The sequence below is a fragment of the Terrapene carolina genome, unplaced genomic scaffold, assembly GCF_002925995.2.
Source record: "Terrapene carolina triunguis isolate 2854851 unplaced genomic scaffold, T_m_triunguis-2.0 Scaffold85, whole genome shotgun sequence".
Classification (NCBI taxonomy): domain Eukaryota; kingdom Metazoa; phylum Chordata; order Testudines; family Emydidae; genus Terrapene; species Terrapene triunguis.
In genome coordinates, this window is record NW_020664436.1 from 7,754,358 (window position 1) to 7,825,734 (window position 71,377).

General features: G+C 49.9%; 1 protein-coding gene across 4 annotated transcripts; it reads right to left on the minus strand.

Annotated features, from left to right (window-relative positions):
* Positions 1-6,468: 6,468 nt before the first annotated feature.
* Positions 6,469-57,178, minus strand: TJAP1 (tight junction associated protein 1). Of its 4 annotated transcripts, none has more exons than XM_024193738.3 (12): positions 56,995-57,178; positions 55,718-55,800; positions 26,550-26,628; positions 24,566-24,618; positions 21,456-21,614; positions 17,633-17,661; positions 15,729-15,890; positions 14,988-15,054; positions 14,519-14,548; positions 13,072-13,179; positions 11,764-11,847; positions 6,469-9,731 (listed from the first exon to the last, which is right to left on the minus strand). In XM_024193738.3, the coding sequence occupies exons 5-12, from the start codon at positions 21,579-21,581 to the stop codon at positions 8,415-8,417; spliced, it is 1,923 nt and encodes a 640-aa protein (XP_024049506.1). In that variant the 5' UTR covers positions 21,582-21,614; positions 24,566-24,618; positions 26,550-26,628; positions 55,718-55,800; positions 56,995-57,178; the 3' UTR covers positions 6,469-8,414. The 4 variants fall into 4 exon arrangements, with proteins under 4 accessions (XP_024049506.1, XP_024049504.1, XP_029766917.1 ...); XM_024193736.3 differs by having other exon boundaries at positions 56,071-57,178; XM_029911057.1 differs by having other exon boundaries at positions 55,718-57,178.
* Between the last annotated feature and the right edge of the window lie 14,199 nt (positions 57,179-71,377).

The following is a 71,377-nucleotide window of genomic DNA, read 5'->3' on the forward strand; positions in this document are numbered from 1 at the left end:
GCTTTTGTGGGTGAATACCCACTTCGTCGGATGCACCGGACTCTTTGCTGCTGTTACAGATCCAGACTAACACGGCTACCCCTCTGATACTTGAGTTTGTAAAGTGCTTTGGGATGGCTGGGGCACGGGAGCAGTTTAAGAGGTTTTATTCCATAATAATAAAACCCAGCAGGGCAGAGCCCCATCGCATCTGAGCTCAACCTAGCACCTCCCGCACGGCCACTAGAGAACCAGGCAGAGTGGTTAGCTGGAAAGGCTCAGATTGGAGCTGGCTTCAAACCCTGGTAGAACAATGAACCTGCAACTGGCTGTGGCATGGAGAGCTCACCCTTTCCCCGCTCCAGCCCTCAGCGCACGGGAGTGAGCACACCACAAAAGCTAGGAGAGCCACGAGGAGGCAGCAGTGTTCTAAAGTGCCTGACTGGCTTGGCTGGGTGCCAGCTCAGCTCCCAGCCTGCTGGGCCTGTGGTGGTGATGTCTACCTGCTGGAGGGCACTCAGCTCTGGCCCTGCAGCACTGGAGGAAGGCTTTGGGGGAGGGATGGGGAGGAGGGCCAAGCAGCTCGGTGAGTTGTGGGACATAGGGACCCATTCCTATGTGGCGGGATCCTGTCAGAGGCCCAGACTGGGCAAGCTGGTGCTGGGAAGAGCCCCACTGCGCATGTGGTAGGAAAGGCCGCACTATGGCAGCATCAGCTCATTAGCGTTCTCCCAGCTCTGCTCTCTTTTCACTGCCATGCGGCTGCGTTTTTATACACACCCAGACTGATCCAGGCCCTGGGTCAGAGCCACCTTCCTAGGCTCCCACAGCACGCTAGCAGCACCACAGCAGTCTGGGTCTTCTACATGGCCACACATTTACCACTTGTCACACCCCAGCCTCTTCACTGCACTGGACAGTGATGCTCTCGCCCTTCCTTAGAGGTTGAGGTTCTCCTGTATGCAGCACAGCGAAGCAACTGGGGCCCACCATTCTGCAACCCCCTCCCCATCTCTCCCCCCCCTACTCCTGAGATCTACCATTCAGCTGGAGATAAGGAAGAGGTCACCCCAGTGAATTGTCCAGACTGGGCCAGTGGGTTGGGTGTTGAAGGAACCCAAGCACCTTGTAAAGGTATTCGGGGTCCTAAAGCTGCAGAGCAGTGCCTAGTTGGAGTCAGTGGGAGTTAGCTGCTTTGGAAAATGCCACTCACAACATCTTTAGCACCTTTGAACCTTAGCCTTCCTGTGCCTCAGTTCCCCATGTGTGGCACGGGGCTACGATCAGTGCCCTACCTCACAGCGGTGTGGGAGGATCAATACAGCAAGGACTCTGAGGTGCTCAGAATACTATGGTAATGGGAGGGGGGCATCGAAATACCTCAGATAAATAGAATAATGGGGCCCCAGCAAAAACCCACACACAGCTGACAAAGGGAGGCTCAGGGCAGCCCTGGAGAAGCGGGAAGGGTGTGAGCATCAGCAACTATCTTTCTCAGGAGGAAGTCGGGGGAAAACAGGGCTTTCTACAAGGAGGGGATAGGGATTATAACCAGAGGCAGGCTCCATGAAGGAGCCAGTGGGGCCAGGGAAGCAGAGAGCTGGCAGTGCCTCACAGTAGCTGACTGTGCTTGGCTCCTCACTACTGAAGCTTGGGCTGTGATGTGCCCATTTCCCATCTAGAGCCCCCCGCTGCTGCTATGTGATGAGGATGCGCCTATTGATTGCAGATCAGCGTACACTCCTCCCCACTCACTGGGGGAGAGGGAGGGAAGCTGCTGAGCGCCTAGGCAGCAGCTTAGAATATTTCCCTCACTGCCCAGGCAAAGAGCATTGCATGAAGTGGCAAGCAGCATCACTGCAGAGGGGGCAGGTTTCTGAGAGGGAGGATGGCTAGGAGAGGCAGGATTTGCACAGTAGCGAATGCAATGTGCACCTAGTCCCCACTTCAGCCAAACAAGCTGAACTAGCCAGTGGCAGAGCAGCAGCAGGAGCACAGATGCCTAGGTTCTATCCACACTAGGAGAAAGGATGGGATTATTGTATGATTTGTGTTCTCCTCCCTGGGGGAAGGCTGCCACAGCTCCTCCAGGAACTAACAGAAGTTGGTGGGGATTCAGGCAAATCAGGCAGGTTGTAACCCCCCCCCCCCCCCCCCCCCAGAGAGGTATCACCTGCTGCAGAGGCTCGCAAATACTAGTTAAAACTGGAGTCTCCACATACCCGACAAAGAAGGACTTTTGGATAAATACCTTGAATTTACACTGACTCAGGATCTTCTTCCTGATCCAGCCAAGGGACAGGCCCTTTGGTCCAAGAGGGGCCCCCAACCTTTGTGGAAGGGTTGGAAGGCCTGACACCGATCAGAGTGTCAGGGTGAGTGCTCATACGCTTTTTAGCATGTGTGTAGGTTTTTATTTTTTTAATGTTTTCTCTGTAATGCTTTCACCTTAAGAACGTGCTTTCTTACCAAGAGCTGTTTGTTAAAGCACAACTGCTGGCTAGTACACTGTTCATAGCCTTTGGAGAGACAGCAAACTGCAGACACTGGCCTTCGAGGCAGCCTGGCTTGCTGGGGATATCACAGTGCAGGCAGGGAACTGCACAGCCTGGGACAAACCCCAGTCAGGAAGGCAAGAAACACTGCTCTCCACCTGAGAGAGGTGATGGCTGAGAAGCCGGGAGCCTAGAGGGGGGGTCCCTTAGATGACCACAGACTTAAATTCCATAATATCTGCAAAGCTCCTCCTGTGGAAGGTGCAAGAGATGGGCTTCACTCCCTCTCACGTTAGACAGGGCCCACATGCTTCTGTTCCTCTTCCTCCCTCAGTACTAAACCCACAGTAAGAGTCTCCCCCAATTTCCCCCACAGGGGCAGGACTGGCAGTCGTAAGTCATCCACCTCCAGGCTTGGCCCAGGGGCAGTGCCTTGACAAGGCAGCTCCATTGCCCAAAGATTAAACCCCAGCTCTGCATCTCACATCTTCCAGGCTGTGAGGGAGGGGACTGGGTCCCTTGTTAGAACCCTGCTGAGGAGGCAGGGCTGTGGGGGACTTGGCACGGAGCATGCACCCTGTGGAGAAGGCTCCAGCCAGTGCCTGCCCAGCAGGAAACACACAGTGGGCCAAGTGCCCCTTGCACCTTGTTGGAGCCAGGCAGGGGGGAGATTGTGTTTCAGGGCTAGAATTAGGCTGGAGGATTAAAGGGCAGCAGGAGCAGCTGCTCCCAGGAGCACACAATAAACTAAATAATTATAGGGACAAAGGGAGCAGGAACCACAACTAAAAAGGGGGGAAAGGAGGAGAACCCATCAGGGAGGCAGCACTGGATCAGCTCAAGCTACCACATGGAGAGGAAGGCAAACACAAGTCTTCCTCTGCTTGGCCATCAGGTCTTGGCCAGGGAGCTCCTAAGGTACTCTAGAGTGAACCTCACTGTGAGAGCTCAGCGGCCCCTTTATCCCTCAGACTTGAACAGCCTTTTCCTGTGGGGTTCACAGCATCACCAGCACCAAATATTCAAAAATCACAAATCAGCCCCCCCCCCTCCAAAGTTATGGGACTGGCATAAAAATCAATAATAAAATTTAAACAGTGGGTTCTTTCTCTTTGCCGTTTGCTTTCTGAGCCTTTAGGTGCCCGTGGGTCATATTTGCCAGATTTTCTCCACAACCACAGTGTTAGAAAGACACCTCTTAAATGAAAGCTGCCAGTCTCACCTAATCACATGGCTCCAGGAGCTGGGGCTTTAAGAAAAATGACCAAGCAGCACAGAGTTGGCATCAGAGTTTGGCACATGTGGGATAGTTAGAAAAGGTGCCAGACTGAGCCCTGGAATTACAGCACAGGTACAACCAGCCCCAACAAGGTCCAGAGGTGTTCAGTCCCGCTTTCTCCCATGAGCCCTACGCCTCTCTCCTGAGTCTCGGGGACTCAGTGCAAGGAAGGTTTTGGTTGAATGATGCTGGCCTTTGAGGCAAGAGCATCTACATTTTCAAAATATGAAACCACAACACTTTAAGCAGCTAGTTTAGGTTCACAAAATAGTCATGCAAAAGGCAAAAGTACCCTTTAAAAAAAGTGTGCTCCTGTTGATACTGCCAGCTTCTAAGTCAATGACACGCAAACATTGCTGGGAGTGAGAATTCTTCCAGAAACTTAATGAGCCGAATGAGCCTGAACACCTGGCGACATTCACTATGAGTAATGGAGCAGCTCCCATGGCATCTGTGCTCATCTGACTTCTCTTCAGTCCAACACTGTTCACCACTCTAAACTCTCCTGCCCCGTCCCTGTTGAGCACCGAGTAGATGCTCTGTGCAATGAGACATCTTGAACAAACATTGTGTAGTTAAAGCGCAGACATGTACTGAATGGTGAAAGGAAGAACCGCGACATCATCTGAAAAGACAGGCCATATGCTCAATTTATCCCTTACGAGCCAGCAGGTGGCACACAGGACCCTGCACACCTCTGGGACAGCAGCTTGCCATACGGGGGCCCCCGGCCACCAGGATTTACCTGCTCTTGGCTCCCACCCAGCACCCCACAGCCACAGCTTATTTTTAAAATAGTTTATTTCTGGTTTTAAAATATACATCAGTTTGAAAATCTCAGAAAAAACATGTTAGTTGCAGATGAACAGGCTGGAGTTGGGACACTGAAAAGTGGGGGCCCCCATGAGCCAGTATTGCCAGACACAAGAAGGAGGGCAAAGGCCTGATGCCCCATGGATGCAGCCTCAGAGCAGGTTGCTCCTTCTCTCCTGGCTGCCCAACATTCCCCTCACCATTTCTCTTGTGGGCTCTGCTGCTGCCTGGTCACACTCCAAAGGAAATGGCTCCTCAGGGCCTGGACGGGGCCTATGGGCATTCCCTTGCCCTTGCTTCTAGCCTGATGTGATGAAAGGCAAAAGGGAGATTAGCTTTTGCCTTACAGGGACCAGCACACCAACTGCTTCTACAATCAGGTGGTTTTCATTTTGGTCTGAACTGCTCAGGACAGCCAATTGCAGGGCAACCAGGGACCTTTGGGTTGAGCCAGGAGGGGAAGCACCTCTCACGGAGAGATGGAGGTGATCAGACCCACTTATACTAACCAGCTCAAGGACCAGACACACCCCAGGCCAGCCTCAGCCAGCCGCATGCTCCCAGCAGCTTGCAGCTCAAGACACACAAGTGAGGCCACCACGCAGCCCAGGAGGCTTGGAGTCAAGCTGTGCTGACAAGGTATAGGAGCCCAATCAACAGGAGAGGCCCTGTGGCTGGGGCATGAAGATGGGGTGGGAGGAAGCAGCAGCTTGGACCTCAGCACTGCAACGAGGCTACAGGAGAGAGAGGAGCTGGGCTGGGCTGGGCAGAGCTCCCCCCGGCCCCCGCGCGCACACACACACAGAGGATTAGTACCTTGCAGGTTGAGGAGAGGCTCCCACCATTAGCACCAATTTGTTAGGGCAGCTGTGCTGAAATACTGAGTCCCGCCTCAGCTCCAAGCTGAGCTGAGTGGCCAGGAACAAGGCAAGTGCACAGGCAGCTGCTGTGACCAGATTGCCCAAACCTATCCACACAGGAAGCAGCCACGGGCTGGGCCAAGACACAAGGAGAGGGAACAGCTCCTTTCACACAGGGCCATCCCTAGCCATTTGGGTGCCCTACGCAGCCTCCCCGCCCCCGCAGGGGGGCTGTGTGGGGCCCCAGGACTCCCCCCCCCCAGGGTTTGGGAGGCAGGAGCTGAGGGGGGGCACTTTTAGGGGCCCCACAAGCCCAGAGTGGCCCGGGGGATTAGCGGGGGGCTGGGAGCAGCCCGCTCCGCTTCCCCTGCCCCGGCCCTGTCGCTTGGGGGAAGGGATCCCCCACTCACCAGCAGCAGCGGGAAGCAGAGCAGCCCAGCCCCAGCCTGCTCTACTCTGCCAGCTCCCAGTTTCCCCCCCCCGGACTCACCGGTGGTGAAGGGAAGAGAACCTTTCCCTAACTCCCCACACACACACACCCCAGCAACACGGCTGGGGCCGGGGCAAGGGAAGCGGAGCGGGCTGGGGCCGCATCACTCCGCTTCCCGCCACCGGTGAGTGTGGGGGGCGATCCTTTCCCCAACCTCCCCGCACTCACTGGCGGCAGGAAGCGGAGCAATGCAGCTGGGAGCTGACGGAGTAGAGCGGGCTGGGGCCGGGGCCGGGTTGCTCCACTTCCCGCGGTGAGTGCAGGGTCGCTGGGGGAAGAGGTGGAATGGGGCTGGGCCAGGGGCGGAGCGGGGGGGGAGGGTGAGGGTAAGAGGTGGGGCGGAAGGAGTTGTCCAGGGCCATACCCCCCTAGGGACGGCCCTGCCCCTTGCAGTGGGCGCAGCCCGGGGGGGGGGGCGGCTGGGGGTAGGGCTGGTCGCCAGGGCTGGTGCTGCCGCGCGTATGCAGCACACAGCTGCCTAGGGCACCATGAAATTTGAGGCAATTTGGTGCCCCAAATTTCACGGTGCCCTACGCAGCTGCATATGCTGCATATGCCTAAGGACAGCCCTGCTTTCACATGCCCTGCAGCCTCCAGGCTGGAGCTGAGAGCAAAGCTTTGGCCCTGGCTGCCACCAGCCACAAATGGAGGGGCTTAGGGAGGGACACTGCCCCAGGGCAGCATCTCTTGCTGGGAGTTTGAATGGGAGCTTCCTTCCTGCAGAGAGAGGCTGCACCCTCCATACATAGCGAAGCACAGAGCAGCAGCTCGCTCTCACTGAAGGAGGACACCACAGCTCCAGCTTCAAACCCACCACAGCCAAGGGAAGGGGGTCCCCCGGCCCAAGAGAGCAGCATAGGGACCATGCCAGTGTGCTGGGTTACACTTTCGGGGTGGAGAGGTAAAAATCTAGATAGGCAAGGGCAGGTTAGGAAACTCATAACTAGACACTGGGGCTCTATCCCCCAAATAAAATATCTACACTCCCGACTTCTCCCCTTCCCCGCCCCAGGGACACTGAGCACATAAACACTGAAAAGGAAGATCGTACCAACACTGAACACAAGGAAAATCAAACACACAACTCCAGCCCCACCAGTGGAGAGGCCTTGGAAGGGCACCAGAACCAGCCTGGGACCCAGCCAGAGGAAGGGGTGCACATGCACAGGGGCCTCCTCAAAGGGCCACTGCTGAGCCATGAGGTACCATGTCTGCACACAGCAGCGATAAGCCCTGCTCCTCAGGAGGTCTCCCTCTCTCCCCAGAGCCCTTGCTGGGGCCCTGCCCAGAGGCAGCTTGCTATGGTTTTTCATGTATTGCTCTCCTGGGGTAAAATCCTGCCGTGGAGTCCATATAGCTCTGCTGGAGTAGAAAGGCCAGGATGGGAAGGGGGAGCCGGTGGCTCCTAGGGCAGGACCTCACCCCAGACCTCTGGGCAGACAATGGATTGGCTGTCAGCTGCTTTGTTCATTTATGCAGGAAGAGAAAAACAAAACATTTTAAAAGCAAAGGCCTGGAAAGAAGAAAAATGAGAGGAAGACCCAGGAGCAGAGAATCTGCACCAGTCAAACACGAGCCAGGCCAGTGCAACAGCACCCAGAGATGGGGAGAGACAAACACAATCCAACCCCCAGCACAGAAACCACTGCCATGGGAACTCTGCAGGCCAGCCTCGCTGAGCAACTGCTGGGGGCAGCTCTGGCCCAGTCCCACGGCAGAGGGAACTGGGGCTCTCCCAGGGCATTGCCTCTGCATGAGCCACGTGTTGGGCCAGGCCCATGAGCTAAGCAGCAGGGATCTGCAGAGGAAGCTTTAAGGGAGAGCCAGCCACGACTGCCAGCTGGTTTCCACAGAGATCAACATGGCAGCAGGGGGGAACAAAAAATAGCAAAACAACCGTCCCCAACTCAATGCTCCTGACCCACAGCAGGGGGCCAGGCGGCAAGGAGCACCCACCCCCCAGGTCAGCCCTCATGTCCCACTCAGCCTGCAGGAGTTCATGGGGGTCAGACAAGACCAGGGCAAAGAGTTTCTACTTGTTGGCACAAGTTGAAAGATAGGAACAGAGCAGCCATGGGCACCAGCACAAGTGCGCCCAGGGCCATGGGCAACAGCCTGAAAATGAGAGCATGGGCATGGGCACCAGGGCAAGGTTGTGAGCATGAGAGTGTGAGGGCAGGCCCAGGCCCGAGGGTGAGTAAGGGCCTGGGCCCCAGGGTGGGGCTGTAAGATTGAGTGTGAGGGCAGGCACCAGACGAGTGGTGAGCACAGGCATGGGCATGCATGCCAGGCCGAGCGAGGCCTCAAGTGTGTGTTCTGGTGTGGTGGTTGCGGAACGCCGGCAAGATCCTGGCGCCTCAGGGTATCAAAACCAGAATAAATATAAGGTGGGAGCAGAGCCTGCAGCCCCCTGGGGCATGCGTGGTGCCGGGGACACCAACCCTGTGAGTGGTGAGGCAGCTACAGCACTGCCCTGGGGTGCTGCTCCCTGCCGAGCCTCAGTTGAGCAGGTTGCCTTGCTCCTGGGCCTGTGTCAGGCTGTCCTTGCGATGGAGATGGTGGACACCCATCCTCTTGGGGCTGCGGTGTGGCCGCCCTGAGGGAGGCTTGCTCCTGCATTCCCCGCTCTCCTCCAGGGCTCCCCCTGGGCTGCTCTCCTTGCTTGCTTGCAGCAGCATTTCCCTTTCCTCAGCCGGGCTCCCAGGTGAGCCCAGGTCCACATAGTCCTTGTGCTTCTCTGGCGGGGGACTGCTGGGCTCAGCGGTGCCCCCGCCACTGCCCTGGAGCAGCTTCCGGGCTTCATCCTGGGAGAAGTCCATGCCGTAGTCGGAGGAGAAATGGCTCCTGCGGGCTCGGGACTCAGTGCTGTCTGTGTCCACACTCGAGTCCCGGCTCACGGTCCAGCTGCAGCTCTGCGCAGACTCCTCGCCGTCCGAGTAGGCCGAGGCCGCCCTGCCCAGCTCCTGCATGGAGCGGCTGAATCGCTTCTGGAGCTCCGGGGCCATGTCACGGCTGAAGGAGGTGCGGCTCACCAGCACCTGCTCTGAAGTGGGGGGCGCCTTGTCCACAAACATCCGCTGCCAGTTGGCCAGGAGGTCCTCCTCCGAGCTGGCCGAGCTGGCGAAGGCGCTGGGGATCTGGGGTGGGCTGCTGAAAGGGCTGCTCTGCGAGGAGCCGTGTGCCCGAGCCGCCTTGGGAGATGGCTGGTAGGAGCAGCTGGAGGCTGAGTGGCGGCCCTCTGAGACAGGGCTGTTAGGGAGCGTCCGGTGCCGGTCACTGCTCTCGTCCTCGCCCTGCACCAGGCTCAGGGAGATGGCCTGCCGCGTGGCATAGGTGCAGTTGGGCAGTGGGCTGTTCTTTGGGATCCTCACCTTGTCCTCAGAGAACTCAATCACCTTACGCCCTGGGTACATGGGGTGGGGAGGGGAGGGCGTGGGGTAAGGGCTCAGCTTCTCGAAGGCAGGCACCTCTTCTGACAGGCTCTCCACACTGCTCTGTGGCTTGCAGCCCCCGTTCTGCTGCTTCCCCACTTCCCCTCTCTCCTTCCCAGGCAGCCCCGGGCTGGGGCAGGCGTCCAGCAGAGCTCCACTCATGTCCACGTGCACAAAGACATCCTCAGCCATGGGACAGCTGCCGCTGCTGGACTTGGCAGAGTTCAGGACCAGTGACTCTGGCTTCTCCAGGACTCTGGCAATAACTGAGGTGGGCACAACGTCAGATGGGGCCAGGGTATGTGCAGCCTCCTGCCCAGGGCCTGGGGACTCTTGGGTGCTGTGTAGGTGCTTATTGACCATGTCCTGCAGCTCGTAGGGAAGCTAGGGAGAAAGCGAGAGGGCATTAAGCAGGGGCTGAAACAGCCCCTCAGGGCCTCAGCAGAGCCCGGAGAGGCTGGGACAGAGCCACAAGCAGCACTTGGGAGACTGCAATACGCTGCCTGCTCCACCCAGCCCTAGCAAACACTCCACACTTGCCTACCCCCTAACATACTCATCTGCTCCCCACCACCTGGGCATGGCCCAGCCAATGACATACATGCTGCCCTCCCCACCCTCAAAACAGGCCTGCCCCACAGGAGTTAGCAGAGCTTTCCCAGCTCTAACTTCTGGCTGCAGGATGCTGCTGCTCTCAGAGCACATGGGAGCCTGCCCCAAGCCTGACCAATGGGCCCCATTCGGGAGAGGGAGCAAGGGAAGACTGCTCACGGGCCTCAGGCCTATAGCTTAGAGAGTGGAGATGAGGCCTAGCTGGTGTGTGCTAAGCAAAGGGGCTATTGATCAGTGGAAAATCAGCTGGTGGTTGCGTAGAAGTGACTGAACAGCCCCCACTGGCAGAATCTGCAGCTCCCAGGGAGTGCACAGTAATTACAGCCCCACTGCCTTGGCAGCCAGCCCTGGGATCAGTATCGATGACTGTCCTAGCACTTGCCGACTCCCCCGCCCGGTCCAGCTGCCTCACTGAGGCATCAGCAGCTGGGACAGAGCCTTGGTGACCCCCACCCCTCACTGAGGGTTTAGCTGCTGGTTCAGAGCTCTCAACACCAGAATAGTAACACTCAGGGCATGCCAAACATTTCACTGCACCCTGGGGGCAGCCCCCTTGAGTCCAGGGTAAACTGGCTGCAGGACTGGGGTGAGCACGGACCTGCCACTGCCAGCGAGGCAAGCAGGTCGATTCCACCCTGCCTGTTAAATACCATGCTGCCCTTTGACTGGCCACACAAGCACCACAGTGGAAGATTAGGGTTGGGCTTTGTGGACCCCCTCTTGAAACTCCCAGGGCCCCGAGCCATGGCACAGGCTGCTGCAAGAGGGATCCTGTGGTCAGACAGGTGGGGCCAGGGCACACAGAGTGGGAACAGTGGGTGCGAGGCAGAAGGTCCCTGCACAGCTGCATTTTGCGTCCAGTGGCATCCGAGTGTGGCCGAGCCCTCTGGGGGCAGAATTCAAAGCTCCTGTGAGGGGAGACAGCTGGGAGAGGTGACGGTTACCCCAGCAGTAACTGATACGGTGATCTCAGGAGCGCTAAGTTGAGACATGCTTGGGGGACGACGACGACACACCAGTCACGTGCTCACTCACAAAAGACAAGCACCAGGGTTGGATGTGCAGGGCGCTGAGAGGGCTCTCTAAGAGGCTGGGGTGCAAGGAGCCCACGTGATGAGGCTTTATGGAGAGGTGGTGAGAATCCTGGGGCTAGATCCCGTTCCAGGGGAACAAGAAATGCCAATACAAACATGGGCTCCTCCCTCACCCACAGGGACAGGACATTCCCAGCCTAGTGCTGCACCCAAAGCCTTGCCCTCCCTCATGCCCTGCCTGCTGACAGATCTGTGAGCCCCCAGGGGTGGTGAGCATACCCAAACCTGGCATGGGTAGCCGCGTCAGTGAGCCAGACCAGCTGCATCCTGGTTCATCTGGCCCCTCAGTAGGCAGGACGGGCCTCGCACATGGCCAAGTGCGAAGGGGGAGAAGACAAAAGGGTCAGCGAGAGGCCTGCTCCTCTGCCAGCTGCCTTCAGGCACCCGACAGGCTATCGGATTCAAGGCTATTGTGCTGTAGACAACACTCCCTCCCTTGGAAAGGCAGCTCAAGGCTCTTTTTATAACAGTCCCCAACTGAGACGTGAAATGGAGCCAGCCTGAAAGAGGAGCCAGCAGAGGCCTTCCACAGAGGGCCGGGAGCTCCTTACACCTTTGCCTGATGCTCAGGGGACGGAGGGGTCACTGGGACACAAGGCAGCTCCCCCTCCCCCACCTGCAGAGGAGAGTGACCAGATATGGAGTAAGGGCTGGGCACAGAGCAGCTGTGAGCCCCTCCACCACCCTGCAGCAGAGCTGCTACTACTCACATCAGCAAACTTGTGGTTCCTGAAGTGGGACTTGTTGCACTTGAGCAGCTGCACTGCGAGGTTACAGTCCTGCCGATAGCGCTCCTGCCAAGAGAACGCACGGGGATGGAGGTCACACTGGCCTCACCTCATTCACACACACACACACACACACACACACACACACGCCCCAGCTCCAGCCTGAGCAGACGCCTCACTCACATGGAGAAGGGGAGGTCAGCCATCCCACACCATGGGGCTCCCACCACTCCCCTGGGGAGGCTCCTTTGCAGGCCAGTACCTCTCTTGGCCACTCGGCTGACATGCTCCTCTCCATTTCAGCCCCTCAACTAGCTTCTCCCCTTCGTTGGGCCCGACACCCTTCAAATATCTGAGGGTCTGTACCCCTCCCCCACCACCTGGTGCTGTCAGCCAAACTGGAGAGTTCAGTGCCTAAACAGGCCCTCACAGCCCTTCTCTGAACTCCTGACAGCATTAACAAGGTGCCCAGAATCAAGTGCAAGATCCCAGGCGCTGTGGTAACCAAAGCTGCATGGAGGGACCATCCCTCTCCCGGCTCTGGGCTGCTCAGCCTTTAGTTTTGCAGCCCAAACTCAGGTGGGCCTTTTTTGCTGCTACTTCACACGGCAAGCCCAGATTGCATTTGCTCTCCGCTCAGCTTCTAGGACGCAAGTCAAAGGTCATGCTGCTATTTCCTGCTTCCCCTCTCTATTATCTGTTCTCACTGGCGCCCTCGGCTCCCCACAATTTCAGCCATGATTAAGACTACAGTTATGTCACAGAGGTCACGGAATCCGTGACTGCCATTGACCTCCGTGACATTTTCTGCCCTGGGGTTGGAGCTCCCAGCCCTGGTGGGTGGGCGGCGGTACCCCGCACAGCTGCCCAGCCGCGGCAGGCAGCGGGGACTCCCCACAGCTGAGGCCAGTGGCTGGGGGACCCTGCAGCTACCAGCCCCAGGAGCAGGGGGACCTTGCACTGCAGCAGTGGGGGACCCGGGAGCCCCAGCAACAGTGGGTACTGAACCCACCCACCTACCCCTTGTGTCAGGGATATTTTTAGTGAAAGTCAGGACAGGCCACAGGCTGCCGTGAATTTTTATTTCCCATGACCTGTCCATGACTTTTACTAAAAATATCTGTGAGGAAAAACCTTAGCCTTGGCCATGATGAATGTCAGCCATGTGCTGCTTGCCCCTCCCCATTCATTAGTAAGGAAGTTATAGACCAGACCTTACATGATCAGCCATGAAAATTCTACCACCCATTTCCCCACGTTGAGCAGACAGGCTGTGGACTGGACACTTACATTGAGCTCCTCAAGTTTATTGATGGTAGTTTTGGCATCTAGCAGCTTGTTAGTGAGCTCCACAATCTCCCAGTCCAGGGTCTTCCGGTCCATCTCAGCCTTTTTTATCTGGGGCACAGGAACACAAGGCGTAAATCCCACCAGAACAGGCTGGCCTGGCCTCTCGCCCCACCTAGCCCCCTGCATAGCACACAAACGCGTTCAGCTTGGAAATAAAACCTTCCAGACAGACAGGTAACAGCCCCAGCTCTTCACAGAGGGAGGGTCTCTGACAGCACATGAAGCCAGCCACCCTATGCTGGCTGCTCAGAATTCTTGCCATGTTTGTTAGTTACTGAAGTGAGGTGAGTTTGATCCTTCGCAGCCCAGCTGCTCTTCCTACCCTTCCTGCAGCGGTAGCATGCAGAGACTGAACTCCCTCTCAGCTTTAGAGTCACAAGTGGACCACACTGGCACCGGGGAAGAAGCTTGCACTGGTGCTTCTCTGGAGATACACAAAGGATTCAGTCCCTCTCAATCCAACACCTTTCACCAGCAGCATAGATCACTGGGTTTGTGACAGCCAATCCTCTCCACCATGGCAACAGGAAGCTGTTGCTCAGAGAGGCATGGGAGTCAAGGATAGATGCAGCAGAAGTTGACTCAGCATCAAGAAGACTCTGGGGCTTGCCCTGGTGAGAAAGGACCTGTCTGTGCAGTTTCATCTTGGTTAATTCTGTTCCCAAAGGGGAACATTTCCTCACTGGACTTCCAATGGGTTCCTGCTCAGGGGAAATAGACATGAAGGCTAATAGCAGTGAGGGGGCAACAGCTCAGAGCTTCCGATCCAGCTCCTCTACCTGTCCCAAGTCCTCAGGGCCACAGAAGCCCCAGAATCTGCTCTCAGCCTGTGACTAACAGGGCCCATTTGTGGACCAGTGGTGGTAGCAGGGCCCAGTGCGACAGGCGGTGACACATGCAGGAACAGGGCATTTCCGAAACATGGATTGACTTTTTGGCAATTGCATAAATAATATTAACCCGAAAGCTCCTAGTGCCAAGGGCGAGAACCAACCCTGCATTCTCTATTATGGGCAGGTGAATGATGATGACTAGAACAAGCGTCTGTTTACTTACAGTACGGGTAGGCCAAATGGGTTCACAACCGCCCACACCCATAACACAAGTGTTGGAGCCTGTGGGCACTATGCTTCCTAGCAGGCAATGCTCCATTTGGATCAGAAGCAAATGCTCACATTTGGCTGGAGCACTGCGTGCTAGGACCAATCGTCTCTGCGGACAGCTGTTTTGTTCAGTAGAGGTGGAGCCCTTGGCTGGACGAGGTTTGGGGCCCCTCAGTCGAGGATGGTGCAAGTGGGCCAAGTAATGTGTGACTGACAATGAAAATGACAGGCTGAGACATGTGAAGAGGAGAAAGAAAAAAACCACACAAACGAAAAGACGCAACTGCAAAAATCCAGCTTTGGCTGAGAGAGGCCTGAGAGGTGAGTGCGCCCAGAGTGTGCCAGCGGCAGCATGGGGAGGAGAGAGAGAGAGAGAGGGAGAGAAAAGAAACAGCCATGAGTGTTATGAATGCACACAATACACACACATGCTGGCTCCGCTCCAACAGCCCCAGTCCCCCGGGAGCGATCCCCTGGAGTCTCCAGGGAGCAACACATCCCTGGCACCTTTCAAAGAGGTTGATGCAACATGACAATTACATTGTGGGGAAACCAAGCTCCAGTGCATGATAAAGTGGGGACTCAGCAAAGTACCCAGTTCAGGACAACAGGCTAGGCCTGGGGAGGATCATGGCCAGAACCTCCCCCATGAGCTGCTGCAATGCCTGCCCTGTAAGCCAGGGTCCCTTCCCTCTGTCCCAACACACAGGATTCCCCCACTTCCTCTCCCCAGAGGCTCAGCAGGTCAGTTACCAGGGTATGCAGCTTCTCCTCTAGGTCCTGATTGGTTCTCTGTGAAGCAGTGTAGCTGTTCTGTAACCTAAACAGAGGCACGAATGTCCAAGTGAAAACGAATCCAGGCCATCAACTCAAGTCCTCTTGATAGCCTGGAAGGCGAGAGCTGCCTCACACATACCAGGAAAGACTGCTTGCTACAGAGCATACCAACATGTTAACTCTTTGCCCCGATTCTCTCTCTCTCTCTCTGTCTCGGAGGCTGTGATCCCTTCAGCTCTCAAGCTAGACCAGGTCAGTATTTGGATGGGACCCCCCAAAGAAAAAACAGGCTGTTGCAGGAAGTGGTGTGGGCACTCTATAGCACTGGGCTCAAATGTGGTGGTAGGGAGTGCTGTTCTAACTAAGGTGCTGCCTTTCAGGTGAGACATAAAACAGAGAACCCAGCCAACTACAGCCACTGATTGCCCTTTGCATTTGTCAGGGTATTAACCCCGGCTAAATTCCAGCTCAGACAATTTCATTCTGCCTCTGTACGATTCAAACAGATAAAGAATTCTCCATTTCCTGCCTTAAACTGCTGGGTAGCATTGCTGTGCTCCTCCCCAGAGGTGGTTACAATGGGTGCTGAGCTTTAGCTGTAACTCTCCTAATCTCCCCATACCGCATGCCTCAGGTTAACACAACACAGGCTCAGCCTTCACCAGCCAGCCAAGTGAGTCCCCGCAGCAACATCCTCCCCTCTGGTGTTTGCCATACCTGCGGAATTTGTCCTTGAATTTCTCCAGCTCTTCGCGGTTCTGGCCCAGTTCCAGCTCCAGGTAGTCCTGGCCGGACTCCAGCTCCCTTTCCATCGCCTCCATCTTGTTAGTGACATAGGCCAGCCGCCGGCGCAGCTCCTCGTTCTCATGCTGCAGCAGCCTGAGGCACACAGAGCAACAACGCTCCACTCAGTAAGCGATGGGGGCTGCCGGCCTCAGTGCAGACACCAGCATCTAAGCTCACTTCAGGGCCCTGAGAAGCAGAGACCCCATATAGACACTGATGATGCTTCCAGGTGGTTCTGGTGGCACCATCCAAACAGGTGCTAATGGCCCGCATCCCCTTTCCAGCTTAGCTGTTGGGGAGCACACGGGCATTTCACACACAGACCTCCCCTGTGAATGGAAGGGATTCTTTAGGCTCAGATCTCATCCCTCCTCTCACACCCACAACGGGACATCATGGTGTCTGAAAAGTGGCTGTGTGCATACACTGCCCACGGAGGATTCAGTTGCTCCTCTGGACTCTCAACTATTGTTCCAAGCCCCAGGACAAGGACTTTGGGAGGAGGCTCTGCAGGTCAAGAATATGGGGCATTGGCAGAACTGGGGAGAGCAGAAGTGGACTAGTGGGGGATGCTGAAGAGGACAGGAGTGAGATGCACGGACGGAGTTTGGGGGCAGTTGCAGAGCCCCTCCTGCCCTAGGTTGCTGTTGCTCATGCCGTGGGTTTTATCTTTATGAGCAGTCAGTGCCTGTAGCAACAAACTAAACTGGCAGGAGGGTCAAATGCAGCGAGAGACGTGTCTGCGCAGCTGAGGAGACGAGAAATTCAAGCCCTTGCTTCCTGGCAGCACAGGTTGCTCTCTACTCTTGGAACAGGGGCAGAGAAGCGTACAGCAGCCCCGCTATCCATGTCACCAGCTCCCTCTCAGGTTACGGCATTTGGATAAAGTCCACTAGCCAAATGGGCTGCACAGCTTAGGTGTCCCTCCCTGGAAAATGAAACCCACTCAATAATTTATCCCAGCCCATACTGCAGGAGTTGGACATGAAAGAGGCATCGCAAATCCCCAGCCCCAACCATAACCCTAACCCTAACCATACAGTAGAGCAGGAGTCCCTGCAATTGCTGGGCCAGCGAGTGCAGCTGGTGTGGGGAGCTCGGGCTGTGGAGGGAGGCATGGGCAGCATATACGATATGGGGAGATGCCGTGGCAGCCTCCAGCAGGCCCCATTATAACACTAAGTGCTGTGTTCCCCTCAAACAAAGAGACACTCACTCAAAGGGATGTGTGAGAGACACTCACTCCTACATGTGTGCTTTCACTGTGCTCAACTGTTCAGAGAAACCTAGAAAATACAGCCTCTCTCTAGTTGAGTCAGTTTGTTCTTCACTTGGGATTTTGAGGGGAGTGAGATGCACAGAGCTGCCTCCTGCTAGTTTCTGACTGTGCAGCAACTTTTCATTCACAGTCAGCAGTGGGAGCTCACACACTACAGTGGGTCACACCAAAATGGTAGTGCTTTGAGTTTTTCTCCCTTTGATGGTGAAGAATAGATGTTTTGAATCAGGTGTGTTTGCCCCGCCACCTCAAACTGTAACAGCATTAAAGGAACCCTGAGATGGGTCTCCTAAAGGCATCCCGTCTGCACAGCGGCTCTGCAACTGTCCTTTCAGGGAATGCAGAGAACCACAGCGAAACTTGGCAAGTGGGAGCAGAACAGAGAGACACCTGCCCCAGTCTCTCCAAACGGGCCTAGCTTCTCAACAGAAGGGAAACCCATCATGCAGATTCAAAGGGCTAAGCAGTATGGCGGAAGCTGGATAATGGGAGGTGGGAATCAGCACACACACAGCTGCAGTGAGATTGGAGCATGAGAAGGGAACAGGACACTTACTTCATCCTTTCTGCATCCGTCAAGGGCTCCTGTGATGAGAAGAAAACAGCTGTCAGAACCTCTCAAAAAAGATGTCAGACTCAAGCAAGTACCAAAGGGCAAGATATTGAGAGGTGAACTCCTCCCACCTCCCCGACAGCTCTGGGCAGGCCATGTCATGCATAGCTAGCAAAACTGAACTCTATGTGCACTGCTCAGACACTGCTTCTCAAACTAGTCAATATCAAGACAGACCACATGGTTTATTTCAGGGTCAGTAGTAGTCTAGGTTAAACCAGAGACTTTCACAGACAGCCTGCAACTTCTTTCCTGCTGTGCTACAAGTTCAGGGACCCTGCAGTCATCACCCCACAGCTGCTGCCTCAACCTTCAGCAGCTCCACAATGTCTGGGTGGTGAGGATGGGAGTCTCATGGACCTGCATACACAAACCTATGAACCCTTCACTGTGGTGGTAGTGGTAGCACCCCTGGAGATAATGAAAGAACTCTAAGTGGCTGAGGAACTGGGAAGCACCTTTTCCATTTGCTTCACCCAGGTAAGCCCAGATGAGGGTTCCTCTGTGCTCAACTTGGAACAAGGCTCCTGGGTAAACGTGGACACAAAAACAACAGGCAACATGCTGAAGGCCAAACAGCCCGACAGAAAGGCCTACAGTGCTGGGAGCAAGTCACCTGCAACTCTCCAGCAGGCACCCCACACCAGAGCTCCTGTACATAGGCAGGGACAGGGGAGTGGGTAGGAGCAGCTTAGCCTTCCCATTCTGTGCATTTGATGTGCTATCCAGGTGACAGCGGCTGCCTCTCAACATGCCTCACTTGTGGCTGGGAGGAGAATTCCATCTTCAGAGCCAGTTCGTGCTAGAAGGAATGGTCCTTTCTGGGAAGAGGAGGCTAACCCAGGAAGCTGGAGGTTTCTCTTTGGAAATCCCAGATTGTTCTCAATGACTTGAAGGAGCAGCTTTGGGACATACTGGATGGAGCCCTGGAACCTTAGCTAAGCAAAGCACACAGATCCCCAAAGACGACACTGCGCTTCAAAAGGTGCATATTAAGAGACATACAAGGTCCGCGCATGGGACCCTGCCACAGAGATTTCCTTGGAAGAGATTCAGTGCTAGCAATAACATGGTATAGAAGCCGGCCCAATCATGGCCCTAATGCACAGTGGGGCCATTTCCCGCTTCCAGCAGCCTAGAGTGCACTGCACTGGCCCACCCTGTACAGGGTGGCCCCATAGCTCTAGCTGCACTACACATGCTATGTCCCCAGCACTAACTGCACTGCATCAGCCTGCACTGTATACAGCCTGATACTGTCCCAGTCCCAAGTGCACTGTATTAACTCATACCATACACAGCATCACCACCCTGCAACTGCCTCACCTCTGAGGACTCCAGCTGATACTAGGCAATCAGGTGCACAAGTATCAGGCCAGGAGATGGGTGATTCCTGTTTAAATGAGTCAATGTCCCAGGAGCCCACTGGGTGGATGGAAGGGGAGGGGTTGGCAGCTCTTCCAGACAAGGACTCTACCTCAATAGACAAGGGACTTCTCACATAAACATGGGTCTGATTTACAAGGGTATCCAGCCATGTGGGGCACATATCTTAAAGCACTAGGAGGATTCAAAGGCCCCCATAGGGCACTAGACCATCCCGCTGTGTCCAGCTCTGCACACTGTATGGTGACCAGATGTCCCGATTTTATAGGGACAGTCCCAATATTTGGGGCTCTCTCTTACATAGGCTCCTATTACCCCCTACCCCCATCCCGATTTTTCACACTTGCTATCTGGTCACCTTGCACACCGGTACCCTGCAGTCTGCTAGGCAGATTCTAAACCCCGGAAGATAGACAAGCCTGCAATGGGGAAAGAGGCACCAGCTGCGCTTTTATGGCTAACGACTACAAGGGGCAGCTGTTCCCTTCTCCCCTTTGAACAGAGGCACTCCACCTGGGTCACAGCTGGGAGCAACACAACCAAGGAGCAGGATCTGCCACCAAACAGGCTAGCGGGGAGGCTGGAGGTTCAAGAGGCATTAGCACCATATGTGTGTGTGGAGCACAGATGGGCTAGGTCTGGGGAGTCACACGGGTGATGCTCTGTCCCCACTGAGGTCTCAGAATTTTACTCTTGGGGACCCCTAACAGCCAGTTCAGGAGGAGCCTCCCAGTGGGGAACAATGGGGATTGGTGGGAGGGGGGCTGGGATGAAGACTGCACCCTAAGTGAGCCTCAGAGAGCCCCTCACACCACTTGGGAGGTCAAAGTTGCTTGGCCAGGCCTCCCTGGAGCAATGGAGACTCCACATTCCATAGATCAACATCCAAATGGATGAGAAGAGAGTTCAGACACAAAAGCCCTGCCCCTCACTCCCCACGTCAGCACTAAGGGCACCTCTGGGAGCCGAGGGGGGTGGGCGTGGCCTTTCGGAGACCTCTGTCCCCATCCTGGGTGAGGGGCCTGGGCTCCAGGACTCTGGCACCTACCTTGTTTAGTGCTAGGCTGAAGGAAGGGGAGGTTCTAGGTGAGGCAGTGCCCTCCTCCTGGCTCCAGTGTGTCGGAGGGGAAAAGGATGCGCTCTCTAGGTAGCCTGGCTCTGTCATTGGCTTCTGGCCAGGTTTGGTGCCAAGATGCTGAGGCCGCACTTGCCGCAATTGGTGCTTGCTTCGGTCCCTCTCTCTGTCCCTTCCTCCCTCCTGAATGGTTTTCCATGAAGGCAGCAGTTGCTGCTGCTGCTCAGAGGACACCCCTGCCAAACCCAGCTCTGCCAGCTGCTGCAGCTCATACTGGCACAGATCCACTACCTGTCTCTCCATGGAGAGGAACTTTTCCTTGCTGTCCTTCCTCACCAGGATGGGCTTTCTCCTCAGCCTGGGGGCCCTCTCAGCCTCCTCAGGGGGCTTCCTCCGGCAGGAAGCCATTTCCAGACCCTCACGCTTCTTATCTGCCTTTCTCCTGCTCAGGCGGTGGCTCTTCTCAGCTGCTCGCTTGGCCCCCTCAGGCTGGCTTTCCTTCTGACCTTCTGGAGTGGAGCCTCTTGGTGAGGAAGGAGAATCCTGGCCTCCCGCTCCAGCTCTGCCCTCCCCCAGGGATTGCAGGTGGACAGGGCTCAGCACGCGGTGGGTGATCTCATCCAGGAACTTGGAGAACTGCAGCTTCTCCTCAGTGACCTTCTCCTGCCGCTTGATAGCATCGGCAGTGCTGCTGCTGCGCTCCAGCGAGCGTCTCTCCCTCCGGCTGAGGCACAGCTGAGGGTCACTGTACTTGCGTGAGCTGCGGCCATGGGCCAGCGTCTCCACCGAGCGGGACTTGCGCAGGCTCTCGGGGCGCACTTCCAGCATGCCTGTTTGCTTCAGGATCCCTTTGAGAGGCAGATGGGTGGCAGAGACCTGGAACTTCCTGGGAGCTAGGACCTCAGCAGGCTCTTTGAACATGAGGGAGCGTTCCAGGCTCCTGCTCTTGAAAGAGCAGGTGGGCCTCCGGCCTTCGTCTCCAGATACCACAACCGTCTCCACACTGCGGCTCATGAACTTGCTGAGACGCCCCCGGCTAGGGTGCCGGCAGTGCTTCCCGCTCCGCCTCCCTGCCTTCCCGCTGTGCGGCAGCACAGGTGACAGAGTCCGGCTCTTCAGTTTCAGCTCCGCTCGGCACCCTGCTACCTCCTTGTCACTGCTCGACTCCAGGGACCAGGAGGAGGAAAAGTTAAGGTTGCGCACCTCAAACCCATCCACCTGTTTGAGCTGGCCTGCCTCGGCGTAACTAAACCCCGCCTGCTGGCGTAACGGCGCCAGGCCCTTAGCCGCCCGGTTATCCGTTACCTGACTCTGCTCGGCCAAAATCACGCCGTCTTGGTCGTCTCGAAGGATGGGCAGATCATGGCGGATCTCGCGGTGCTGTGGCGGTGCCTTGCGGTAAGGCTTCTTGGATGGAGCTGTGCTCGTCATCCTCCCTCCTGCTTGGGTGCGACAACGGGTCACCTGCCAAAAGCAGAAAGGGCAGAGAGAAGAGGGTCACCAGTGCCCCAGCCAGCCCCGAGGGCTTCCCAGCAGAAGGAGATCAAATACCCTATGCTCCCCAGCAGTTCCCCATCCAAAGTGCTGACAGAGTAGGAGGAGCTGGCTGCCCTGGATCCTGGAGCAGCAGCCGCAGCAGGAAAGGGGGGCAGAGAAGAATTTAGCTGTGTCCTTCTCCCAGCCAGTGCGAACAGAGAGTTGGCACAACCCCCCCGCCCCGCCGCGCGCGCACGCTCACGTACAGCGTGTGTCCAGATTATATATAGTAAACGAGAACAGGCCTCAGAGCAGCATATTGATTGGGCTCTTTAGGAAAGGCCTTTTCTAATATGGAAACTGCAAGCCTTACAGGCAGCAGCGACGGTTAGGGCAGGAGCTATTGATCTCGCACTGTCACTGCCAACAGGGGCTACATGGAAGGGGGCTGCAGTCATTAAATGCACAGCCAGAGCCAAGGAGTCCTTGGCTTGCACTACTTAAAGCTAGATTGTTCCTGGGTGTCTTGAGCGGAACGTGTTGGGGATTTGGGGAGCTGTGACTCTCAGCAGAGAGAAAAACAAATAGAAGGCACCATCAAGGCATGAGATGGCAGCTGGGGTGTGTGACGCTACCCAGCCTTCGGGCAAGAGGCTGGATTATGCTATGCTCAGCAGTAGCACTATAAGGAAGGCCAGATCAGTCACCGCCCATCCCTCCTACCTATGGCAGGCTCAGACTCCCACGCTTCAGGAGAAGTGGTGCAGGATCTGAAATGGGGCAGAGACAAGGGCAGAACTACAACGGTTCTCTGTGGACATGGAGGGGGCTTCTGCTTCCAGCCATTTAGAGGCGATTGCAGTGGAGGGCAGAGCTCAGGAAAGCTCTTGCTGCCATCCAGGGTTTGCACCATTTCAGTAAGCACAAGACACAGAGTGAGGTGTGCCGCAGGCCACCCAGCAATGAAGGTGCCTGCTGATGTTTCCAATGCCAAGGGCATGTCCGTCCTCTCTTCATGTACTGGGGTAGATAACACAGCTACCCCTACACTCAAAAACAGCCTCCCTCTTCCCACCCTCATCGGCTGTCCTTCTCCTTGCCTTAGTCTCCCAGCGCTGATAATCTAACACCGCTCTGTGCCCGTGCACCTCCCCTTCCCTCAGCACTTGTGTGGCATTTCTCCAGCTCCCCTGAATTCAGACTAAACCCTCTCCCTCGTACACAGGAGCTGCTCTACCGGGGCAGGAGCTCTCCCAGCCTGGCTCCTTTCACAGCATCATTCCCCCTGCCATAGGGAAAGCAGGGACCGTTAGTTCAATGACTTGAAGACTTCCTGTTCCTAATCATCTCTGCAATGCTCACTGTGCCCCTCCCTGCCTGAAAACAGGGTTCCTAGCCTGCAGCCCCCAGAACACACAGTGCACAACCGTTCTCTTCATCTGTACGTCCCCACTAGTACTCTGTTGTGTCCTGTCTGACACCTAGACTCCCAGCTCTCTGGGGTAAGGACTGTGCGCGTTCCTTGCCTGTACAGTGCCTAGCACAAAGGAGCCCTGGTCCCTGTTGAGCTTTCTAGCCATTATACAAACAACAATCATCTCTTGTTGTGTCACGCTCTGCTTCGCCAAACACAGAAGTTCCCACAAGCCCTCTCACATGCCTGGAATGCCCTCTTTGAACTGATCTGTAAGGCCACTACCCCTTCTTCTATCAAATCCTTGGAGCTCACCTTTGCTGCGATGCCCTGGGAAAGGACAGGTTGAGGGGCAGATGAGGACAGATGAGGCAATTTCTAATAGTTCTGAAGAGCAAGTCTAAGGTATAGAATGTGTAGAAACACACACTCTGTATCCCTCTCCCTTGCCACCTGGGCATCACTTGTCTTTCTAGAGCAGGGGTGGGCAATAATTTTTGCAGGGGGGCCACTCCACAAATTTTGGTAAGTCATCACAAGCCGCATATTTCTACTATATTAATGAAATTTTTAAATTCAACCCGTCCACTGCAGTGCTACGTAATAAAATAATCTGTGCAAAAACTGAGGGTGCAGGAGGGGGTGCGGGGTCTGGGAGGGAGTTTGGGTGCAGGAGGGAGGTCTGGACTGGTGCAGCATCTTGGGGTGCAGGAGGGGATGTGAGGTGCAGGCTCTGGCCAGGCGGTGCTTCCCACAGGCGGCTCCCAGCCGGCAGTGCAGCAGGGCTCAGGCAGGCTGCTTGCATGCCGTGGCCCCACACCGCTCCCAGAAGCAGCTGGCTGCTGGCATGTCTCTGCACGCCCCTTGGGGGGAGGCAGCAGCGGGTCTCCATGCGCTGCCCGTGCCCACAAGCACTGCCCCCACAGCTCCCATTGATCGGTTTCCGCCAATGGGAGCTGTGGGCAGGGGCAGCACATGGAGCCGCCTCCCCCCGCCAGGGGCATGCAGAGACATGCCAGCAGCAGCCAGCCGCTTCCTGGAGCAGCAGCCTGCCTGAGCGCCTTGCTGCACTGCGGGACTTTCCGGAAATTGTGAGGACAGAAATGTTAGACAGGCCGTATTTTGCCCACCCCTCTTTGGGACAGGAACCAGGCACACCTTTGAATATGCACAGCACCCAGCACAACGGGCCCCAGTCCTTACTAGAGCCCCTGGGTGCTACTCTGCAAGACAAACACTAACACTGCCGGGAGGTAACCACTGGGGCCTGCTCCTTCTGCTGCTCATTGCAGGAGCTGAGGTACATCAGCTGGGTGATAGACCTGCCTTGCTGGAATGGCATTCCTTCTCCTCAGAGAGAGGTGCTAAGTCCTGACTCAATGGCAGCTCATGTTAGCCACGCAGCAGCTAGGTGACAGAGGGGTCGTCTGGTTACCTCCTCCCACAGCTAGGAAGCATGGACATGTGCTTGTGTAGGTGTTAGCCTACAGCAATCATTGTAGCTCATGATGGGTGGAGCACTTACCAGCCTGCGCTCAGAGTTGAAGTCTCATGTAGGGGGACACTCACTCAGATGCCCTACAGGTGAGAACACAAAGAATTTAACAACCTCCCCCTAGAAACCACTTGAGTGCCCCAGCCCAACCAAACGTGAGTGTCTGTGCCTGGCTGCAGCACTCCTAATGCTCTGCTCTCATGTGTCTGTGGGGGACCATGTGATAGGGGAGAGAACTGGTCCCCGTCTGTGAGCCAGTGGGAACCCCTGCTTCAAGGCTCATACTCAGCAGTCAGAGCAGGGACAGCCAGAGGAAGATGGGCACCCCTTGGTCCCCAGTCCCCAGGCTTTGAGAGCCCTCGTTACCGCCCAGTCACAACACTATTTTAAAATAAAACAAATATACGTTTCTGAAGTGGCAGGCCCTTCTCCCACACAGCCCAGAATCTCCTTGACAGGCAGGAAGCCCCATATCCCCTGTGATGCCGCAAAAGCAGTGCAGAAGAATCTACACTTTGATGTTGAAGGTACGTTTCTCGTCCTTTGGAGTGGGTAGAAAACTTCCCAGTGTTACCCTGATGCAGCACCGCCTTTCCCAGAGCCAAACCAATAGCTCTAAGGGCCCACTCCTGCTTGCGGTGATGGCAAAAGCAAGCCACTAGCAGCAATGGGGCCCTTAAGAGAGTGACATTTTCCCATTTGCCTCAGTGGGACATTAGCACTGAACTCTGCATAATGACGGATTTGGCCATGTTAACTATTTCCCTGCTCAGCATTTTAGCAGAAACATTTAGCTAATGCACGTATCCAGCATTAGTGGTTGCAGTGGTGGCACCTAACATTCTTATTCAGATCAAGAGGGGGTATTGCATACTGGAACCTATCGGCTCCATGGCCTCTGTATTAGAAAGAAGAACAAGCTACTCCAGTTTAGACACACAAGATGCTGTTCTCTGGCTCCTGGCAACAGTCACCACAGCTCCAAAGCCCTCCCTACTCTACAGGGGTCTCTGAGATGAGGTGCTCCCAGACAAATACACACAGTACAAACATAAGGAGACTGACACCCACCTGCTCTGAAGGCCAGAGCCCAGGTTATGCAACCATCACAACAAAACATATTGAGATACTCTGGAGATGGGAGCCAGATAAGCACCTAGCTAGACAGTCATTTCCTTGACTGCCCCAGGCACTACAGAAATTCCATGGGGCCCTCCCTTCCCCATACACCTCTGCTGCAGACCTTTCCCTCTCCATGGCACCCAGCCCGAGGAGGTGAGGACTGGAGCGTTTGTACACATGCAGAGGGAGAGTCATACACAAGGTGAACGGAACAGGCAGGCAACAGCGACTATGCAGAGCTCTGCTGAAACAAGTTTAAGAGATTCCCCTGGCACTGGCCCAGCCCCAACAAGCTGGCTGGCCCTGTTCCCTACTACAGTGCTGTCCTTGGGCCTCAACTAGTACAGGAAAAACAGCTTCACAATGGCATAGCTACCCCTCCCCAGTGCCCCAGCACAGCTGCAAGACAGCGAGAGAGGCCAGCTCAGTACAGCTCGTACCTACTCGGCCACAGATGGGGGACTCCAAGCAGGAATGTGCTCAGCGCAGCTCCTGTTGGGTTGGCTGTGGCAGTGACTGCTGCCAGACGACAGCTCCAAATGACTACCACCAGTATGGCATAGGAAAGCTCCCTCCCGTCTCACCTGGTACAGCTGCTATGAATGGCCTACGAGAGTCCTTGCTGAGGTCTCCACTGCAGGGATGTTCAGAGGGCACAAGCTAAAGGTCTGGCCGTCTCAGCCAGCAATTCCTTGGTCTCACTGTGACTATCCTCCTCCCTTCCCTGGTATCCAGCACCTCTGCCATTCCTCACCCTCACCCCATCAAGGGGTGGGAGGAGGACAACCCCACCTTGAATTCCTAACCCACTCCACAGTCTGAAACAACTTCCAGAGACATTCTGACATTCACACTATCCCCCAAGTAACTGTTCCTCAAAACAAGGACTCACAGATCCAAAGCAATGTCCCTGTCCGCCTGCCTCCAAGTCAGCTCTCCCCTGGTGGCATCTGGCAGCTTCTGAACGGCTCCTGAAACACGAGAAAGGAAACTTGGCGTCAATCACCTATCAGCATCACATATGGACTCACATGCATGTGTGCCCCAATCCACAGCCATGCACCAGGGCTGGAGTCGGCAGCTACAGGCAGCTTCCCCGTGGCAGGATTTCACAGTGCAACAGGCTCATTGCCTCCACTGTATCCTGGAAAGGGAAGGGCTTTCCAACTATCCCCTCATGGAGCTGGGAATTCCAGGCAGACCGGGAACTCCACTCCCCCCAAACCAGGCGCAGGACTGCTAAATGGCCTGATGCATCCCTCAGTACAGCAGCAGCTTTTGGCAGGATGACTCCAGGAATGACTGCAGAGTTGCACCTCCTCCCTTGATTTTATTCCTGTACAGTGCGGTGTGTGTAACCTCTCTCACTCTAAGAAGTTAGTAATTGCCACAGCAGCCGAGGGGGAGTGAGCGGACTTTCCTAATCCTTCACCAGCAATACGGCTGGGGCCCCGCAGGCATAATATCTAGGTTGTCCCTTTGCTCTCCAAAATCAGAGGGGAGGATTCAGAGGAGCGGCTCTAAAACAGGCCTCAGTTCAGAGTGGAATAGAAACACAGGCTGACACATGGGTCTGTTTGTTCTGAGGGAGGGGAGGATGGGCTGCTGAAAAGCATGCAGATAACAGCCAGAATTGGGCACACAGCATGAACTGATTCTGCCCCATACTCACCAAGCTGTCAGCAACCTTATCTCAGGTGCAGCCCTGATACTGCAGCCAAGTGTGTCAGGCCCAGAGCATCACAGCTTTGGCCTGAAGCCACAGAAGGAGGTGGCTACGAGCCAGGTCTCTGGCCACTCTAATTAGATCTGTATTGCAATAGGAAACTTAATCTCTCAGTCCCTTTTATCTGTCCTTACTATCTCTCATCAGCAAGCAATGCTCCTCAAGATTTAAATCCCTCCCCTCTTCTGGGCTGCTGTCTGCAATGATGCTGATCCCATGTCAGAGTCCACTGAGAGGTGCAAACACACTGGGAAGGATCATATGGGGCTACCATTCTTCCAAGACAGTCTCCCAGTGATCAGATTCAGCGGTGGGCCTGGTCACCCGACACTCAGAGGGGCAGAGGATTTCAGGGTAACAGAGCAATTCATTCTATTTATACAAACTGCTGGGGAATAGTTCTCTTCTCTCCCCCCTCCCCCCCATGCACACAAGGGGGAGGGGGTGCACCTCTTCCCCTTCAGGCTGAGGGAGCCCAGGGCTCTGAAAGGAACATGCTTTGCTTCCTACCCAAATCATCCTAGCTGCCTCCATTCTCCAAGTTCTAATTCACAAGTGACAAGGTCCCCATGCCTGGCTTCCAGCATTAGCTGCATTTCCACTCCAGGTGCTCCCTTCCTCCTCCCAAACCCATTCCTATCTGCCCAAGTGACACACCATGATGATGCTGTGCAGTATCCGCAGCTAATACTTGCCCTGGGCATAGGGGAGTGCCGATTAGCTTCACTGCACAGTACTTCTCTTGTCAACCAGAAGGACTGTCATGTATGATTTGGGGCCTGGGAAGGGGTAGGAGGAAGATCCTCGCCCTCATCAGGAATGGATTGAGAACAGAGAATTGGAAGAGGAACTGCTCCCTGCATCTACCGCGCAGGCGCCACAGAACTGTATTAACTTTGTGTTTATAGAGCATGTGAGCCACGAGAAGGTCTATCAGCATCACTCCTGACAATGCAGCTGCCAGCTCCAGTAATAAAAGAACAGTCTTTGCAGTACACTCTAAAGCCCAGCAAATTCAGAAGGGGCAGGTAAGAGGGAGGACTGGGAAAGAGTTCCAGAGTCAAGGGGTACACTCCCAGGAAACGTTCCCTGCTAGTAGTTCTCCCTCTCTCACACCAAGGGGGCTCCAGCATCTATGTTGACCACAATCCAGTTTTCTCTTGAGACAACGCTTCACTAGAGAAGCATTCCTGGGGCAGCCAGACACCAATGGGCTAGGGTACCCCGCAAAGCCCAGAACTCAAGATACACCAATGAAAGCTACCACTGCTGCTCTGTCCCATGCATTAAGGCCTTGGCTACACTTGGGATTTCACAGCGCTGCCGCGAGCGTAGTCGCGCCACCAGCGCTGCGAGAGAGCTCTCGCAGCCCTGTATGTACTCCACCTCTCCGAGGGGAGTAGCTTGCAGCACTGCGAGCGAGCGTGCGTGCAGCGCTGCAGGCACTGATTACACTGGCGCTTTACAGCGCTGTACTCGCTGCGCTCGGGGGGGGGCGTTTTCACACCCCTGAGTGCAGCAAGTTGCAGCGCTGTACAGCGCCAGTGTAGCCAAGGCCTTAGTTACTACTGTTAATCCAGCAGTTTCACTCTGTTTTGGACTGAATCTTTTATTCAAGTCCAATGAGATGTGACTGATCTGGTTACATACCAACTCTAGTGTGCAACAGTTTCACTCTATTAAGATCATAGAAAATGAACTCTTTCCCATCTGCAAGAGAGCCAGAAGGTCCTCTCCCCCTGCCTTGCAGGTATATTATCAGTTGTAGCCTCTAGCTGCCTCAAGTAGTGGGACTGAGAGTCTGTGTAGATGCTGATACTCAAGACAATGGAGCAACCAGACAAGCTGCTAGAATTTCATCAAGAGATCCTGACCAGGAGACTATATTAGCAGATCTGAGGCTAAAACAATCACCACAGATTGTTCCCCAACAGTCCAGCCATAGCAGGAGAGGGCTGCAGGGTATTAATTACAGGCTCTCTTTGGAAGCTGGCTAATCTCTTCAGTCAACCAGAGAATCCCAGCTAGAATTAGGTTCAAGATTCATTCTGCTACTAAGTAGCTTGTAGCTTTGCTCTATAGTAAAGGTTAGTTGCTCTCAGCACAGAAACATGCATCCCTACTATGCTGTCTTTGTGTATCCTAATGCTCACAACACAAGTTGGACTAACAATGTTACACTGTCTGTCTCCCCAGAATCAGGATGGAATTCCATGGATTTTCACTCATTCCTTGCTCTTTCATATCAGTAAATCTTGATACCTAGGTAGACAACATTGTTCCAAGCATGTGATAGGTCACACAAGAGGGATCAAAACAAAGGGATCAGACTGGCCATTAAGCAATGAGCGCTACTTAATAGTTAACATTTTTCAAAGTTAATGAGATCAACAGAGCCCTCAGATTGAAAGCTTTTGTTGTTGCTGAGTATAAGAAGGATCAGGAACATGAATAGGCTGCCCAGCTAATGTGTCCTAGAAGAGCCCCTTGTAAAGTTACCAGAATCACACCTCCCTCACAATTCCCCTCATCCCCTCCCACTCAAAACAGATCACAGGTTTTCTTTTTATTTATTAAGTTTTAACAAGTTTACAAACCCTTGCCTTGTAAATATAAGAAACAAAACCATCATTACAACAGTTGCATTTGTTTAAAGAAACATGATAGGAATACAGTCATCAGATCTTTCTATTTACCAGGGTGTTACCATATTACAAAGTGAGCATCATTAGTATTCCCCTCCAATAATATGCTGTTTCTAGAGCACAGGTTTTCTAATTCAGCTGTATTCCATTCACCAGGAACATATCCTATTACTTACTGCATTGATTGATCATCATCAATTTGTACAGCGCCTTATATCCCAAACCCTTTTAGAAACTTGAACTGATCAACAGTGCACACCCCCTACAACCATCCAACACTGACAGGCAGCCACCTCTGGAGTGGAATGCAACAGCTGATTAACAGCTGAACAGCAACATTACACAAAAGGTTAAGACAGGAAGCAAAGAACCTGATACCCAACCAAAATGTAGAGAGAATGTCAGTGGGGCAAGTGAAAATTTGGCCAGGATACCAAAACTAGCATTCCAACTCTCCCTCTCTCTCTTTTTTTTAATAAAAGTACTGAAGAATCTTTAATGGTTAGACTCAGCATTAGCTCAAAGAGTGCAATCTACTGAATTATTTGCACCACTCTTTGCTGTACAAGGTTTTCACTGAAGATATCCCTCCCATATACTGAACCAGCACAATCCTGCTTAGATTGGGCTGTGCTCTCTTCAGATCTCACAAGATGGTCTGGCTGCTGGCCAAGTAGTTCTCTGCTCGAGTTCCCAGTTTACATTTGTTTTCCCTCCCCTCACACATATGCCTGTTTTTTATCCCCTTCCCCAAACAAATCTCCTCTTACCTGTGCTATCTTTAAAATGTCTTCTCTGCAGGCAGAGCTAAAGAATCATTATTAGGCCTCATGCTGAAGCAGCAACAGCAGCAAGGCAGGGACACTTAGCTGTTTTGGCGTAAGCCTCTTGAAGGAGACATTTCCCTTAGCGAATAGTTCACAGGGAGCAGATGAGCTGTCAGAGGTTCCAGAGGATACCAGCGATGGCCCTGACAGCATAAAGTGATTGTTGATCTGAGGCCTAGTACTCTGAGCAAGTGCTGGCAAAACACAGGAGGGAAGTTAGGGAGCCATTGTTCTAAATTCTCTCTCAATGAGCAGTGAGGGAACAGCTGCAGCAAGCAAACTGGAGAGCGGTGTGGGAGCATGGGTGAACATTTCTGAAAATTCAACAAGCAGGAATCCCCTTTCCCAGTGCTCTGCCAGCTCTTGTGCTGTGTGGGTGGGCATAGGAGGGGAAGAAGAGGGAGAAAGAAGAAATCAGTGAACTGCTTTCCTGGAGTATGGAATCCAAAATAAACCACTAAATCAGACAAACCAGGAACAGGTTAAGCTTTGCCTGGTCTTTCCTCAAGCAGCATAACATTCACTAAATCTTGTATAATCCACAGCAATCTAGATCAGCAGCCCCTCTATCTAGTCTCTCAGTCTTGCGCGCGCTGAGAAACCTATAGCCATTCACCCATAACAATACAGAAGACCAAAAGGACCATTAAGATAACCCTCTAGCACATAAGTTATCACAACACTAAAGGATGCTCCATACTCTGGGTCTTTACATATTCACTGTAATACACTACCTCAACATCCCCATCCATGAATGCTCTGCAGCTACAGAGAAGGCACCACAGAACTAGTGTTCTGTGTAGTACTAAAACACATCACCGGCAATACCAGGAGGGATAAGCTGGAGTGCCGATGAGAAGCGCAGTTGGGAAAGTAACTGAAATACTTCCCTGATGGATTGTATTTTCTAAATGGACAATTTACCTTACATTCCCAACTACCGAGGGATAATCTTCACTCATTGCTATATTTGCTTTCCACAACCAACTCTCTGTATAACTTTTAATGAGTGATGTCCCCAAATACTTGGATGCTAATATCTAAACTGTATTGTTAAATCTATTCACCTTAATTTGGGTTACTGCTAATTATGCACTATATGTATCTTATGACTTTTAAAAACAAACTTTGTATTTGTGGATAATCTAAGCACTATACCCAGATGTACCGACACTCGTTTCTTAATCTGTGTATCATGTAATTTTTAACATTAGCTTTAATAAAAATTTTAAATCTGTTTTTATCACCTGGGGCTGCTAAAGGAGACTCTTCCCTCCCACAAAAAAAATAGCAGCTTGTAGCAATGCCCACCCAAAGTGAACACTACCAATACCGTGGAAGCCTTAAGTCCAACGCTGATGCTGCCAAGTGTTAAGCACTGCATGGCCAAGGCAAAAGCAAATGCCAAGAAACAGAATTGCTCTTAGCAGCAGCCAGCTTCATTCCAGAGCTGTGGCACTCCAACGAGCCTGACTTTGGTCATTCACTGGCTAGATACAGTCCTCCGCTTCATAGAGAATCCTGGACAGGTCGCACTAATTGGACATGGCCCAGTCTATTTCTGGTGGCTCTGGAGGGAATTTTGAAGCCTTGATCACACAGTGTAACACAACTTAGGTACACAAGTGGAAGAGTTACAGTTGCTGGGGGACCCATATTTGGCTAGCTCCTGATCTGTTTTTTTTTTTAAATCTCAACCCTAATAATGCTGCATTCACTTTTGATGATTGATGTTTTAAGTGTTTTGTCTTTAACCACTGACTGACAAGTGTTTTGCACTTCAGCAGCACGTCCTACCTGAGCACTTGAACATTAAAAGATTCATGTTCACCATTTCTACCCACCAGGAACTATCCCCATTTCACAGGTGGGGAAAGTGAGGCACCAAGAATGGAAGAGGCTTCCACAAAGTCACAAGGTGAGTCAATAGCAAAGCTGGGAATGGACTGCAAATATGGTTTCATCCAGTGCTTTTACCTCAAGAAAACTCCTCATTTCCATGAGGTTTGGCTTGGAAAAGGGAAGAGCCACAATTGTTTTGGAATTTACTTCAGGAAATTAATTTAAAACTCAGATGTAATGTTGCATCAGTGTAGGGTTTTTTGCAAGTAATACACGTGTACATGCACACCTGTAACCAGAAAATACATAATCTAAGGTAAACGAGAGAGGGCAAGTGTGCATGGTATAAGCACATAACTGAGCTGCAGAGCAATGAGTCAGAAATGCCCTGGGATCCCAAACAAGCAAAAATAAAGCATCAGCTCTGACCCCCCTAGCAGGAGAGAGATATTTATACCAACTTTAGTTCTCTCTGCTTCTAGGCTTTCATCCCAGAAAGACTTCTTTTGTTTTAATTACCCTTTCACCAGCAGATGGTCAGAGACATGAGAGGCAGAGGATGGTACAGCCCTAGCTGTTCTGTGTAGATTTACAGTTATATCTGTATCTGAACAATTATGTGCATGTCCATGATAACAGCTGTAAAGTTTACATGCCAAGGTCCATTTCTGGCATGATGGGAATGTCTCTCCTTTTCTCCAGATTCCACGCTGGAGGAAAAAGCTCTCTCCAAAAGCAGGTGGGATAACTAAAATGCAGCATCATCTTCCTTGAAAGAAAAACTCCAAACACCAATCAGCTAGAAGTCTTTCATATTGCCTAGGTGATATCCAATCATACTTTAAAAACATTTATATGGAAACTTTAGCCATCCTAGAAAGCTTGTTAGACTGGGGCAATTCCATGGTCTGTACAGCATTGAGCACACAGATGGCATACAACGTATCATAGCTAAAATTTACAGACTTCTGGGCTGCGTAAGGACAGTGAGATGGGTCTGTCCCCCTCCCAACCAGCCTGGACATCTCTTATGAAAACTCCGTTCATGTACAGCCAGCAATAGTTCTTGATGGGCTGAGTGGAGATGCTGCCCAGTCTTCCAATGGAGTGGCGCTGGTGGCCACTATCACACCACTTGCACCCACACCTCTCTTCAGTCAGGAATGTTTCCCCCTTAACACCAGGGAAGTCTCTGTGAGGTCTCCACATCAGGGGGTGGCCAAGTGTTCCTCATAGACTTCTACAACGCACTCCATAGCCACTCCTTTCTCTGCTACTAGTGCAGTTCATTGCATGCTGGGACCTACAACCTCAATGCGCCACCTAGATCACAGCAGTCTGACCTACTGGGAGCAGTAGTTTCTACATGCCACACGTTGAGAATGAGGAGAAAAGAGACTGCTTTCTAAAATATACTCTGGGCATAGCAGATTCAGAGCACAGGCCAAGGGCTGGAGCAGGCACAGAATTTTCCCCGGCTTGTAAATGGTAGAGCAGTAAGGTTACTGTAGCAGGGTGCAATCCCGGAGCATGTCCCCTGGCGGAGCAGCACTGCAGTCAACCTGCCTCAGTTTCCCTCCTGGGTTTTTCAGTGACACTGCTTTCAGGCCAGTTCAGTTGCTGAAGCGACTTAGCCAGAGGGCAAAGTCACAGAAGTTCACGCCTTCCAGGATAATCAAAGTCCAAAAAGAACACGCCAATCTTCTGTCTCAGACCTGAGTCAAGCACACAACTGTCTTCAACCCTTCTCATCTTGGAGTCAACTTCCAGCACTCCTGGCTCTGGTTTGTCCCTTCTTCCTCCCCTTAACAGCAGGGGTTGCTGCACCCCATTCAGGGTGACAGTATAGGGGGAACCCACACCCACCCTTTACCCAGGACTCCTCAGCTCCGGAAACCCTAAATAATGGGGCTGTCTGCTCCCTGTAGCCACAAGCTGCCCTGGTTTCTCCTTCCCAGGGCCTTTTCCTCCCTGGGCTCAAACGTCTCCACCTTTGGGACAGGGTGGCCACAGCCTTCCTTCCTGGCACTGTGGCCAGTTTCCCCCAGCCCTTCAGCCTTTCCTTGGGATGAGGCTGCACAGCCCTCCTTCCTAGGTCTATGCTGTAGTCATCACTGACTCCCTAGCTCACCCTCACCAGGGATCAGATTCTGCTCCAGGGAGTCTCCCTCCAATTCTCTCTGGAGTCTAGGCTCCCTCAAGTGAGCTCAGTGCAGTCGTTTACCTGCTAAGCATTCCTGTCATGTCTAGGCACCTGACCCCCATTCCCAAGCGGTCTGCTGATTGTCCCCCAGAGCACCTATTCTTAACGTGGCCATGTCTTGAAACAGGGACTGACTGGCCCCAGGCCCCACAGAGGCCAGACCACTCTATTACAGTTACCTTTTTTGTTAAGGGCCATAGTGTGACGCATTCACAGAACTAGCACTCCACTAGTCACGTGAGGGCTGAGGACAGGTGGATGCTGCTGTCTTGCTGAGATGCTGCAGAGGTCGTGTTGGTCAAACTTGCAGAGTAGCTTGTTTGTTTTCATTCTTTCTGCTTAGTATAGGCACCACGGGCAGGGCCCCAGGGATTCCACGATTCTGGGTTGCAGAATTTGCCGTGTGGGGAAGAAACCCAAGGCAATCCTACTGGCTACAGGAACACCAGCGCTTAAGACAATTAACAGATTTTACTGCAATCTACTGCCATACTGGGCTCCCTGCTTTCCTCTCCCTACCCCACAAGGGGGAGTCCTAGCTATTTATGAGAGCAGTTTGCCACCTGAGTCACAAGAAGGAGCTTCCCCAGGCAGTTAGGCTTTGGACCAGAACGCTGAACCCCAAACCCTGCAGATCAGCACCCCTTAACCCAGTGTGAAAGTTAACCCTGGAAACTGAATTTAAGAACTGGCTATGTGATTCCTACAACATGTCTGAACAATGGCTGATGGGAAGGGAAAGGGATAGGGCCCTCTTACCTCCTCCCCCCCCCCCCCCCCATTTAGTGTCATGTCCTTTTAACTCCCAGCCCCCTCCTAACACCACCCAGCAAGCAGGAGGAGGTGGGGGTGGGAACAACATAGTGACCCCAAATCCTAAAAGACCCCCCTGGTTTTACAGTAACAATCTGTATCCCAAAGCAAACTACCAGTAAGCTGCAAAGCCTGGAAAATAAATGCACAGTGATTATTCCCTGTTAAAGGATGATAAATGGGGGAGTAAATACCCAGACATCTGATGGAAAAGTTGGGGACAACTTGTTTCAGAAGATGAAGGAAGTAAGGAGGAGGCCAGCCATTTTAGACTTGATTCGGACCAACAGAGAGGAATCGGTTGCCCCTCTGAAGACTGAAGACAAATTGGGTGAAAGTGATCACAATGATAGATTTCATAATTCTAAGGAGAGGAAGGAGTGAGAGCAACAGAATAAGGACAATAGACTTCCAAAAAGCAGACTTTACTTACCTGTCCTTAGAGTTTGCTAAAGTCCCACGGGTAGAAAATCGAAGGGAAAAAAGCTGGCAGTTTCTCAGAGACACAATATTAAAGGCATAACAGCAAACTATCCCGATATGAAGGAAGATAGAAAGAATAGTCAGAGGCCAAAATGGTTATATCAGGAATTCTTTAATGATCTGAAAATCATAAAGGAATCCTACAAAAAGTGGAAGCATGGACGAATTGCTAAGGACAAGTACAAAGGATTAGCACAAGCATGCAGGGACAAAATCAGAAAGGCTAAGGCCTTGGCTACACTTGCAGATTCACAGCGCTGCCGCAGCAGCGCTGTGAAGCGCGAGTGTAGTCGCGCCGCCAGCGCTGCGAGAGCTCTCTCGCAGCGCTGTATGTACTCCACCTCTCCGAGGGGAATAGCTTGCAGCACTGCGAGGGAGCATGCAGCGCTGCAGGCGCTGATTACACTGGCGCTTTACAGCGCTGCACTCGCTGCGCTCAGGGGGGGTGTTTTTTCACACCCCTGAGCGCAGCAAGTGCAGCGCTGTGAATTGCCAGTGTAGCCAAGGCGTAAGGCACAAAATGAGTTACACCTAACAAAGGACATAAAAGACAGTAAGAAGAGGTTCTTTAAACACATTAGGAGAAAGAGAAAGATGAAGGAAAATGTAAATGCTCTACTCAGCAGGGCAGGAGAGCTAATAATTGATTATATCAAGAAGGCTGATATGTTTAATGCCTGTTTTCCTTCAGTTTTCACCAAAATGGTTAAGTGTGACCAGACTCTTAAAAACAGGGCTTGATGAAATTCACCCTAGAGTACTTAAGGAACTAGCAGAAGCAATCTCAGAGCCGTTAGCAATTATCTTTGCAAACTCATGAGATCCCAGAGGACTGGAGAAGGGCGCAAAGAGTACTTACAGTAAAATGGGGAACAAAGAGAAGCCGGGGAATTATAGACCAGTCAGCTTACCTTCCATATCTGGAAAGATACTGGAATAAATTAGTAAACAATCAATTTGTAAGCACCTAGAGGATAACAGGATAATAGCCATCACAAAAGATTTTTCAAGAACAAATCATGCCAAACCAATCTAATTTCCTTCTCTAACTGGCCTAGTGGATGTGGGGAAGCTTTAACTCAGGTGGTCCAGAGACATCTACACAGAACACATCACGGGACACCACCAGTACCAGGTCGAGTAACCGAGACCGCCGACCAGGGAAATAACCCACTTCCTTCCCTGACGAACCGAGGGATGCACCTCACCCATGTACTTATTTTCTACACCAATATCGACTTGGACTCTTAATACATTTCATGGGTGGCGTACCCGAGCCCACCTATCCACTGACGCTTTAAAAACTCCCACACCCCAATCTGGATCTATGCTGGTTATGTGATATGTACGTACCTTGTTAACCTTGTAACCGATACTCGCAATCCCCCATAACCCAAGCCCGACCCCAGATGTACAGTACCTTCCCTCTTAACTTGTGTAAATTTGATTTCAAACATTACCTTTAATAAAATTTTTATATCTTGATTTTAGTGAGGCTTTTGACACAGTTCCACATGACATTCTCATATGCAAACTAGGGAAATGTCACTGTCATACCAGAAGGCTGTATCTAGTGGGGTCCCACAGGGGTCTGTCCCAGGTCTGGTACTATTCAATATCTTCATTAATGACTTGGATAATGGAGTGGAGAGTATGTTTATAAAATCTGTGGATGACACCAAGATGGGAAGGGTTTGGAAGCACTTTGGAAGACAGGATTAGAATTCAAAACGATCTTGACAAATTGGAGAATTGGACTGAAATCAACAAGATGAAATTCAATCAAGACAAGTACAAAGTACTACATTTAGGAAGAAAAAAAATCAAATACACAACTACAAAGTGGGGGAAACTGGCTAGGCAGTAGCAGTGCTGAAAAGAATCTGGGGATTATAGTGGATCACAAATTGCGTATGAGCCAACAATGGCAAATATTCTGGGGTGTATTAACAGGACAGTTGTATGTAAGACCCAGGAGGTAATTGTCCGGCTCTACTCAGCACTGGTGAGGCCTCAGCTGGAGTACTGTATCCACTTTAAGAAAGATGTGACTTTAAATTGGAGAGAATCCAGAGGAGAGCTACAGAAATGATAAAATGTTTAGAAAACCTGACCTAGGGAAAGGTTAACAAAATGGGCATGTTTAATCTTGGAAAAAGATGACTGAGGAGGGACTGAGAACAGTCTTCAAATATGTTAAGGGCTGTTTTAAAGAGGATGGTTATTGACTGTTCTCCAGGTCACTGAAGGTAGGACAAGTAGTAATGGGCTTAGTCTGCAGTGAGGAAGATGTAGGTTAGATATTGGGAAAAACTTTCTAACTACAAGGATAGTTAAGCAAAGGAATAGGCTTCCAAAGGAGGCTGTGGAATCCTCATCACTGGAGATTTTAACAACAGGTTAGAGAAACACCTGTAAGGGACAGTCTAGGTTTACTTGGTCCTGTCTCAACACAGGAGGCTGGACTGGATGTCCTCTCAAGGTCCCTTCCAGACCCACATGTCTATGATTCTACATAATTCAGCTGTAAAGTCATTTATTAATTTTTTTCCTAGTCTGATTCTGCCACAGAGTATTGAGTCTGGTGCAGATTTCAGCACTACTGAACCACAAATCCAGGAGTCTCTAAGGGTATGTCTACACAGCCTGCAAAAGTGAGCCTCCCAGCCTGGGTTGCCAGACTTGGGTTAACTGAGCACACGCTAGTGCTCTAAAAAGAGCTGTGTAGACCCTTTGAAGTTCCAGCTCTGTCTGTAGCTCAGACTCTGGAGCCCAACCCATTACCTAGGCTTCTTCTAGGATAAAAAAAAAAAAAAAAACTTAACACCCCAGCTTGCGGGATGCCACATGTAGGGTAGTGTCGAGTAGTGAGCACCTCATCACCTCATTTGAGATTGCTCCTTTCATGTCAACGAATGCATCCCTGAACAGTGCTGGTGCTGTATTCTCATCTGGACACAGCACGATGGCCAACACAAGTTGAACAGAAACAGGCACCAGCAGCACCTGATCTGAAGACTATGTCAAAGGGAAAGGGAAGCAAGAACCACACTATGAAAACCAGGCACCCCTAAAATTCTGTTGTTCCCCTCCCCACCACTGATCAAGGGTGGAGGCAGGGAGGGTCTTTTGCAGATGGCAGGTGGTAATCCTCAAATGCAGAAGCTTTGACTTGTGAGATGGAATTTGGAAGTGACTGGCCTGGGTTATGATCACAGACTTTGGGCCTGCTGGGAATTCCCACAGGAAGTTTCATTATGTGCAGCATGCATTCCACCGAGGCCAGAAGGACAATTCGCTGTAGAGACTGGAGGCTCACTCAGGACACGTCAGAGGATGCAATGAAGAAAAGAAGTTCTGTGTTCTTTCCACAGGACTTGACCCAAGACTTTGCACCTCCACATTGGCCAGTTCAAATGAAATCAGATTGCTCCCTTGGGCCATGGCAGATGGATCTCCCTGGCCAATAAAGACTTATGTCTGGGCTGGGGAGGGTTGTACATGACAAGGCTACAGAAAACAAGTGCCTTCTCCTGACAGCATGTTGAGCAATGGAACAGAGTATTATATATCTGTGTCCCCCGTCTATAGTCATCACTCAACTTCCAGCCCTGCAGTTGCCAGTGACAGGGGCTGGTCTCTTCAGATATGTATGAAAAAGAGTGGCAAGAGCAATTCAACCCAATGCTCATTTTAAATATTTAACTGTATGAAGACTGGACATGTCCTCAGTGGGAGACTCACAGGAGTGGAAGAAAAACACCAAAACGGCTCCACTGAGCACAGATTCTGGAGCCTCTACGCCTCCATGCATGTGTCTCACATACAGTTCGTACAGACTACAGCATGATGGCACTAGCCACCCAATCATCAACCACTCGGGAAGAAGCGTGCAAGCCACAGGGAATGAACCAACCTTAATTGGCCTTCTTGGTGTAAGTTAAAACCTACCACACAGCCAATCCTTTTGGAGGGAGCAAGCATGAGTTATTTTGCTGCAGCTATTAAGGCAATGTTGCTGCTAGGACATGCCCCTGGAGTGACTCCGTTCTGCTCTGCTCTCCCGCTGCATTCCTCAGGTTGTTTAACATGGATTTGGCTCCTTCGTTTCCACAAGTAAGGAGAAGCCTGAACGCTGACTGCCATCTGCAAACGCAGCCCAGGCTCCACCCCCGCATGCCTGCGGGCCACCAGGTGTGGCCAGAAATGGCACAAGCTACACACCAAACACACCTTTGATGTGGAGCTGAAAGCATGTATCCGCAGGGCACAAACAGCACGCCGCCTGCCGCCGTGCTGATTCGCTGCACAGGAATGTGGGCTACAACCACAGGCCAAGACAGACAAACAGGGTGCATTCCACACTAAACAGGGAATAAAAACAAGCAGCTGAGCCCACATGCCCTCTGCATGCCCACATGCCCTCCACACATGGGCCATGCCACCTCCAGAACCTCCACCATGGCCTCAATCCCAAACCCAATCAACCGACAGGGAGTAGGAGCACCATATAGCTGCGAAGCCAGGGAAACAGCATAGGACAAGAGAGTTAATAAAGCAACCCACAGAGAAAGGGAAAGAGAATCTGTCTGGGCTGGGAAGTGGCTGAATATCAGAGTTTGTAGAGTAGCAGGGAAGGGAATTTCCCTGTTTTCCCTATAAATAAGTCAACGGGCAAACCTGTGAGTGAGTCTTGTTAACAGGAGCAGACAGAGCTGAACTCAAGTGCAAAGCCTGAAGCTGAATTCAGGTATGAAACAAGTCAGAAGGGTTGGGCCTTGGGCCTCCCATAAGAGACACCAATTTCCTTTTTCTAGGGTCCACTTTCACATACATCCTTCCCTGGAGATACAAAACCACTCCCATTCACTCTTACACACACACACGCCCCAACATCCTTTCACACATACTGCCAGCAGAAATTGATCTGATCTCAGTTCTACTCAACCCCTCTGTCTCTAGGTAGGCACATGGCCACTTGTACTAACGTGAGGAGAACTCAGTCAATACACACAAAGATCTCAGATGCCTGGTAACCTCTGTCTAACTACAGCTCTGCAAACTTGACTACTGTCTTTATAAGTTTTTCATTGTGATGTTACTTTGTTACTGCTAAATATATATATTTTTACATAATTTATTTTGAAAAATTCACTTTCAGAACTCTTCTTTTACAAACTTTTCATTCCCAGATATAGAAAGAAATTCTTTTTTAGCTATATTTGGGACTCCAGTTGTCAAATTAAAATAATTTTGTTCTTGGGGAAAAAGAAAAAAGAAAAAAAAAAAAAACACCTCTGCCTAAGGTAATCCCTTCTCACAGAACCCCACCTTGCTGGATAGAGTTACAAACAAGCCCTGGTTCTCTAGCCAGAGAACTGCTGCTCTTGCCCCTCAACTGAATCCCTGCTCCTGTGTTAGGAAGCCATTTCAAAGGGGAAAGCAATAAGAATGAACGCCAAGAGGACACGAGTGGCCAGCATCCCCAAGCAGCCCAGGTTTAGCTGACTCTCACATACTCTACCTTTCTGTTTCTTTTCTTTAAACTCAAAGAAGAATCACCAGCCCACTTTGTCTATCAAAGCACTCAAGCCCAGCGCCGTGGGCAGCTATGGAGCTTAGTGGTCAGTGCTCTCACTACCAGACTGGAGACCTGGGTTGGAATCTCAGCTCTATCTCATGCCAAGGGCTCAGCATTTAACAGAGGCAGGAAACACATCCTTCAGTACCAGCATTGTGGTGAGCGTATGGTTCATGTGACACTCACCCATGGGCTCCAAATGGAATCTTAGCCAGTGGTCATTAGCATTAGTGGTCAGAGATGCAGCAGAAGATATATTCCCTTCTGCTCCTCAGCTACCAAAGGGCAGGGTGAAGGGTGGGCCGAGGAGAAGAGCAGTACCACTTCCAGCTAGAACTGAGGCGGAACAGCATTGCAGCAATAGTACTGTATCCTGGCACTGGGTAGAGTGGTACCCCTCCCTAGTCCCAGGGAATTCACGGAAGAGCAGTAGAGATGATTATGTGGCTGAAGAGCTATATTCACAAGGGGACATACCTGTAGAGTTTAGAAAGGGGGAGTGAGGACCACTACCTACAACCACTGGAAGGGTGCACAGGAGTCTAGTGTGCCACCAGGGTTTAGCCAGGAGAAAGCAACTCTAGGGAGCCATGAAGGTCCAGCAGGCTGTGGAACTAAGATTTCAAGGCCCTGGGGTGGCAATTCCCCAAACTGAGCCCCCACACACAATGGAGGGACTAAGGGCCTGATTTACTAAAGGTATTTAGGCACATAAAAGGTACAGATAGGCAACTCATGGGATTTACAGTAGTACCTAAACAGGTTAGACACCTAACTCCCATGGGATTTAGGCACCTCACCAGGTTAGGTACTTTTGTAAACCCCACTAGGCACCTAATACCTTGTAAACCTGGCCCTGAGAAGGCACAGGGAACAGAAGGAAGTGCTTCCCCAACTCCAGCCACATGTGCGCCCCACATATCCAGCTCAGGCTCATTGGAGAGGAAGGAAGACCCTTTCTACCCCGACAATTTGCCAAGCGCCATCCCCACACAACCCATCCAAGTTCCCCCAAGTCTCAACAATGCAGCGTGCAATGGCTGCAGCTCTCCCAGCATACAGATCTTCCTGCTTCCAGGAATAGGCGGTGTCTCTGCAGCTTCCCCTCCCCCTTCCCCAACCCACACATATACTTTGTATGTTTAACGCTGTCTCCTGGTACAGCCCTCATCCTGCCACTGGTGGGCGGGTAAGTGGGGGAAAGGGGCCCTTTATAATTGTAGTGTTGCAATCTGCCAGCCCGGCCAGGCGGCCTGTTCCCGCCTGCATTATATTAAATACCTTATAACTGATTACACCCCCATGGGGCATGATTAGCAGTCTCCAGAGAACAAAGTCTACTTTCAGAAGAATAAGAACAGACACGTACAGCTAACTTACTACACAGCTGGTGAGGGGAGCAAACAGTGAGAGCTTAACTCCACTGATTCCCCTATTACTCCTCTCCCTCCCTCCACGAGCTACAAACACTAGCCAGTGTGAGGTTTCCACTGCACTGGATTATTCTCTTCAGAGTTATACTGGAAGATTCAGGAGATATACAGTCTCACACAAGCAACCTGCTGCCTATGGAACAGAGTCCGAATCCTAGGGACAAATAGCCTCAAGGCAAGTTTTTGGGCGTGCTAAGGTTAAACTTGTAGCTCTGGGTGACAGAGAAGATAAATCCTTTGCACTGATTTCCAGGGTGGGGGAGGGGTCGATTCCACCAACAGCAGCAGGCGAACCAAGAGAGCTAGAAATATGATCGTACAACCACACCCCTCTCTAGCCACGTTATGTACCTGGGGGGGGGGTCTGTATAAAGAATCTGATTTAGTCCTTTGAGTTAACAGCCATCCAGACCTAGAGTTAAAGATTCTACGGCTTAGGGCCACTCTCCCACAGAGATGGATTTTAGGGATCCTGAAAGATGGTAACACCTACCTACCACTTTTCATCTATAGAGCTCAAAGCACTTTACAAAGGAGATCAGTATCACTACCCTCATTTTTACAGATGGGAAAACGAAGGTGCAAGAAGGTGAAATGACTTGCCCAAGGTCAGCCAGCAGGTCAGTGGCAGAGCCAGGAACAGCGCCCAGGTGACCTGAGTCCCAGTCCAGTTCTCTATCCACTAGACCACACTGTTTCCCCTGTTCTTGGGTGGCCATAACATAAACAGCCCCCAATATATTTGACACTAATTGGCCTCAGTCTCAGCAGAGGTGCCAAGGATCAAGTCGACACTGGAGACTGAACACCTTCATCTAAAGAAGCTAGGGAAATGGAGGGGAACCCTCAGTACTCTGGCAAGGACAGGAAGAGCCCTGCATCCCCAAAACCAATGTATCAGTGCAAACCTAAGGAAGCAAGATAGCATGAAGCAGTTCAGCCTTTTTTCGAGATCCCCATGCATCTAGGTGTTGCAGTACCTCACACTGCTCATCTGCAGGCCCCAAGCATGGCCAGGTCAGATAGGAAATGTCAATGAATGACACCTGAGTTTAAAAAAAACTAATTGAGGGGAAAACATTCCTATTCCAGAAAGAGGCATCTGTACAGTGGCTCAATAAAACAGACTGAGAGGCTGTCTGCAAAGTGATGGAATTAGAAAAACTATTTGCTTACTAGCTTCCAGAACCCATCTGTCTTGCCCTTGTCCATGACCCCTGCTTTGCCTGACGTGTGCAATGACACAGAGTGGTGTAGTTTGGAGGCACTGGTACATGGTTGTTATGTTTGAAGGATGCAAGAACCTTGCTGAAAAACATTCCACACGGATTCTCAAGCCAAATAACCCACAGAAGGATTTGCTCATGGAGCCACTAATCCAGCTACAACTAACATACTAATATCTGCGACATGTGCACAGTATGTCTGAACATAATGGCTGGTCTCATTTAGACTGTAAGATCTGAGTATTCTGTGCATTACGGTAACACCTAGAGACACCAACTAACACCACAGCTTCATTGTGCTAGATGCTGTACAAACAGCGTGGAAACATATTTACAGTTATGAAACATCTCACTTTTAGGGACTGAAGGGGGAATTCACCATAAATAGTCCTCTCTCCCATGTGTTAGTCACTAGAAACATACTGAGGTGATTCACTACCACTCTTTCAATACCCAAGACAGCATGAAAGAAATAGAACCCAATTCTATTTAGGTTCTTATGGTGTATCGATCACCGAGGCAACTTTAGCATTACAGTTTAACGCTTTCTGAAACCTGCAAGATAGTTGTGAAGCCCTGGGTGGCATCAAACAATGTCCAGTTGTGCTGGCGTTCAGCAGTCCCAGAGAAACTGTACCGTGGCCAGGCTGCAAAAAAAAGCCCCTGAGAGTAGCCTTTATGTTCTCTCAGCTCCTTTGTGGCAGGAATGGCTGATCCGTATTCTGCCTAATAACACGATTGGCTACATTTAGCAGCTAATCTTCCCACTATGCAGGGCAGCCATCAATCAGGTATTCCACCTTAGCTGGTGAGTAGCAAGCATGGTAGCACATAGCTACCCTGACAGCCTGAAACACCACCACTTCCCTTTCCCTGCCAGTAGGCCTATCCAGAGCCAACAGCAGGGTGGATTGATTTAAATCACCAAGTGGAAAGGCTTGAATTAAATCTATTTTAACCAACTTTTCCATTTGTACCTCAGTTATTTTCTAAAGAAAGGTGCATTCTCATTGACATAACCATTAAAAAACACTGATTTACAACTAAATAGAGCCTTCACACAAGATTTGGTACATCTTTTTGCTGTCTTGGAGTGTACACTATAACTATATACATATATTTAAGCAATTATATAGCTTCATGTTTTCAGATTCTTATTAATTGTACATTTTTAGTATACTAAAAAATAGTGAATATGTTGCTTATTTATCTACCAGATAATTAACTTTTAGCTCATAACTGGAATTTAATTAATTACACAAAACAGCATATCAAATTTATTTTTATTAAACAAAACAGCCTTAAAGTTTTGGATACATAAACTTCCAATCAAAACATGATTCACATTTACAACTAAATGATTTATTAAACAGAAAAATTAACTGTAGTAACTGAATTAAACTAATTATTTCAGGTCAGCCTAGGAAAACTTTTAGATATGCCTAAGTGAATGTGACTGGAGCTTACTTTCCTAAGTCTCTTGAAAACGAGAGTCTCCTAAGTTATTTAGATTGTCTTTCAACTTTTAAAACTAGTAGATCTCATCTCCTTCCTTCTCCTTTCTATTCATAGACTGGAAGAGAAAGACAAGTTTTCCTGTTTTTTCAACTCCCAGTTGATTTTTCAACTTTGAATGAACTAGTGCAAATGAAAAAAAATATTCTTTCTGGGCCTGCAGAAAAGGCTACTGCTGTCAATAGCTGGTTTAGCACTTCAACAAACTCTGGTTGGTTGGTTCCAGGTGCTTAGCTAGTGACTTCCACCAGTTCTGTGGTATGACTTTCTTTAAATTGAAAACTGAGCCAGTCAAAGCTCAGGTAGGGAGCAGCTGTAAAATAGCAGTATACATAGGTGCCGACTCCGTGGGTGCTCTGGGGCTGGAGCACCCACAGGGAAAAAATGGTGGGTGGGCAGCCCCCCCCCCCCCCCCTCAGCCCCCCCCTTCCCCCCAGTGTTTGCCACTCCCTGGCAGGCCCTGCTGATCAGCGCCTCCCCCTCCTTCCCCATGCCTCCCGCCCGCCGTGATCAGCTGTTTCACAGTGTGGAGGAGACTTTGGGAGAGAGGGGGAGGAGCGAGGGCATGGCGCATTGGGGAACAGGGCATAACGTGGCGGGAAGGGGGTGGAATGGGGCCTTGAAGGAAGGGGTGGAGTGGGGGCGGGGCCTGTGGCAGAGCCAGGGGTCGAGCACCCCCTGGCACATTAGAAAGTCAGCGCCTGTGAGAGTATAAGACCACCCATCTTGTCTTAGTGGTTGATCCTGATGAGATATATGATGGTGTCTCCTGAAGTCAGAGGTCAGGTTCCAAAGGCTGTGATGACTTTGCTAGTCTCTTGCACACAGTAGCACAACTCCTGGGACCCACACAGGATCAAGTTCTTAATACAGTACATGATCTATTGTGCCATATTTATAAAGCTTAACCTCAAAAGTTAGACTTTTCCCCCAACTGTTTCTTTATATAGAAAAAACAGCTTTTAACTCAAAGTTTTTGATAGAGGGTCCATAGATGTTTTTTATTTCAATATTTTAAGAGATTAGAAGTTTAGGCCTTAACATATTTTGTATTAAATTCAGATTTCATTTTAAACAGGTTCATCTTTTTTTAATTATTTAAATAAGACAATGAAAAAAAAATCTGATTTAAATAAAACATCTGATTTGATTTTTTTAAATGCTGATTTTTATCCACCCTGGCTAACAGCCTTCCAGTTGAAGAGAAGCATTCCTGCACTCCACTCTCTGCACTACCAGCATTCACCACCAGGGCAGCAGACCCTAATTTAGCCCAGCACGAGCCCTCTGAAAACTGCTAATCCCCGAGCACAGCTGTTTCTCAAATGTACTGGCATGAGCAAACCATAAACGATTTATGGCGCGTGGCAGGAAGATTCCTGGCTCCCTGCGTGGGCGGGGTTTTGGTAGAAGATCATGCTTGGGCTAATGTTTATATTGCGAGTTGTCAGTCTAGCAATAAATCATCTTCTGTACTACATGGTAATAGAGCTCTCCCCACCCAGCTGGCACCCTGACTACAGTGAATCCGATTAGAGCCATTTCAGACACACCTGGGAGGCTTTTTTTTACAGAAGCACCAACAAGTCAGGGAAAAATTGATACATTTACAAACAATCTATAAGAATTCCATAGTCCTGCAGGCTGGGTTTATTTTCAGGAATCAACCCTGCCTGGTGCAAAAGGCTTCCTCAAATTACATTCCCAACCTGCTGCAAGTGATCAGACCTAGTACATACATAAACATCTCCTGCTAGTACAGTGCTTTACTAGTAATGAAGAGTTACAGTCAAGGAGACCCTTCTGAGCAAAACTAGTTTTCAGGAACTTACATAGCTGAACAGAGGACCCCTGGAAAGTTGAGTTATAAATATGGGGGCATAAAATATGTTTTTCATATATTAGTCACGCAGACACTTTCTGCTTGACAGAAAGCTCAAACAGTTTAAAGGGACATTGCCAATTTGAAAATCACACATATCTAATACTGTTGCTCAAAACAGCTCAGATTAAAAATATTTTAAAAAATAGGACGATGAGATTTAAAACCACAAACCAGCAGGGAGAATCTGGGGCAGCTGAAGCAGCTGCAACTACTTTTAGCCCATTTCATATTGACAGATTTCAAGTTGACAGCATCCCTTTCATTTTTTAAAGCTTCCCACTTGGCAGGAACACACAGTCCTTACTAAGGAATGGCAAGAGTGTTTCAAATTCTCCTGTTTTAGGAGTATTTGAAAATTATACTGAGCATGTGCAGCAACACATGCCCAAGCTGCAGGTATGACCAGGAACCATGGAGCACCTACCAAGAGCTGCACATACTAAAACAACAATTAAAAAGTTTGTTGTCATAACTACTGGCCTAGTGGATGGGGGAGAGGGGGAAGCAATAGACATGATATATCTCGCTTTTAGTAAGGTTTCTGACACAGTCCCAACATGACATTCCCAAAAGCAAACTAGAAAAATGTGGTCTAGATGAAATTACTATAAGGTGGGTGCATAATTGAAAGACAATACTCTCAGTAATTATCAAAGGTTCACGGGCAAAGTGGGGGGGAATGCATCACCTAGGGTCCTGCAGGGTTTGTCCTGGATCTGGTACTATTCAATATTTTCATTAATGACTTGGATAATGCAATATAGAATATGCTTTACAAATTTGCAGATGACACCAAGACAAGGGGGCTGCAAACTCTTGGGAAGACAGGATTAGAATTCAAACGACCTTGACAAATTGAAGAATTGGTCTGAAATCAACAAGCTGAAATTCAAAAAAGATAAGTGAAAAGAACTATACTTAGGAAGGAAAAAATCAAATGCATAAATACAAAATTGGGAATAACTGGCTAGGCAGTAGTACTGCTGAGTTATATTGGATCAGAAATTAAATATGAGCCAGCAATGTGATACGGTTGCGATAAAGGCTAATATTCTGGGTGTGTTAATAGGAGTGGAGTATATAAGACATGAGAGGTAACTGTCCTACTCTGCTTGGCACTAGTGTCAACTGGAGTACTGTCCCGTTTTGGGCATGTCACTTTAAGAAGATGTGGACAAATTGGAGAGAGTCCAGAGGAGAGCTATAGAAACAATAAAAGGTTTAGAAAAACCTGACCCATGAGGAAAGATTAACAAAACCGGGCATGTTTAGTCTTCAGAAAAGACAGGGAGGGGGATAAGGGAGGAGAAGCGGGGGGGGGGGACGACTTGAGAACAGTCTTCAAATATGTTAAGGGCTGTTATAAAGAGGACAGTGATCAATTGTTCTTCATGTCCACTGAAGGTAGGACAAGAAATAATGGGCTTAGTCTGAAGCAAGGGAGATTTGGGTTAGATATTAGGAAATACATTCAAACTATATGGATAGATAAACACTGGAATGAGGCTTTCAAGGGAAGTTGTAGAATCCCTATCATAGTCTAACCTGTTCTTAAAAGCCTCCATACACCTGTCAGGGATGGTCTAAGTATACTTTGTCCTGCCTCAGTGCAAGGGGTTGAACTCAATGACCTCTCGAGGTCCTTTCCAGCCCTACACTTCTATGATTCTAGTCTAATTAACTTGGAAAAACATTTGATCTTCATTAGAAACAAATGCCACAGAGTCAAGTTTGCCTAAGGTTTTATACAAGTCCAGCTACAATGCCCCAAAAGACATAAGCAATTCCCCTTCTCTTCTTTTGACTTTAAAGAAAATTCAGTAAGTTACATTAATGCCACATTAGGGCTGAGATTTTACATGTACAACAATTGGAAATTTCACAATTGTGGTTTCTGCAGCACTGTCAGTCAACTTCATTTCCTAGATAAATTATAACAAGACAGAACCTGGCCCAAGACACTGTTGCTGTGCGAACCACAGCTCTAACTATAAGCATAGTTAAGCGCTGGAATGCTGACCCTTGGGCATTTGAAATTGTTATATCAATGCATAGCACTGAGCTGCCTCCTCCATCAGCACAAACGAAGTTCCATACTGTCAATGAAGTGAGGCAGCCACAGATCAGACCCCAGTGCAGGAACCCATGGCAGTCAGTCTGAGCCCTGCAGGAAGTCCTACTATCTGACTCTGCGTCATTTCACTTCTCAACATGATTCCCTCAGGATCACACAGACAATTGCTCAGAACTAGCTGGGGAAATCACTAGCTGTTTGTTCACTGAACACGGTTACACACAAATGGCTAAATTCTGCCCTAGAATGCATGCATAGTACCCAGTGAAATCCAGGGGAGTTGTGTGCACAGATCTCAGAGCTAGACCCCATCCTCAGCTCTGGAAATCCTCCCATTTTTCCACAGCCTTTGTAACAGTTCCTGCCATACTCAGACATACACTGCTACCAAATGCTCTCTTACACACACTTCCCTACCACAGCCACTTACCAGGACCTCTCGCCTTATCAGCCCATCCCTCCTGCCCAATTCAGACAGCAAGACCACATGAACAAGCAGCACACAACCACCTCTAGGTCCTCAGCACAGATGGAGGTGGATATCGGGACAATGGAAACGCCTTGCAGAGCAAGAAGGCTTTAGGCTGGCACAAAAGCATACCAGATTTCACTAGAATGTCCTTAGAAGAATTCCATCCCCCAGCCAGCAAGGCTTCCAGCACCTCTCAGACTAAAGTCCATAGTAAGCTTGCAACGTGGAGGGGCCAAACTCCACACATTCCTTTTCCTTCTAGCAGCAGCTGAAAGAAGCATAGAGTGATGGTGTCCCCTAACCACCAAGAGTAAGGAGGCCATACCCGCAGGTCTAGGGAGGACCCATTCATGGATAAGAGAAAGTTAGCTGCTAGAGACTGCACTAAATCCCCAAGATTCCCCCCATGACCTTCTAAAACCCTCAAATGTTAGGACCACAAAGAGTGATCTTTAAGGGTGATGATCATAAAGAGGAAGATTTAAGAAGCAATGTGACAGAGCAAAGATGTACTGTACCTCTGAGGAACTGCCAGACTGGATCAGACATGGGGTCCATTTGGTTCAGGACGTTGTCTCTGACACTGCCCATTACTAGATGCTTCAGAAGAAGATGCAAGAAAATCATAGTGGGCAGTTATGGAATAACCTTCTTCCTCCTCCTCCTAAGCCGCAGCCATTAGAATTGGTTTATGTGCTGCAGCACAAGGGTGATAATCTCATTTCAAATACATATTTTATTATAACAAAAGTAAATCTCTGGACCTTCTCATTCATTTAAATGTCAGATCCATTCTGAATCCTGGTAAACTCTTAGCCCTAATGCTATTACGTGGTAGTGAGTTTCACAGATCAATTATGCATTGTGTGAAAGTATTTTTTAAACCAGTATGAAATTTGTTGCCTATCAGCTTCATTTAATTTCATTCCATTTAACTGAAAAATACAGTCAGGCACTTTAAATTCTCATATGGAGCCTTCCAGGACTCAACACCTAGCACTGGGCAGGGCCAGGAATAGAGAGCTGATGCAAGTGATGTGAATAAAGCATTCCAAGTAACTCTTCATTCCCACCCTGGCATAATGGGACTCACACCCCTCTGGGGCTATGCCTTCAGAGCAGTTTGGAAAGCCTTAGCGATCCACTAAGCATAACTTCCAGTAGGACACTCCAGAGTGTATCATGTTATCACATTAGCAACAAGACAGTACATTGACAGGCTGGCAAACAAGAGAATAGTTTCCAAGTCTAAACGGGAGGAAGGGGGAGAAAGGAGAAGAGGGAAATTTGAGTCATGTGTAAAGACACAGCCATACAAGAAAGCATGTGAATAGTGGAAACAAACATACAGATCACAGAGGCTGGGGGCTTTCTTAGAATGCCCTCCTCCTTTAAATAGAACAGGGGTGTAACTTGGGCCCTGTTTTACAGCAATTTCATCACTCCACAGAACATGCAGGATAGTGGACCACACAAGTTCCTCCTTCATTCTGAGCATCAGGCAAGTCACATCTTATTGTATTTATTTGTAGGTATTTCTATGATGTTCATCTCCAAAGTATCTGAGCACCTCACGGGCACTAACGGAGGTGCTCAACTCCCCAGTGAGGTGGAGTAGTATTAGCCCTATATGTAGCTGAGGAAAGGAGGCAGTGACTCTCACAAGTTCACACAATAAATCTGTGCGGAGCCAAAAACAGAACATAGTTCTCCTGTGTCCCAGGCCAGTGCCCTGACCACAAGATCATCCTTCCTCTCAAACCAGTCTGTAAAGATACTTCACCTAAAAAAAGTAACATTCCTCCAATGAAGTTACAGATCTGTCTTGGATAAAACAGCAGACTTTATGCAGAGGGACTGGCTCAGAGAAAGATAGGGTGAACAGACAGCAAGTGTGAAAAATCGGGACGGGGGTGAGGGGTAATAGGAGCCTATATAAGAAAAAGATCAAAAAAAGAGAAAGAGGACAGATGATTTCACCTCTGGGGCACTGGCCAAGTTGGCAGAAAACTACATTCACAGCTTTGTTGGTCCCTGGATGATATCAGTTTGGGAGGGGGTTCAGTTCACTCCCATCCTTAGTGAAGAGGTATCCAACACATATTTGGCACTAACTGAAGCCTAGCAAATAGTCTGAGTAGAGGCCAAGGTTCAAAAGTGTCACCGTGACAGCCTGAACTGTCCTATTCAGGCGTCTTAATTTTTATCTGAAGGGCAGAATCCACAAAACTTTCAAGTGTGGAGATGGGGGCTGGGAGTCACTAACATTAACATATCTGCCCCCTTGTGACAATTCCAGCCTCAGTCCTGCCAACAAGAATACAAGGTAAGTCCCTCTTCTTGTGGTTGGCATCCTCCCTTTGCTCCACCCCCAGCTCCATCTAAGAACTGACTGGGCCTGTGGGTCTCCTGCATACAGTACAGCAGAAGCAGCAATGGCAGCGGGAACTTGACCAGATTAGGCAATTCTCATCACACATTCTACTGACAGCGCTAGCCCTCTGCTGCTGAGGAAGCAATTTGTGGATTGGCTGTGACCCTGCCCTACAGAATTGTCCCATGCAGCAATGTTTGAAGTGTGGAAACAAATGGAGTCCCCACAACTTGAAATGCCCTTTCTCTAAAAATGAGTAAGGCATATTAGGGCATATTAGCAGGATGAGAAGCCCACCTGCTGCTACCCAGGCTGCACCTCCTGATACACAACGTCAATCTCCAGGGCTCTCAAGCACCAAGTTTACTTTGAATGGAGGAGTCTCTGGCCGAGCTTGTGAAGGCCTTACACTCAACTCAACAACATTTGTCTGTCTTTCTGTAATGCAATAACTTTTGAACACTGCATCTGATCAACTCCAACATTTCAAGGAATGTTCTAGGTATCAATGGCCAGAACCCTATTGATTCTGGAGAAAATCGGAAAACCAAAAGGGGGAAAATGGGGGACACATGAAGCCCCGGCCATCTGACTAGCACAGCCATAGCTTCAAACACCTCTGCAACTGTCTACAGATCAAACTACTGGCTGATGGCATGCATTAAGACATAATGATAATACCCCTATTTCATATCTGCCTATCCTCTCAGTAGAGTTTAGCCTGTTAACACCCTAAATAACATCTCACAGACAGACAGAAAGAAGAATGGTGTGGGAGAAGGGGAAATGGGAGTGCCCTCAGAGCTCCTGGTTTGGGGAGGAAATTGGGGTCCCTGATATGGGGAAGGGAGGAATGGGGCACATAGAACACAAGGCAGAGAGAGACTGGTGTACCCCAGTATGGGGAGAGGGGGACAGGGGCACAGAGCCCCTGGCACAGGAAGCACATGAGAATGGGGGGCACACAGAAACGTTGTCTTGAGGGGATATTGGGAGATCCTGGCACATGGCACAGGAGGAAATGGAGGGGAACACAAAGCCCCTGCTGTGGGGGTAAGGAGAAAATGTGGGGCACTAACAGACCCAAGCATGAAGAAGGGGTTAAGGGGCTTTGCAGGGAGTCCCCGAAATAGAGGGGACAGGAAGGTGGCACACAAGGAGTTTGTGGGGGCAAAAGGAGGGATGCAAGAAGCCTCCAGTGTGTGTAATAATCTCATCTTGCACAAATTATGAAGCATGTGACCTGCTAGTTAGGGCTACTGGGTAAAGCACAATCATGGTTTTAGTCGATCCCGTTTATTCTGCCATTACTGAGTGATTGTCTTTGCTCAACCATTTAAAGCACCCATAAGGCAAGGAAGGCCAACTGCCACAATCCTATATTACATGCAGCTCCTGATACCACACACTCTCCAGTGGATACCCACCACCATGCCAAAGTGTGGTGCATCAGTTACCCACCCTGAACACAAGGGGCGGATCCTCAATGAGAAGCACACCCTTCCCAAACTCCTGGGCCCTTTTACACTCTGTGCCACCCAGGTGCCATTTAGGAAGACAGGAAAAAGATAAAAATTCGGGGTTTGAAATCTGGAAAAAAGAAAAAGCAACTAGCAGAGAGCCACAGCTACTCGGCACAGTATGTAGAAGATTGCAATGCATCTTTGATACAGAGGCAACAGGTCCCAGCAGTAACAGCCCTTCTTGATCACCAAGTGGCTCGATGATATTAAAGATGAAGGTAGTCACAGGTTGCATTGTGGAACTCTATAGGCCACATCTGGCAACCCAGAGTGTGTTCCCAGTATATTATATGAGCCACATGGCTGCCTATAAAGAGAGCTAAAAGCACAGAAGAGACTCCTGATGCTGCAGGTTACACCAGTGAGATTAAATGCTGACCTTACACTGAATCTGGTATGCACAGAACACCGTTTAGGTACAGGTACCTAATACTTTCTGCACAGATTGAGTGACAGGTAGAAACAGAAAGGAAGTTTACATTGAAAGTGACTCAAGGGGAAAGGAGTGAGGAAGGGCAGCACAAGTCAAAAAACTACATAAATAGTGAACAGCCCGTCCTCTCAACTTGATCTCCACACATTCCTTACCCCACTGCAGGCAAGCTCAGACGTGCACTTGGCCTTGGCATTAGGGGATCACCTAAAACATAGATGCAAAGATTTACTAGAAGGAATTACCTGGCAGATTAGGGAATTACTAAAATTACCTAATTTGAGACATCACAATTCTCACAAGAGGCCATGTCTGCACTACGGGTGCTACATGCAGCTATGCCACTGCAGTGCCGTAGTGTAGACACTTCCTGCCACTGACAGGAGGAGTTTTTCCATCGACCTAGCTGCATCTACACTGGGGATTAGGATGGCTCAGCTACGGTGCTCAGGGGTGTGAATTGTTAGGTCGATCCGCATTTTAAGCTCAGACCAGGCATCAAAGAGATCCTGAGGATCTGTCTGTGCAGCTCCAGCAGGGTAGAACTTTTTTTTAATTAGGCAGGGATAGCTCCAGCGCTCCCTGGACCCGCCTGGATCCAGTCCACATCGACTCATTTCAGGAGCTGTATCCACAGCTACTTCAGTACTGAAAAAGGGGGCTTTAAAGTGCTCATTTCATGGGGAACAAAGACCACTAGTACTGCCCTGGTTTGAGTTAAGCTTGTCTGCCTAGTGGCTGATCTTGAATTCTACCCAGAAACTCCCAATTGCTCTTATGAGCACCCTGCAGTTACCATCTCTCCATCTACCATCTCACCTTGGGCCCGCTTTACATAACATGGACCTAATATGACAAGAAGGATGCCCTAGCATGCAGGGCCTACAGATGGACCATTTGCTAGGTTTGTGCCTCACACATTTGCACTCTAGGATTTCAGGAATTCAAATATTGAAACGCAGAGTGTGGGCTGATGTAGCATCACCTCATTCCTGGCTTCCTTACCTGCTCTCTGCTGTTTGTATCCAAGGGATTCACTTCCTCCTCCTGTGCAGCCCCTTTATATCAGCTCTGTCACTGGACTGATTCTGCAAAATACAGATCTGCAGCTTTGAGAAGCCCTGTCAGGCAAGGAGCAGTCTCATTTTGCCGGGCTGTCTTTTCAGTGGGCTCACTCCAGCTGGCCTCTCTCAGACCTGGTCCATTCCCAGCTCAGAGAAACTTACAGCTCACTCACTCACCCTTTTGCCGATTAATGCAATTTCAGTTGGAAATAATTTTTTCCCTCTTCCGTTTACAAATCCCAGTGCCAGTGCTCAACCTTTCACTTCTTTCATACTCAATTGTTTCCCACTCACGCTCTAGACCAGATCCAGATATGGTTCAGTATCATTTGCTCAGCTCTGCTGTTCTCTAAACTTTCCTTGTTCTTAGGAACTGTTCAGATTCACTAACTTCCTTGCAGAAAGTCTCTTGGATGATGCCTGGTGCCAGGGAGGGTCTCTAGGTTGGTAAAGGATCCTCTCTCCTCCCCGACCAGATTTGGCACAGAGACAGCGTAGTTCCCTCTCCCCTACTCTGACTTCTTCAACACAGTTGGGGTCTTGATCACACAAACTGTCTCGGATTTGCTTCACTTCATTTCCAATTCCAAAGCCCTCTTGTTGTGGCTATCACTGTCTCACCCCTAAACACACATAGCTCCTCATCTTTCACTCCATAAGGATCTGGTTCTGTTCAAACTTAGTTTAGACCTCTCTGGCCCACAAGCAGACCCAGTTCAGTTCTGGGATCAGTCTTCCTCGATTTCCAGACTCAACTGGGTTTAAACTGACTCAGTTCCACTGTCTTCCCCTGCAGGGTTCAGTTCCTGACCCATGCACCTCTTCTACCCCCAATTCAGCTCTGGTCTGTCCTGGCCCCTGCAGCCCAGGGGTGATTGTCTGGTTCTGATACAGTTTTCCTCCCTGGGCTCACGTCTCCCAGTTCTGTTCTGACCCAGTTGGGCCCAGCTCCCCCAACACCAATGTGACTTTACAGTTAGTTCTGCCTGTTTCCCTCCCCTTTAGCCCGAGGGCGACAAGCTGGGGGCAGAGCCGAACTCCTCCCTTTCTCGCGGGTCCCGGTTCGGTTCTGATCCGGACGGGACGCTCTTTGCGCTGGCGGAGCTCTGACCTGGCCAGGCTGGGCCCTATCCCAGACCGGTTCTGACCCAACTCGGACCTGAGCGCTCGGGGCCAGGTTCGGTGCCGGCGCGGTCGGGCCCCGGGCTCGGTTCTGACCTGGCTGGGTTCCCTCAACCCCCCGGGGTCCCGGCCTGGCTCGGAACCAGTCGGGCTCCGCTCCTCCCGGACTCCCGGGGACTTTACAGCCGGTTCTGACCCGGTTCGGTTCTGTCTCGGGCCCACCCCAAACTTTGCCCCGCTCGGCCCGGCCCCGCGCGCTCGGCTTAGGCCACCATTTTGCCGCGGGGTACGCTGGGTAATCCGGCGGAATCCCCACGCAGTGGCGTATGTGCGTCATCGAGAGGGGGCGGGGTCACGCACGGCAGAGGGAGAGAGACGCGTGGTAGATCACCATGGCCACAGGGGAGCAGGGTACAGAGCTTGCGCGGCTCCTCGTAGCGCGAGTCCCGGGCTCTGAGACTCGCTGCCGGGGGGAGGGGTTGCTGTGTAGACGCCCCTGAAGCGCTGCTCTGCACAGGGACACACAGGGCTGGGCTGGTGTGGTTAGAGCAGAGCAGGAGCGCCCGCTGCCCACGGGGTGGTTACACCGGAGTCACCGGTAAATGCCCCATGTAGACAAGCCCTGGCAGGGAGCAGCTCACCGAGCTGGGCTGTCCCACGTTCACAAGCATCTTCCAGGTGTCAGACTGAGGCGCCTCTCTTGGTCCCGCACACGTCAGGGACCCGGCTACGGGGGGGAGACGAGGTGGTCACGGGTGAGGCGATAGCTTTTATTGGGCCAGCTTCTGTGGGTGAGAGAGACACGCTCTGTAACCCCCTTTTTATCCGCTGACTGCAGGGGGGTTAATGGGCCACTCCGCCTTGAATGGTCCCTTACAATATGTGCTAACTACTTAGGCTAAACTATCCGTTCCGCCTTCCAGTTCGCTATGACGCTAGGAGGGACCTGCGAGGCTCCAAGGCTCGTCTCACTCCCAGAAGTCGGTCCACTAAAAGCTCTTACCACCTTGTCTCTCTAACAGCCTGGGGCTAACACAGCTACAACTACACTGCAGCCAGGACACTGGGGGTGGGGGGGCAGGCTGCTCCACCTACTCTAATTGGCTTCCCTACCCTGGGTGAGGGGAAATTCAGTGCATGTGTTTGCTCAGAGTCCCTCCCCAGACTTCCAACCCCACACCTCCACTGCCCTGTGACTACCTTAACCCTGCCCTGGAGGCTCTGCTTCCTCATGGGGAGGGGAATTCGGTGTCACTAAAACAGGGATTGGCAACCTTTGGCACACAACCTGCCAGGGTAAGCACCCTGGCGGGCCGGGCCAGTTTGTTTACCTGCCGCGTCCGCAGGTTCGACCAATCGCGGCTCTCACTGGCCGCGGTTCGCCTCTTCAGGCCAATGGGGGCTGCGGGAAGCGGCGTGGGGATGTGCTGGCCATGTGCCAAAGGTTGCCGATCCCTGCACTAAAACAACCTGAAGGAGGCTGTTCCTTTCTGCTTTCGCCCCTTGGCCTTTTCCCAGCTCAGAGGCGGGGGGGAGGGTCACGTTAGGGATGCTCCGAGGTTCCATAAGTCAAATGAATGGGAGGCCATGACACAGAGATATAATTCTGCTGCAGTAGAGTTGTAGTCCTGGATGGTATCACAAGCAGAATCTAAGGCACTGAAGCAATGACGCGCATGTACATGCAGGAGTCTTTTCCTTGCTGAATGCAGGGCACTCTGGCCTGCATCACAAGAACAAGGGGCAATTCTGCCTCAGATATTTCCCAATGGTGTCACTTTAGCAGATGCCTGGGCCCAGATCCACAGCATCTTACCCTTGTTATGTTACTAATTCCCAACAAAAACCCTGTCTCCCCTCCCCAGAAGGCTGCATGTCAGACTTAGTCCTGGGGCACATCACAGTCTGTTGCTATGTTATGATGCTATAAACAGAGGATTCTAACCTGTATGTGGGACCAAGTGGGGAGGGAAAGAGAGAGGTGAAGAGTGGAAAAATCCACTTAACAAGAGATGTAGGAGAACTGTGTTCTCCTAAAAGTGCAAGGACTGAGGAGAATGGATAGAGGCAGGCAGAATGTGGGCAAGGCCTGTTCAAATCGTGGGACTACCACATAGTTCTGCCAGTACCCTCACTCCTCACCTGCAACCCCCTGCTATTCTAGTCCTGCCCCCCCACAAGCTCTCTGAATCCTGACCTGAAGCTATTCCAGTTTTAGACCAGATATAATTCTGCCCATTGTCACTCACTCCTGTACTGCAGCCCTTCCCACCTCTGTTATTTTTCAGTCCTGAGCATCTCCTGAGCAGATACTGACGTGGCAAATGAACTGAGCCAAACTGAGATGAGATTTTATAAATTGGAAAAAGCCCTCCGGGTATTTGGATGAGACCCCTAAACTTACTTCCTCTGTGACCCTGCCAGGTCCACATCCAAGTGGTGAAAGGCTGGCGTATTGGCTCACAGGGCTGCTGAACCTCAAACAGATCCCTTCTCTCACAGCTGAAGACAGGGATTCGGCAGCGTTCTGCTTCCATGACCTTGAGATTGTTGTGCTTGGGAAGAAGCTAGAACATCTGAACCACACCCAGCGGTGCCTGCTGCCCTGGGCCATGCGTCATCCAGGGATATTTCAAGAAAGCCTTCAATACTTGTGCCTCCATAAATTCTCCACATCCTCTCTCTGCACTGGAGTCAGATAACAGGCAGAAGAACAATGGCTCCAAGAATCCAGGCTGCCCATCTGCTCTGTGTTTCCAGATTCTTGCCTCCACAGCGCCAGCTGATGAAATTTTCATAGCCGAAGAGGTTTCTCATTTCCACTGACCCTAGCTGCCTTGGAGCCTTCGCACTTGAGCCTGTCTGAGTTTCTGTGAGTATATGCTGTAGGTGACAACGATTAGAGAGCCCCTTGCTCTTTTATAGACCTTTCAACTTAGGATCTCAAAGCACTTTACAAACATACATTAATTAAGCCTAACAAGAAGTTAAGGGCCTGATTTTCAGATCTTCTGAGCACTCACTGCTCCTATTGACTCCTCTTGGAATTAATGGTGCTCAGCACTTCTCAAAATTGGACCTTAAGTGACTTCCACAGTGTCAAACAATGAATTAGAGACAGAGTCAGCAATATAACTCAGGAGTCCTGAATCCCATGTTATAACCACTATAAAACACTCCCCTCCCAAACCTCAAAACAGAACCCAGCAGTCCTGACTCCTATTACTCTACCCACTATTTACTCCTTCTTGGCTCTCCTAGCCCTGTGTTTCTACAAGGTAGGCAGCAGGTTCACCCCTGCACTGGGAGCTGAGGTGTGAGATGTTGTGGGTGCATTATGTTATGTTACATTATATTCATTTATATAACACTGTTAATACCAAAGCACTGCTCCCTGCTGGAGCCAGTTGCTCACTAAAGCTTCTGAAGTTCAATTAACAAGCACCAGGTAATCTAACACTGGACTCCCAATAATCCCTTTATTTTAAGGGGCCTCTGGCTGATGCAAAAGCCCCCGGCAAATGACCCTGGAAATACATTTGAGATTCTCTTAAATACCAGCTGAATTTATGACCCTCAGTGAAGAGCAGGAAAGAATCTCTTCAAAATACTTTCCAAGAGGCAGCACTTTATATAGACCACTGTAACAGTATAAAAGAGACCCCTGGAGGGGCAGGTGCCACCCTGTGGAGAGATGAATCCCCCTATTTAGTAAAGCATTTACAACTTTGACTGGTGATGGAGTGGATGTCAGGAGGCTGAGAAGTATTGTCTCCCCACCAGAGGGAGGCAGTGCAGGCTTAGGCCGCTCAGGTTCACAGTCACCCCATGTCAAGCTGGTGAGACAGCCTGGCATCTGACTGGCTGTGCCCCACCAGGGAAGCCTGAAATAAGAGACTGACTCACTGGCCTCCAGCTTTCCTCTGTATGAAGCAAGGGATGGAGCCTCCCTGTAGAGATGTTCTCTCCTCTCCTTCCCTGGGACATCACAGGCACGCAGACGGCACTCAGGAAATACTCTGGCCCCCCTCCTGCACGCCCGCTCATTCTGGGACAGCCTTGGCTCTGGAGAGGATTCCTGGCTAGTCCTCAGCTGAAAGGCTGGGGCCTCAGTGGGAGAGGAATTCTCATGGGACGGGTCCAAAACAGGAATCATGAACAAAACCTTAGCAACATAGGAAATGCACTCTGGGGTAGGCAGGCGCAAAGGGATCCTGGCACTGTACAGCCATACAAGTAGGCCCAGTTCCTTATCTCAAAGAGCGTACAATTCAATTCAAGACAAGACTCAGCAAGGGGGTGTAACACATGATCAGTGGGAATGGGGAAGGAAGGATGAGGATAACAATGATAAAAACACGTGGTTACAATAGATTGCCTTTAGGACAGCTAGATGGATTCAAGTCATTTAAACATACGTATATAGGTATACATATATTATAAAATATAAATACACAGAAATCAAATAGATCTCAATGGCCCCTCATCATCATTCGCATGACAAATCCCCAAAAGATATGGCCTCCTTGCAAATCAAGCACCACCCAGGTCAGTCACTGACAAGATGTTTCCGGTGGTCTAACTGTATATTCAGCTTATGTCCATTACTGGCAATCTTATCACGCCACTGATGTTTTTGGTCCTCATGTGATCGCTGGCCATATGTAGCAGCATTCCTTGGTACACATGCTTTGGATTTCATTGGTTTTCCATTCTAATAATATGTCCACACCTAGAAATGGAACTAGCGCTTATGAAGGTGGCTGCAGGATTCAGCTTTGAACATCCTCATTTCTGATCTTGCCCTGCCACTTGATATGGAGCAGCTGATGAAGATGACAAGAACTGAAAATGTCAATCTGGTGTTCTTCAACCTTCCTTAGCAGTACATTTCAATTCCGTACAATATCACAATTCTCAGTGATCCTGACTGGCCATCTAACTAGCCAGAAAGAAAAGAACATAGCGGACCTGATCCTCTCTTGCCCTTCACCTTGTGCAGTTATTTACCCTGATGCAGACTCGAGGAATATAGGCTCACATTAGATTTGGGCGAACTATAGTTTTAAACTGAATTGGGGTACTAGCACGAGCAATAGGCCCAAATCATGGAACCAAAAAGAATGAGATTATGAGAAAGAAGAGTTGTGTTAAATTTGTAGTGACCCTTCAAAATACCAGACCTTGTCTATACTACAGGTTACTTCGGTATAATTTATGTTGCTCAGGGATGTGAATAATCCACACCCTTGAGTGATGTAAATTATATTGATCTAAGCATTGGTGAAGACAGCACTAAGTCAGCAGGAGAGCTCCCACCAACATAGCTACTGTTTCTCGCAGAGGCAGGAGTTATTAAGCTGATGGGAGAGCTTTCTTCTGTCAGCTTAGAGCAGGGGTGGCCAACCCGTGGCTCCGGAGCCACATATGGCTCTTCAGAAGTTAATATGCAGCTCCTTGTATAGGCACTGACTCTGGGGCTGGAGCTATAGGTGCCAACTTTCCAATGTGCTGGGGGCTGCTCACTGCTTAACCCCTGGTTCTGCCACAGGCCCTGCCCCCACTCCACTCCTTCCCGACCCCTCCCCTGAGCCTGCCGTGCCCTCGCTCCTCCCCCTCCGAGCCTCCTGCATGCCACAAAACAGCTGAGTGGGAGGTGCAGGGAGGAAGGGGGATGCACCGATAGGCGTGGCTGCCGATGGTTGGGAGACACTGGGAGCGGGGTGGGGGAGCTGATGGGGGCTGCTGACATATTACTGTGGCTCTTTGGCAATGTACATTGGTAAATTCTGGCTCCTTCTCAGGCTCAGGTTGGCCACCCCTGGCTTAGAGCATCTCCACCACAAGCACTACAGTGGCACAGCTGTAAGTGCTGTAGTGCAGATGTAGCCACAGTGTTATTTTAGTTAAGGTTTGGGCTAAAGTAATAGAACTAAAACACAGATAATTGGGTACACGGTGCAGTAAATAATTGGCTATATAAGAAACTCCTTCAGTTGGCCTTAGCTAAGGTCCAATGATTTGCAATGACATCATTTGTTTGTTAAAGGGTATAAAAAACTAAACTCTTAAAGGGTTCATTGCTAATACCTGCCTGACAAGTTGGAGCTGACCAATGTGGGTCTGAGCACCCCTGGCATTAGCACATTTGTAAGTATCTTGATCAAATACTTATAAGTGGTTTTGTTACTGTCTGGATACAATAAACTGCTTATTATTTAGGCTTTTTACACATGTTTAGAGCACTTGTATAAATACCATTTGGCCTTTGGATTTAATAAAGGAATTTATTGTTTACTTAGTGTGGTGGTGATACCCTGCATCAATAATAATGATTCCAACATTATGGTGACCCAGGAGGAACAGACAGCACTAATTTCAGTTGTTCTAAGCCCCTAGGGTGAAGGGGTAGTGACCTATCTTCTGGGGCCAGTATAGAATTCTCTCCTAAAAAGAAATTCAGTACCATAAGGGAAATAGTGGGAGGTACTTTGGATACCTATGTAAAAGACAGCTTGGCAGACCATGGCAGTGGTCCATTGAATGCCATAAATAAATTCCTGGCAAATCACGGCAGAGGTCCGTTGAGTGCCACTGAAATTTTAAAGAGTAAGACTCATGGGTGATTGTAGTAATTGTAGCTAAACAGTAAATGCAAAAAAGCACAAAGATAAGCTCAGTGCTGAGTCACTTTGGAAGATAAGTACATGATTTATTTATTTATTTATTTATTTATTATTTAAGGAAAAGAGTGAGGCATTAAAGGGTGTGTTTATACAGACATCAAAAACTTTGCAATGTGCTAGAGGGATTAAGCAAGCTGGTGTAGTAAAAGGACTGGAACCAACATTAGTAAAATGGGGAAAGAGAGTGCTTGGTTTGATAATGAAATCCAGCTATTTTATGGCAGTATAACTCCCTGCAGTCATGCCTGGTGAAATGCTTAGTAAAATCAAACAAATTATGCAACAGTAGTGACAACCACCACCACTATGCTTCTTCCCCCCCCTCCCCCAAGCCTTTATAACCATTCTGAAGGAAATGGACCCTTCCCACTGAATGCCTCTGTAAATAATCGATTGTAAATTACTGCTACAGGCAGAGAGACAAACTGACTTGAATCATTTTACTATGGAGGATTTAGTCAAAATCACTAAAAGAGGGGTTTCCATTTGAGCTTGACTGCTTCTGAGTGTACAAGTAGGGAAGGATATCTGGGTACAGTTGTGTAAAAAGGTAATAATTAGAGCAACGTAAGGGGTATTGAGCAAAAATGTTTACAAGAAATACAGATACACTTGTGTAATTATGCAAAGTTTAAAAAACCTAAACGAACACTCCTTGCTTGTCAAACCCTGTTTTGTACATGTTAAATGAACGGGCTTTTAAAATATTTCACTACAAATCCGTTTGAATCTTTCATTCAAAGTTGCAAAACTGACACTTATTGCCAAACACAGGTAGCTGGTCTTATTTGGCTTTGTTATTTAGCATTTAACCCTTTGGGTACCTCAGTGCTTTTATAAAGTTCAAGCTCTTTCTAAATAAGGACTAGAGGACATGGTCGTGACTGTGGCACAGGTGGCCAGAACTAGAATAGTGAGGAGAGACCCTGATCCATTTTCAGTAATAAAACATCAGCTAAAATACCTGCAGGAAAAGAATGAAAAATCATACGACACAGTGCACTTCGAGCAGCGGGGTGGGGGATGGCACAAGAGAAGCAATGTTAGAAACACTGAGCCTTAAGGAGGCTCTGAGTAATCAGACAGTTATTTTGATAGAGGTAACTCTGTAAGAACACAACCCACAGTTCCACTTCATATGAAAAGTGATATGGCTAATATGACTTTATGGCAAATAAAGGATGGGGGTCAAAATATGGAAGGAATGTGCATTCCCACAGACTATGCCGCATATACCGGAAAAGGTGTAAAAGAAATGTAAATACGACATGTTATTTAATTAAAATAATATAAAAGCTCCAAAGGGGAGCCAGAGTCTGTTGTGTTTTCTTTTTCAGAGGGCTGTATGCTTTGACAGCAGAAACCAACCCAGCATCAAGGAACATCAGCGAATATAAGAAATTGAGCTTAACCATTAAAAATCCTATCCTATCCAGTTTTGTTCAGCTGTGGTGTAAAATAAATGTTATGAATGGAGTGAAAAACGTATGTGGTGGTGTTTTGTGAATGGAAAAAGAATAATTGTATTAAAACAAAACAATAATATTTTTGGTCAATTGTATTAGAAAATGTAAAAAAGAGAAAAACTGAAATGTCCTAGATTGGAAACAGGTCCAAATAATGTCTTAGGGTTAAATCTATTAAAGAAATATTGTATAACATTGTTCAGTTTATTCATGTACCAGTGTTATTGAATTTCACTAATTTGCATTCACTGGAGTTTGGTCAAAAATGGTTTAAAAACTATTAAAAGGACTTTTAAAATGCATAAACCTGCCAAGGTGGGCAGCAATGAAACCAGAGGGGACTTAATAGAAGTGGCATGGAAGCGGAACTGTTTGGGACTGGTCTGTCGCTCTGAACCCAAGCTGACATATAGAGACACTGTGGGAACATGACCAAGCATTTTAACAGAAGCTAACAGCAGAAGTACTGGATTTATTACATAAGCAAGTGTTTTAGCAAGAATTAGCATCTAGAGAATTGCATTGCATTTTTAAAAATCAACAAAGCAAAGCACTGATTGAGAAAGAGCTTTTAAGTGTTTTATATGCATGATGTAAATGATTTTTTTTAAATGTGTAAGATAAAATTAATTTGCTATCATGAAAGGTAAAAGGCAAAAGTACTGTAATGACATATCTAGTATATGGTACATATATGCTGTGAAATCAGCCTTAACTGTCAGAGAAAAGTTAAAAATTTTGATACAAGGGAATACTAATTGGTACAGGGTAAGAAATTAACAAGGGTCCAATACCATGAAGTTTATCAAATAAGCCTTGGTCAGAGTGTTACCAGTGAAATGCTGGAAAGTGCTGCAACCCATATGGTGTGGAAGGAGTTTGTTTTCCTTTCTCACATACTGTTGCAGACAATGACAAGGTCTGGACAGCCCCAGACTTGTACTGCTGTTTGCACCTGGGGGACACGTGCAGGTGTAATGTCTTACAAACAGAGTTGCCAGCATGTAGGTTCACTATCGGGGAACACTCTCCAAATTCCACAGTATGGTTGAGACACTGGGAAGTTGATGAAGTAAAAACTGCCTATGCTGGGAATTAAAGAGACAAGGGGGTGAGGTAATATCTGGGACTATGCTGGGAGAATGGCAAATATTGTGTGGTGACTGGAAACGACCACTTCCCGTATAGAACCAGAGAATGTTATTTTAATTGGCCTAAGTTCTGTTTCACACCTGAACTTCCCATGGCAATACATGGAAATAAAATATTTTGTACTAGTTTTTCATAATGTAATTGAAATAAAGGCAAAGTTAAAATTGCTGAAAGGTGCTTTAAAGGCAGAGCAATCTTCTAATGTGGGATTATATCCATGGTGAAGGTTATTGTTAGAAGTTTTGGTAATGATCAATATTATTGTGGTGATTGATTCTATATTGTAGAATTTAGTGGTTGTATTAACATTTTGCAAAATTGCAGAAGTCTGTTTGAAATGATTAATGTCATAAAACCCACATTAGTGCATAGGGTTTAAGGTGGGGAATGTAGGAATATAGGCCACCATTAGATTTGAGTGAACTATAGTTTTAAATTGAGTGGGATATTAGCTTGCAAAATAGGCCCAAATCATGGAGCCAGAAAGAATGAAATCATGAGAAAGAAGAGTTGTTGTGTTAAACTTTTAGTAACCCTTCAGCATACCAGTATTTTCTTATTTAAGGTTTGGGCTAAAGTAATAGAAATCAAACACAGTTAATTGAGTATAAGGTGCAGTAAATAATTGGCTATATAAGAAATTACTTCATCTGGCCTTAGCTAAAATCCGATAATTGGCATTGGCAATGGCGTCACTTGTTTGTTAAAGGGTATAAAAAGGTAAACTCTTAAAGAGTGCATTGCTAATACCGGCCTGACCAAGTTGGAGCTGACCAATCTAGGTCTGAACATCCCTGGCTTTAGCCCATTTGTAAGTATCTTGATCAAATGTTTTGTTACTGTTTGGATGTAATAAATTGCTTATTATTTAGACTTTTTAGGCATGTTTAGAGCACTTATCTAAATAGCATTTGGCCTTTGGATTTAATAAAGGCACTTATGAATAACTGAGTGTGGTGCTGATACTCTCTTGCAGTTATTATTTATGCAGGGTGAGTGCAAAACCTTATCAGATCCAAAGAGTTGCCTTTTACACCTACTTTGCGCTGGTGTGCATCACTCCACAAGGTGCGGGGCAACAGAAAACAAGGCCTTCTATAACCATGTGATCTGGTTACCATCCCCCTCATCCTGCCTCCCCCCTCCCTCTGCTTGCTGGTTACACTCACTTGTTCCATCTTGCCTTTAATGAGGCTGCGATCTTGCAATGAGTTCTGCATAGTTGGACCCCTCCACCTCCACAGATCCCTGTTGGAGACAATAGGACACAGCGGTCTACCCCCAGAAGTCCAGTTGCAATACTTGTTAGTTCTTCAGTGAAGGGATTGTGTCTTACTATACGTTTGTACAGTCCCAGCACAATGGGGCTCTGATTTCAGATGGGGTTCTGGGTGCTACTACAATACAAATAGTAAACATTAAAATAATAACTATATGTGGCAACCTGCCACTGAATAAAGAACACAGGGCACTGACAAATGGTTCCAGGGTATTAAACTTCAACTACAGGGTGAAGCCCTGTCCTGGGCAGAGGCTGGAGGGATTGTGTCTGCCTCAGACAGAGCCTCCAGGGGTTCTGAATCTGTTACTTTTTGTGAAAACTTGTTTAGCTTGTCCTGCTAATAAAGTGTTTGAAATGAACTGGGTTCAAAGTACACAGGGGTTCTCCTAGGGTTGCCAACCCTCCAGGATTGTCCTGCAGTCTCCAGGAATTAAATATTAGTCTTTAATTAATGGTAATGTCATGTGATGAAACCTCCAGGAATACATCCAACCAAAATTGGCAACCCTAGTTCTCACCTGTGTGTGCAGGGAGGTGGCTGAGGTCTAGGTATGATGATGGGACTCACCTGTCTGCATACCCAAAGGGGGCTTCACCTATAGATGGGGCAGAGGAGTCACTGTGGGTGTGCGAAGGTAGGGTAGGCTGTCTCCTGTGTATGTTTGTGTAGAGGGAGGGGGGGGTCTCACCTAGCTGTGTGAATGGGGAACAGGGGCAGCCTCACCTGTGTGTGCAGGAAGATTGGGTGCTTTCCCTGTATGTACAGGGAGGTCTCGTGCGTGTGTGTGTGGGGGGGGGTGATGCTGTTTACCTTTTCTGATGATTTTATTCTGTAATGTGGGCCATCCATGCCCTCAGCCCTGCACAAACTCAGGGGTTGCTCCAATCCTTGTCTGTTCTGAGCGTCTGTCAGACAGGGGTATCTGGCTACCTAGGCTCTTGAGGAACCAGAGCTTGTGTGAATTTTTCTCCATGCCTAGCTCACTCCTCCAGCTTGGAAGAGTTGTTTCTTGTGAAATCTGTAATGCTGCTTTCCCTGGGGAGCCCTGGTTGTTTATAGGGACAGGTCCAGGCAGGCCAAGAAGGAATTACCTTTCCTTAGGACACACTTGGCGTGTGGCTGAGTGCGCTGCTTCCCTGCTTCGCAAGAGTTCTTGAGGCCAAGGAGCCAGTCAGTCTGGAATCAGCTTCCTGCCTTACCATCCTGCCCCCAGAGGCCTGGGCACCCCTAGAGCTTTGGCTGGAAATGATGGGCTCCTCCTTATTGCTCACAGTGTCTGTTCTGAGCCCTTCTAAGGAGAGGCTGTAGTTGGAGGAAGAGAGCTTGGCAACTAATAAATATAAATGGAGATATATCTATCTCACAGAACTGGAAGGGACCCTGAAAGGTCATTGAGTCCAGCCCCCTGCCTTCACTAGCAGGACCAAGTACTGATTTTGCCCCAGATCCCTAAGTGGCCCCCTCAAGGACTGAACTTACAACCCTGGGTTTAGCAAGCCAATGCTCAAACCACTGAACTAACCCTCCCCCCGACACTCCTGCCAGGCCTCACTGTGGGGGTGAGGTATACTTAGGGTGGCCAGGTGCCTGTTTTTTTTTTTTTTACCAGAAAATCCAGTTGAAAAGGGGACCTCACAGTGTCCAGTCAGATCTACTGACCGGACAGCAATATTCGGGTTACCGTGGGCAGGGGAGGCGGGGAGGCACCAGGTCATCACCCATGCCAGCCCCTACTTAGTCAGGGCCGCCTCCTACTTGCGTCAGCTGCAGCTCCCAGCCCCTGCTCTACAGATGAGTCCCTCCTGAGCCAGGCAGTGAGGTGGGGAAGAGCAGAGAGCAACGGGGAGAGGGGGGAAGAGGAGCAAATGGGGGCAGGCCATCAGAGGGAAGAGGCGAGGCGGGGTGCGGGAGGTTCTGGCACTCCTACTGGAGTGTGTGGGTTTTTTTAAATACAAAGTTAGCAACCCTAGGTACACCAGCCCTTGTAGAAGATAGCTGGAAGCATACTCAGTGTACCACAAGCTCAGATGCCACAAACACTATACTTGGAGGAGGATTCATTGCTAGGGCCTCTGGCAGGAAGAAGAGTGTGCAAATACCCTGGGTACCAGCCTAGAGATTACAATAAAAGATAAAAACAGGAGCTCCTAACCCAGCCACTGCCTGTGAGACTCCTTCTTCCTGGCATGACCTGAGTAGTCCATCCCTTGAAGGCAGCTAACCCCCCCTCCCTAGTGGTGTTGGTAGGGCTTCTTACACACTGTTGCCCACCCACAGTGATTGCCTCCTGTCTCCTGCTGGCGGGCTGCTCCCTACTGCTACCAACTCTCCTGAGTTCAACCTGAGTAACACAATGTAGGGCCCTTGCTGGAGCCAATCTCACCAGGCGAAAGCCCCCTCCGCTCAGTCAGCTGTCTTCCCCACTTGCCCCTCTCCTGGGGAAGAGCAGCAGGTCAGGGATGCTGCAGGAAGCAAGCAAAACTCTACCCCAGCGAGGAGGGAGCAGAAATAGCCCAGCAGCTCAGGGGGGCTCCATTCCCTCCTCCTTCCCAGGCCTGGCATTGCTGAGATGGAGAGGGGAGGATCAGACTGACCCATTATTCACAGGACTGGAGAGTGAAGAGCCCACAGGGCTGTCCCCTGCCCCAGGCATGAGAATGGGGAGAGGGGACCCTGCTGCAGCTGCCCCCCAGGCCTGGGAGAGGGGAGGAAGAGCCCTGGAGCTGCAGGAGGAGCAGAGGTGGGACTGGGGGGGATAAACTTTGGGCTGGGGAATGGGCAGAAGTGGGGTGAAGGGAATGTTGGGGTTTGGGGAGAAGCTGGAAGCCCTGCACCACCAGGCAGCCTGTAGCCAGGGCCCAAATCACCACAGTCTGTATCTTTGGGAGAGTCGAGTGGCAACATGAACTGTCTCTCACACACACTGGGGGTGAGCAGGGGAAGCACAAAAATCAAAAGACAGAGTAAAAACCCACAGTATCGTCTTTAAAACAATTTCATGATTTTTTTGCAGTTGGATTTGTGATTTTTGAACATTTGGGGTGAGCAATACCACTTCCCTTCCCAGGCTGCTGCCTATAAACCTCTGCCTCACACCCGGAGCCTGAGCCTCTGGGCCCACAAGCTTCCCTTTTCTTTTTTCGTTCATTCTTCCCACCCCTGGCTAGAGTGGATCTGGGGCCCTGTCCCTCCCAGAATGACCGATGACCCACTCCTTTCACTCCAGCTCATTCTAGCAAGGGTTGAGGCTACCCAGTATTGAGCTTGCAGGTTTGTTCATAGGAACTGCCATACTGGATCTGCCCAGAGGTCCATCTAGGGCCCAGTTAGTTGTCACCCTGGAGCTCCTTGTGCCAGCCAAGCTACAGCATGGAGTCCAGAGAGCAGACATAAACCTCCAGAAGGAATAACCCCGGCACAGGAGACCCCTATGCCTGGTGCAGGGCAGACAAGAGGCACGGTACGGTTAGGCCAAAGGAGGGAGGATTGGATACAGCTTGAATGGATCTTCACTTTTGGTGATTCTACACCCCTGCAAAGCCCTATGGAGCCATTGAAGCAGGGGTGCAACTTACTCACCATTGGCCCAAACAACTTCTGAAAATGGGAATTGCATGTTGCCTCCCCTCCATTCAGATGCTGGCACCTATGCAACTCCATGGATGGATTTGCCCAAAGTCCAGAATCCTGTCTCTGACAGGGGCCAGTACCTCATGCTTCTGGGGAAGGTACAAGAATCCCTAGTGAACAATTATGGAATTGCTGTAACAGGGTTCACAACTCATCCCTCTTCCTGGGGCCTGCCTGCTGCCCCCCATAAGGCTCAGAGAGGCTTCAGGGTTGTGCAACACCAGTGTCTTTATTTACAGCTCCACAGGATTAATCTCCCCAT

Excerpts from the sequence above, each read along its gene's own strand:
- TJAP1 (XM_024193738.3), bottom strand. The coding sequence starts at position 21,581 with ATGACGAGCACAGCTCCATCCAAGAAGCCTTACCGCAAGGCACCGCCA. Across the intron at positions 15,055-15,728 it reads TTCAAGGACAAATTCCGCAG|GTTACAGAACAGCTACACTG; the intron begins GTATGGCAAACA and ends GCCTCTGTTTAG. Across the intron at positions 14,549-14,987 it reads AGGAGAAGCTGCATACCCTG|GCCTCTCTCAGCCAAAGCTG; the intron begins GTAACTGACCTG and ends CTCACCTCTCAG.